Here is a 72,089-nt window from a genome sequence, read left to right as displayed (position 1 = left end):
CATACGAAGATGATGGACACTGGTATTTTTACCGCTTTTCCTTTAGTTTCAACATTGCTTTAAAGACAGTATTACTTGACTTGAACTCTGTATCACTTATTATATTGAAATTTGATATATGGCGATTGATACCACCTCTAATTTCTTCTATCATCTATCATTTTAAGCTCTTCAGGTAACAGTTCCTCGTGCCGTTTTTCACTTGGTTTCTTTCTTTTCTTCTCCATTTCTCTTTCCTCTGCTGCGTCCCATTCTTCAAAATTGTTGTACTCTCCAAATAGATTGAAAGAGATGTTAACATCAGCCACTGATGTGTTTTCCTTCCCAGTCATTAGTTTATCAAGCTGATAACTCAGTTGTGCTTTGATAAGCTGTACTCTTTAAAGTTGATATGGTTACAAGTTGGGTAGCAGATGAATTCAGAACAGTGATTAAACTTGAGCTAAATGAAATCGCCCTGTTTTCAATTTTCATAAGCAAAATAAAGGTTTCACAAATCTGAAAGTGGGTTTAAACAGCGGTAAGGCTTTTGCTACGATGCCTAACACTGTTTCATAAATGTACGTGGTAAAATAAAGGAAAAATATGCTGCTTAGTATCATTATTTATGTTTCCCTTAACCCCGAATCGGAAGCTAACTTCAGCGTCGTCTCCTGTCACCCGGGGGAAACAAAAGACCACCTCTGTCTGTCACGGATGCTGTTAGCTAGCTCCATCAGTACCTGTATTAGTAGCTTCACATATAACAGCGGGTGTGTGATGGCTGTCACTCCCGCTCCCAGCAGTAGGACCGTGGTGTCCACATCCACGGGTGTCGGTGCAGTGTCCCGCTCCACATCGACCACCTGACCGGGCAGGTTTTCTGACGATTCCATCATTAATTACCTTGAAGGAGGGAGACGGATCATCCCGTTCATCCCTCCACGGTCAGTCGAAGTGACTGCGATAACTTCCGCTACCAACCTTCAAAATAATACTGCTCCAGGACGGATTCAGTTAAGCAAATGTTACAGTGAACATGCTGTTGTAATAAGTAGGTCTGAGACAGGGGTGTTTTATTATCTAAAACTAACAGTCTAACATCACGTGACAGAGGAGCCCCAAAGAAGGGGGCGGAGTCAAGCTCGTGCCGTTTTTGGTTGTTGTTTTTTTGCTCACGTGAGGATTCAGACTTCCGTCGTCACAGTCAGTGTGATGATCAAGCTGTCCAGATGTTAGAACATCCTGTAAAATATAAAGTATCTCACAGTGTCCTCATTGAGACCACGGTACCATGGGATGCATTCATGTTTAATAAGTTGTTACTGTAGTTTTTATTTTACTTATTTGTTCGATTATTTTTCTACTTTATGCTGCAAAGACCCATATTCTATTCTATATCTTTCTCATTTACTTTTAATGCGTTTTTTTTTTTTTTTTTTTTTTTTTACTTTTTTCCCCATATCATTGTTTGTTAAAATAGATTTAAAAAAAAAAAAAAAGATTTTGCTTTGCATTATTTAGCCAGTTTATATAAAAAATGCCACATATTTTAAATATTTTGGTAGGCAATAAACAAAGAAAAAAAAAACAATCCCACAGAAGTCACAAATCTCTCAAATGCTTAATTGGGTATCATTGCTATGCAGTTGTAATGGAAACCTACCTGTATTACATACAATATTTCTTGATATTTAATGCCCGTTCATGTGCACTTCAGGAGCACTTTATTTCCAGCAGGTGGTGCTACTGGCCTTACAATGGTCCTGGGTGTCTTCTCTGCAATTCAGGACCCAAAAAGCAATAGTACATTTGAACCATTATAATAAATGGTTTAGTGTGAACTGTGTTCTGATTCAACAAAGATTTCATTTTGTATTTAAATTTTATTTCTTTTCTTTTAATTAGCTGGGATCATAGTTACAGAAATGAGTATGTGGAAACGTTTTGAATTAATGTGATAATATGATGATAAGCCGGTGCCTGTCTCCTGTTGGCAGTGGTTCACACTGCCTGTTATGGTTAATGGAGTTGGTAGGTGGAGGGAGAGCTTATTCCCCATGATAATTAGTGTGTTTTTTTGTATTAGGGGGTCATAAGCAAAAGAAAGTTGGGAACCACTGCCCTATGCCATCCTAACTGTTTATTACCTCATCCCTTTAAACAAACATTTGCCTTATATCTGTATGCCTTAATTTATGCTCTTCTTTTGTTATGCTCTCTTTGTTTATATTATATATATATTTGTTGTTTTGTTGCCCACCTATATATGAATTTCAGCACTGTATCAACCCTAACACACCAATAAATCAAAACCAGTGGAACTGGAACAGTCCATTTGCTATATTATAAACTGCAATTTGTCAACTACTGAAACAATGTATTCAAGTGGTTTTATGAAATATATACAGGTTACAAAATTGATTTAAATACAGTCACTCCACTGTTACAACTGTCCCAGTGTACAGGGGCAGTTGATACTGCTTATTGTACTGTAATGTCTGGTATGACGCTACATCAAAGAGATGTAAAGATCATGCTAAATGGTCATAATAACTTTATAATTAATATTTCCAAATTAGCGGTCAATCAAGTAACTATGCATAATGTGAAAGGGATTGCATCTAGTGACAAACCCACAGAGAATTACCACCAACTCTGCAGTTACCATCAGCTCTTCAGAACTTTTTAGCCTCTTTCAGCACAGTGTTTTGATTTTCAAGGCCCACAAATTTACTGTTTTGGTTCACTCTCACAGCTTGATTCAACCTTGTTTTCAACAGCAGCAGGCAAAGATAAAGCTCTGATAAACCAACTGTACACTACCTGCTGCTCACCAAGCAGCAGGCAGACACAGTTAGAGACTAGTGGGGCATTTAGCAGATAACCAGCCAGATACTTTTCTCAGGAGTTGGTAAAAAAGCAAAAACAGAGCTTGCCTGGCTCACTGTATGTTGATGCCCAGCTTACACAGTACACTGGAAAGAGAGACACAAATAGAGATCTACCACTTTACACTGGTCAGTGTGCTTGTCTCATTAAAATATGGCTCCAAGTTTAGGGGGTGGGCCTACAAGTAGGATTTGTGACATCACAACTAGTTTGGAATCCTGGTCCAATATTCAACTTACACAAGAGTGCTGTGGAAACTTGAAGCCTCCAGTGCACATACACCGAGAATAGACTTTACAGTGAAGTACACTTGGGTGCAGATGTTAAACTTCTGAAATGAAATATATTTGCATATGTATAGATTCTGTATTTTTTAATGAAGGGGAATGAGTAGATGCCAAACCGAGTATTTTTATGTCTTCATACATGTCTGAAGGGGATAATTAAGCTAAACGCTAACGTCAGCATGCTAACATGCTCACAGTGACAATAACACGCTGATGGGAATGTCATTATTTTTTCAGGTCATGGTGGCGCTAGAGGAAAAGTCAGGGAAATCACTAAGCACATTAGGAAACGTCCTCTGGGGACCATGAACGTCTGTATAAAATTTCACAACAACTCTTCCAAGATATTTCAGTCTGGACCAAAGTGGTGGACCAACCAACACTGCCATCTCTACAGCCCTGCCGCTAATGTGGCCAAAAAAATCCAAGAGAAAAAAGCATTTATCTCTTGTCAAAGTATTATCTGTGTGGGAAATGTTGACTCCCAGTTCTGATTGTTATTAATTATTGTCAGCTGTTGATGAGGTTGGCGCCTTTGGATCGAGCAGATAGACTGTAAGTCACCTTTTAGTAGTCTATGAAAACATTCCTGATTAAGAATGTCTTAATCCAAGTATGAGAGCAGGTGAACATCTGTCCTACCATTAGATATGAGTCTAAACTGAATCTCTGTGTCTGTCAGCTCATCATAAATTTGAATGATTGAGTCTCTTGGAGTCATTTATATCTGCAGAGCTGGGTCAAGTAACATTTTCTGAGGTTTAATTAAAAGCTTCTCTTTCCATCCTTTACTGATCTCAGGGACATAATTCTTCTGCTCTTATATACTCGCACAGCTTGTGTGTTTTATTAGCTGCTGGTCATATAGGGTTTAGATGGATGAAAGCTGTGTGGATTTTATCTTTACAATATGTATATTTTGTTATTAAATCATGCCAACTTTCTTTTCTTGTTAAATTGTTGATTTGATGAATTGTTCTTTGGGCAGAGGCTGTGTGGTTGGTACCCTGTCTCTGTTCAAAGATGGTCCTTGATCTTTCTCTCGCCATGTAAATAAGAAAGCGTTTGCTAACACGTTGTCAACAACCACGTCAACAATATAAAGTGATAATATGTGAAGTGTGTATGATTTTCAGCTTGTTCTTGAGTTCTGCCACCTAGTAGCCAAAAACAACAACGACAAAAACGATTATGAAACTTTAAAGTTACAGTGACATCTGTGCTGCATGCCGTGAAATGAAAAAGTCTACTTCCCTACTTCCTGTTTCTTGTGATGAACGGATATTTTTCAAGAGATGACACTTCATGAAACATTTGGAAAGAACTATATGTGATAAAACAGCATGTTTTTTCTCATGCTACATCATACATATCTGGTCTGTAAATGTTATTCCCAATTTATAGTGTAAACGGTGTACCACTACATACTAATGCCTACATGTAGGTACAAAGGAACAAGTTAGGGGTAGGGGGAGTTAAGTGGTAACAATCTGGGCTTTGTATGACCTACTGATCTACAAAGTTAGAAGTTCATGGCAGTCACACTGTGACAGGACATAAAATTGATCTGCTACATCTGCCTTGACCATTAGATGGACACTCCTGCTTTCCAGTTCAGCCTCAGTATAAAAAGGCTTCTCTACTTCCTGTACTCCATCACAACAATGAACAGCACCCTGTGTAACAGTGTCAATCCACATAAACCTGAACCACCTCAGGCTTCTGAAGTCCCCTGTAAGTACAATGTTGTATGCCCCTCAAGCAGGGGGGTTCAACATACACAGTAACATATAGGCTTTAGGCCCATATAATACTGTAAGCCTTTATATAGGCAGTACTGACAATAATCCTTTCCCTAGACCTCTGTTTGTTCCAAAGTAAAAACACAAATGTACACAGTTAGTTACGTACCCCCAACCTTAATAAAGTAACCATGTAGTTTGCCTGTCCTCTTTTTGTTGTCGTCTGTACCCTTCCTGTATTGGTAAGTAGCATGTTCATTTTTAAATAAATCACAGCAGATTTATAAAGTGCTATAGAGGTCCTTACCCCCATCCAAACCTCCAGCTTTATTGCTCAATAATGGTCATACTATAATCTGCAATAACTGAATACTTACTGTATAAATTTTCTTCAAGTTCCTCCCAAAAGCTGGACTCTTGATCCACAGGTCATATGTACCTTGTAATATTAGAATAGGTACCCATTATATACCTTTACAGTATAATATATATATTTAAGTTCCCAGATTGTTACTCCTTTATTCCCTTGTACCTACATGTACAGTATGTATCAGTATGTACTGTATTGGTACACCGTACACTGTAAATTGGGAATAATTACACTGTACGTTCTGTGTTCTCCATTGAGAAAAAAAAATCAGAACCCAAAAGGGAGAAATGTATGTATTTTGGTTTCACGATGGAGCTCCCTATCTTTGCATTAATTTGTTGGAATACCATTAGTAATCCATCTGCAGTACATAGTAGATGCCACAGCCAGTCAAATCACTTCATTTTAAACCATATTTGCATAAAGCAGTAAAATGTTGGAAACACATCTCAGTACAATACAAACCAATAGTACAATCAACTACAGTCTCCAAAAACACATTCATTAATATAATTTACACCTCTGTAAAACAGTTTAAACAAAAACAATATAAAAGCCTTCAGAAGGTAAAATGAGAGTGAATTAGTTTAAACTAAGTCTAGAGAGAGAAAGAGAAGAGAAAAAACCAGCACACCATGAGATTTTATGAGTTTGTGACTACACTGAAAAATTAAGCAGTTAAAAAAAATCACATTCATATTTCTTTACTTTTCTGTGCTTACATGAATCATCTTTTCCTATTATTGCAATTTCTCATTCAATTCTCAATTCATCAGTCTTTCATAGTGATACTATAAATGAAATCTAATGTTCAGCTAATTTATTAAAATCCCTGCAAAGGAAAAACTACCAACTTGACCTCCCTTTATACAGATGATTGTATTAGATAGATGAAAGCATTGTATAGTAGGTGGGAATAAAGTTCCCAAACTGGGGATTGTTCACAGAAAATTGAGGATGTCTGGTTATTCTATTTTACAGATGCAACACAGATCACAAAAGTCAAAAGGACAGAGGTCATATTTTAGTAGTTTTGAACATCATTACTATTGGTGACGATAACATCCAAATATTTTGTGAGATCTAAGGACTACGTGACATTGCTACAAATGTCAGACAATTAAACAGGCCAACTGTTGGTCAGATTATCCAAACCACTTTATTTGGAGGTAAAATCTAAAGTAGCACACCCAAAATGTCATGCATGTTATATTATGCAGCCTGGTTCCAGATGTCTGCCCACATCTCATATTTGTTCAGAGATTCAAATGTGTCAAATAAGATGCTGTGCCTAATGACAGCTGATTGGACAAATAATCAAAAAATCAGAGCTTTGTAGGTAAGGTTTTTGTTTTCCTTTACTAAGTGTAAATTAGTAAAGGTATAGTACCTTTCTAGTCTTCTGACCACTCAAAGCGCTTTTACACTACGAGTCACATTCACCCATTCACACACTGAATGGGTACAGGGGCTACCACAGAAGGTCCCAACCTGCCTATCAGAGGGAGTCTAATCATTCACACACATTCATTTGAGGTTCAGTATCTTGCTCAAGGACACGTCTACATACAGATTGGAGGAGCCGGGAATCGAACCACAGCCGCCCCGTAACGGTGTGTAACATTTACAATTCATGTACAGACCAAGAGGAATGTTAAATGTCAAAGGTCAACATTTACAGACATTACAAACAACAGCCCAATTAACTATTTACATAGCTGGGGGTCTTAAACTTACACATGTAGTATGTAACTAAAATGTCCCAAGTGTTCCTGTCACATCAGTCCAGTGGCCCAAATGACGACTACAGCGTATTTCTCCAGTTAAACAGCAGAAATCTGAACTCATAATGTTGATGATAAAAGCTCTATGTCAAAGTCAATAGTAGAATCTTATCTTAAGTATAGTAGTAGAATAAATTCATACTGTATTTGCTTTCAGTTGTGTAATAGCATTCACAACAGATCAACAGATCAAATGGTTGCTCAGTCATGGAGGATTTCATCTTAGCATTTGGCATTTGTTTTGACTTTCTTCCTTTCTAGATAAAATCAATGTCTGTGCAGTTAGAAATAAGTTGAGCAATGGAACAATTAATTCATTTTTATACAATATTGTGGGAATTTTATAAACTACGAACATAACTTTTTATTGTTCACTAGTGCCCTTAAATGCCGTCTGATCCTGTCAGTATTAAATTCTGTTTTATTGGTAAGACAGGACATCTTACACTGAAGTTGTTTATTATATATCTGGCAAATCTGGTGTTACTGGACCTTTTTCCTCTTGTGTTTTGGGAGAGCTATTGTTTTGATTCATTCTCAGGAATTAAAAAAAAATGTCTAAGGGGAAAGTTAAAGCAACATTTTTAAAGACTGTAATTTCTATTTTGCAGATGAATCATAATTCCCCCTTTCCTCTTAGTAAAGAGCAGTGGTAGAGTTAGAATAAAAAGTGAACCCCCCTATGCACAGTATCTCATTAATCAAAATCACATTTGTCCACTTTAATAAACACATCAGTGAATGGATAACAGTCACAATTTGTGGCTTCATTTACATAACTATATTCAGTTTGCTCTCAATCACAAGATGATCCTTCAGCCTTGAACATCTCTTTTTGTTCTCTGGGCTGCAATCATCTTTCTGCCAACATACCTTTGTTCTGGTGGTTTGTTCTTATCAGGCTTTTTAAATGTCCCTCTCATGTCCAGAACAGAGTGCTGATGAGACCCTGGTCCTGCTAACAGTGACGACAGTGACTCAAAAGCTCAACACTCTCATGCTCTGACAAGGACAGGGAACGTTCGCTTCAGTTAATTAGTAGCTTTTAGCAGTTAAGACTTGTGTTGTTGTTGTCAGACTGAACGCTGCAGACACATGTAGAACGTGGTATGAAGCCTTTGGTGTTGATTGTAATCTCTGTCAAGTCGACTGTCTGAGACTATGATAAACCAGCATAATACTGGCTACTCCTTTGTCTGTTAGAGTTGGTAGCAAAAGGATTTGTTTGAGTTTGTGCTGCTGTAGGCCACATTCAGACCAGCTGTAACCCCACATGACAAAGATGCTGTCATGTACTCTAATGTCCCAATTGTAAATGAGCGTACTATATTTGGGAGTTTGGTCTCCCAAGTTCAACTTGTTAAATTCAAACTTGGCATACTCTATATTAAAGGGTATGTTCACAATACTTCATCTCTGTCTTAAAACAACAGTCAGCTTATATGAGGCTTCAGCAGTCTGATTTAGTCATATCAAGTGGATATCTGCCACATTTACAGATGTTTTACCATCAAATTCCCTCTTTGTGTTTCCTCAGACAGTGATTGCCTCTTTAGCTGTGGTGGAAGTATAGTAACAAAAAGAGAGACTTTGGCAGTAAAAAGACTGTTGAAAGATATCTACTTAATTTGACAAGATGAACGTTTTAATATTTTTTTTCACAGAGGGAGTCTGGCTTTTGTCCCTCATTACTTACATTGTAAGTGCATTATGAAGGGATCTTCTAATGGTCAGTGTTGTATATTGTTGTTTTAAGACAGACATTTGTGAACCCGTCTTTTAAGAAAGGTTTACTGTTTACGTTAGATTTACATTGCAACTGGTACTCAATATCTATCTAACCAGAATCCAGAACAAATCAGTCCAACTCAAAAGAGTTAGGATCAAGGCTGGGGTATGCTTGGAAAAAAATGTGTTGACTGACCATGTCTGAAGGCAAAAGTGTTTATAGCTAGCCCAAACATTCCAACATTCAAAAGTGGGGTGAAAAGCCTGCTATCAAAGAGAAGGGCAAGAAGCCATAATTGTTCAGATAGGGATAATGATAAGCACTTTAGGACAATCTTTCCTCTAAGACAGTCATGGTGTTATATTGTCTTGTACATACAAAAGTTTCAGACGCTGTTTAACAAGAAGAACTTGACCTTCAGTCAGTGTTGTGTTGTGAACTGTTATCTTTTTGCAACCTACGTCTGACTTATACCAAACAGCTACTGTAGCTGCAGCTGTGAGGTGTGTGGTTTGGTCCTCTGGTTTGTGTTGTGTGTGTCTGCATTGATCTGTTTGGCCTTAATCCTGCTCAACACCTCAGTGCTGGAGTGTAAACGCAGCTCCCTCCCAGGATATCGCATGCTTATCCAACAGTGTCAAAGTGGTGCGGAGTGCTGCAGTTGGAGCCTGACAATATAATATCGTGGAACATCCCATGAGAGAGGTTAAGAATGGTTGCTAGTGTCACTAACCGTGAGTTTATGATTCACAGTATGAACACCACACTGTACAAAGAGATGACTTAACAAATGATTACATCTCTACAGGATGACCAACAGTGGTTTGAAGGAAATATCTAGAATGAATGTCCTAACTTCTTTGATTAGAAATCCAATTTACAGTTAATCCAATCAAAACAGCCTGATGTGACAAACATATGTAAGATTAATTTCCTTTTCTCCCTTGGCTAAAGGAAAAGGCAGATCCAGCAACCACATCCTAAATCAAAATGACTCACAGTCTCTCCAGATGAATCTAAAGAATTAGTTTATTTGCTCTGGAGATAAAGGCTTATACGTGCAGGATTAGAGCAGGAAGACACAGCTCTCTCAAATTTATACACGCCTATAAAATGTGCTGCCCAATCCAACTTCTTGATCTGCACTCTATAAATAATGTCCATAAAGGTCTGAACAGGGTTCCATACTTGTTTGTCTGACAGTGAGATGTTAAAGCACCAGCTCGAAAATGAAAACTTCAATAATAAACAACTTCAGGACTGTGTCATTACCATGTATGACCTATCATATGCATGGAATAAAAATATGACTATATATTATATAGTATATGGCTGTGAAAATGACTGTAGATATGGAAGACTTATCACGTGTTAAAGAACTCAGTACACCATACAGAGCTTCTACAGCTCTTTGTCTGTTGTGTGTTGTGGTATTTTTGCATTATGACCACTGGATGCAATAGATGATAGGTGTATTTATCAATACACAGCACATGTTACTGTAGGGGACCAAACCAGAGCTATAAGGAAAGTGAATATTGGACTTACTACATCAGGTGGTACACAAACATGACTCCAAAAGAATGAAAATGTCAATGCTCTGTGTTTTCTGGATGTATAAACACGCAACTGTAGTCAAGTACTGTGGTCATGTGACTTGCTGCCCACACTCTCTTGTGGGATCAATATAGTTTTCTTAATTCCTCCATGCAGTAAAAATGTCACTAATCCTGAGAAAGTGTTGATATTTTATGCAGGTTTAGAGTGTTTTATTTTTAAATATTGCTTTTAAAGACTAATGCATTATGTTCATTTTCTGAATTATTGAATTATTTTCTGAATTACATTTACATACTTTTGTCAATTTGACCTGAACTGTCTGTATCCCCAGGGATACATTGCCCAAATGGGACTAAAAAATGTATTCTCAGTATTGTTTTGAGGCCTTTATAGACAGATAATCAATAGAAACCTAAGTTAAAATTATTATTTCACTATTAAATGATACGTTTAATTATTATTATTGTTAAGAATATAACAAAAAGTGGCGACAAGGACGTCTGAACCGACGCATCTTGTCCACGAAGGAGGAGTGACTTTGCGTCTGTTTTCGTTGCTGATACTTTGTGCTGACCCAGGTAATAGACTGCACTGGTGTGTGGAGCAGATGCAATATATGCTCCAGGTGGATGTCGCGGCACAGCCAGTTAAGAGGGGAGGAGCGAAGCAGTGGACTCCTGATGATAAAGCGTTGTGAGTAGTGCTTCATAAAGAGTACAGAAGGGAGCCGTCTGTGAGGGAAAAGCAGTGCCATAAAACCAGGAGCTTCTAAATGGCGGAGTTATTGGCCCAATCGGCCCCTTCGACAAGAGCATAGAGCAATGGAGCTCTTATACTGAGCGCTTTAACTATTTTGTCACGGTTAATGGAATAGACGCTGAGAAGATAGTGCCCATTTTTTTTGAGTGTTATTGGGCCAAAGGCTTTTAACTTGCTACGCAATCTACTGCAGCCAAAAAAGCCAGGCAGTAAAACATACAAAGAAATTGTGGACGCATTGACAAACCATTTTTCAACCAAGGCCCTGGTGATCGCAGAAAGATTCAGATTTCACAGATGCAATCAGGAAGAGGGTGAGTCTGTCACCATGTTTGTTGCAGCATTATGCAAGTTAGCTGAACACTGTGAATTTTAGGATGCTTTAATAACAATTTGAGATATAGGCTTGTGTGAGGATTAAGAAATGAAGCAGCACAGAAGAAATTACTCAAGGAAAGTGACTTGACTCTTGAAAAAGCCATTAATATTAGTGTAACAATGGAAATGGCATCAATAGAAGCACAGCAACTAAATGCCACAGGGAGAGTGAACAAACTCACCTGTGGGAAACCAAATGCACAAGGCCTATGTTTTTGCTGTGGTAAATCTGGACACCTAGCATTTGCATGCTGGTGTAAAGACAATGACTATCATAACAGCAGAAAAAAGGCCATGTGGAGTGGGCATGCATGAATAAAAAGAGCACAGACACAAGCTAAAAGACTGAAAATAAAGGACACTTTACAAAACACAAAAAGAAAAGAAGTACGCACAGTTAGGCATTGTAATGTGAGAAATAGTGATTCTTCAGAGGAAGAAATGCCTGCTGCAGTAAATATTGTGTGGATAATGAGTGTAGATGAGCACTCAGAAACTTGGCTACTGGGCCAAACCCAAGTTGGAGGGACATTCAGTCAAAATGCAGACACTGGTTTGAAGGCATCACTAGTGTCACACAAAATCTACAGGAAATTAATGAGGCACCTGCCACTACGCCCTTCAGACACAGTTTTTAGGGGGTATACCGGACATCGAATGCATATGAAAGGGATGACAGATGTGACTGTTCAGTGCAACAGCCAGATTGCAAGACTTCTAGTCTATGTTACCAAGGGAAATTATCCTGCTGTAATGGGGCATGTATGGCTAAAGCAAATACAGCTTGACTGGCAAGTGGTAAGGAAACTGTCACATGGTTCCACTCAGCTGCAGGAGATATTGGAGAAACACAAAAAAATTTTCGGCGATGAATTAGACAGCATGAAAGACATCACAGTGAAGCTGCATGTCAAATCTGGTAGCAAGCCTGTGTTCATGAAAGCTAGACCAGTGCCATATGCTATCAGACCTAAGGTGGAAACTGACCTGGACCTCCTGGTCAAGAATGGAGTTCTGTGACAATTAGTGAGTTGGCCACGCCCATCGTTCTGGTACCCAAAAAGGATGGGGGAATCTGGACCTGTGGAGACTTTAAGGTAACACTTAACCCAGTGCTAGCAGCAGAGCAATATCCACTCCCTCTAATTGATGACTTGTTTGCTGGATTGAGTGGGGGACAAAAATTCAGCAAAATAGATCTCAGTCAGGCTTACCTACAAATGCATTTAGAAGAACAGTCAAGTGAAATATTGACCATTAACAAACATAAGGGACTTTTCAGATACTGCAGACTGCCTTTTGGCATCACGTCAGCTCCGGCACTGTTCCAATGAGCTATGGACCAAATCCTCAGTGGGTTGCCAGGAGTGCAGTGCTACCTGTATGAAGGAAATGACGAAGAGCATCTGTGCAACTTGGATGTGACCCTTCAAAGACTGAGAGAAAACTTGAGAGTCCATAAGGTTTTTCCAACCATCGTTGGAATATCTGGGGCATTGATCAATGCCAAGGGGCTGCATACTGCACCCTCAAAGATTGCAGTTATTGTTGATGCATCTCCACCCCAGAACATCAGCCAGTTGCAAAATCCTTCTTAGGACTATTAAACTATTATGGACGTTTTATTTCCAACTTGGCATCACTGCTACAACCGCTCCATGAACTGTTACACCACGATAAAACATGGAAGTGGACAGCCAGCTGTCAGGAGGCCTCCCAAAAGGCAAAAGATTTGCTGACTACATCAGAGGTCCTGACTCACTTCAACCCATCACCACCACTTCAGCTCACCTGTGATGCCTCTCCTTACAGACTGGGAGCAGTTATCTCTCATGTACTGCCGGAGGGTGAGGAAAGGCCAATCGCTTTCGCATAAAGGACACTGAACAAGGTAGAGACTAATTATGCTCAATTAGAGTGAGAGGCACTGAGCATTGTTTTTGGAGTCAGAAAATTCCATCAGTACTTGTATGGAAGGAAGTTAACACTCCTAACCGACCACTGACCTCTCACAACCATCTTCGGTCCACACACTGGAATACTATCTCTTGCTGCATCCTGACTGCAGAGGTAGGCTTTGCTGTTGTCAGCACAGTATCACAAGTCAGACTCCCACTGCAATGCGGATGGTTAATCCAGATTGCCACTCCCTGTCACAAGGCCAGAGTCAAACACTGGACATTTTGTACTTCAGTGAGGTAGAAACTAAAACCTGTTTTAGCTGTACAGGTGAAAAAGGAGATACAGTATGACTCTGAGTTATCTGCAGCCCTGGATATCATCATCAAGGGTCGACCTGCTGATGATAACTCAAACCTGAAGCCCTTCCCCTGGAGGAGGATGGAGCTGTCTGTCCAGCCGGGTGTTTGCTGTTGGGGAGGAGGGTGATTATTCCACTGTCACTTCACACAAAAGCAACTTCATTCAGGACACAGTGGATTAGTACGAATGAAGGAAATAGCAAGAAGGTATTTTTGGTGGCCAGGCATAGACAAACAGATTGAAGATAGTTAAAAGCTGTTCAACTTGTCACAAAGTCCGAAACAACCCACCACTAGCTCCTCTTCACCCCTGGGAATTCCCACAGGAGCCATGGCATCATGTGCACATTGATTTCATGGGACCAGTTGAGGACCAAATGTTCCTTGTTGCTGTTGATGCAAACAGTAAATGGCCTGAAGTGGCTATCATGGGATCAACCTCCACAGAGAAGACATTTGAGAAGCTAGGAGAAATGTTTAGTTGTTTTGTATCTCTGGCACAGCTAGTTTCTGACAATGGACCTAAACTTGCCTCACAGAAAATAACTGGATTACTACAAGCTAATGGTGTGCAACACATCAAGTCAGCTCCTTACCACCCTGCAATGAACAGTCTGGCTGAAAGGTTTGTTCAGACCCTGAAACAGGGTCTGAAAACATTGCAAGGGCAAGGAACACTACATCAGAGAATGCATAACTTTCTGCTAACCTACTGCAACAGTCCACATGCAACCACCAAGACATCTCCTGCTAGCTTGATGCTAAAGAGAGACCTGCACATCACCACCACCTTTTGAAGCCCCCCCCCCCCCAGTGAAGGACATTGTTCAAAAGGAGAATCAGATTTTGTGCAGAGAACAACAGGCTAAGGACAGAGTTTTCTCTTCAGGTGAATCTGCGTTGGCGAGGAACTACCGTGGCAAACCTAAGTGGGTTCCTGCCACTATTATTGCTCAAACTGGACGAATATCCTACACAAGCCAAACTGCTGATAGTGTCTGGAGAAGACACTTTGATGAACTCCTGCAGACTCTACAAGTGCCTTCGGAGCTGTCTCTTGGAGATTCTTCAGATACACTTGTCAACACTCTTGTTCATCTATCCACACTGGTGCAGAGCTCAACCCCCATCAGAGGCAAAAGTTCCAGAGAAGATTTGGCATATTTTTCATGGGTGCAACCCACATACTCAGCTCTGCTGCTCATCCCATAAATGCATGTTGCTTACAAATGTGGCACCATTTAAAAGGGAAATAAACAGGCCTTCCTACGGTATAAGACTTATTGCCAAGAAGCATTGTTACAACAAAGAAATAATCTACCAAACACAAATTTCCTTACTTTTTGTGCTATGTTTATAATTAGTGGGTGTTCTCTAGCACCACATAGTGGACACAGGAAGTGATAATTATCTCCTATATGTCCAATACTCATGAAAATGTATGTCCATTCCAGTTGCCCTCTAGTAACTGTATTGCTGTATTAATATTTCACTTTTGTAGTATTGCCTATGGCCACAGGAAGTTAAGCCTAAATGACACATAGTTCGTCAAATGTGTACACAATTTCCAGTAATTCATCTCCAGTGTGAGTGTACTGCACACAGGAGATAATATTTTACCCATTCACACAGTGTCCGATAATCCTGACAATTCAGAGCTGTGTCAACAGACCTCCAGTAGTGATACCATAGCTGTCTCTCCCTCCAACATGTGCGAGGGCCCGTTCATCGCTGCTTACAGCTTTAATTGTTTTTACTTTTTTTTTTTTATACTAAATTAAATCAAATTAAATGATATACTTTGATCACATCTGACATAAATTTTAAATTTATCTACCTGATGTAGTCTAAATTTTTTCCTGTTTTCAACCCATGCACCTCTGACAAAATGAATTTCCTCTTTGGGATAGTTTTAGAAGTTCAATTTAAATGACATTTGCTTTTATTCTCTCTCTTTTTCTTGGAAATTACTTAAAGAATACAAATGAAGTTTTTAAAAAAAAAAAATTTAGTATTATAGTCCAATCCCAGCACCTACAGTATGTTACACGTGTTATCTTTGCCCCCTCTTGACTTTTCATGCATCAACAGAAGAAGCATTAGCAAGGAAGGCCTGTGGTCCTTCCCTTGCTGACGCCTAGAGGGCAGCACTACTCTCACCATGATGCCGCTGCTGTGGTTCATGCATGAACTGAGTTTTCATTTAGCTCCTAGCCATCAGTTCCCAGACTGAGGACACGGAGCTGTAAATGTGCTGGGACACTGAGTACTGAACGCTGTGTGCTGCTGCGCAAAACACACACACACACACACACACATACACATACACACATACACACACACACACACCATGTAAAATAAAGGACTTGACTACTGTCCTATGAAACCCTCATATGTCCACAGTATCAGCACTTCAGGAATCAAGTCAAATATTGCAGTCAGTGGTCATATATTGAGCATGTACAGAGCAGTGTCATTCCAGAGAGTATATATATGTTATATTCTTGCCAGGTAACGTTTTTAATGTTTTGTATTATCTGGTAAATTTGATGTTTTATCTGGTAAATTTGATGTTTTGTGTACTCAGAACCCAATTTTAAAGCTAGACTAGTCACTTTGTTGTTATATACTGTATAATTTCAGACAGGATACAGTAATTCAAAATTGTATCTCAACCTAACCTTTGACAAAACAGAGTCATAATCTAATATTAAAAAAATAGGTGTGTTGACATTTTTTAATGAGTTTTTAATATATAGTCATGTCAGCAGAGACTGAAACAAAGGGACACATTCTGTACAGAGGTAACATTGAAACAATAAAATCCATTACATCATGCCATCACTGTTTTGGTTGACTGTGAGGTGGAGCCGGACCAGTGGCTTCTTGCTTAAGGTTGTATGTTCACATTCACGATTTCGATAATACTGAGCTTGATGCTATGATTTTGGGCCCAAAATGATGAGAAATGGCATTTTGAGTTGTAATTTGCACACTGAAACTCTTTTGTCCAAACCAAGTGAAAGCAATCAGAAGTTTGCACAAATAAAAGTGAATGAAAAGCATAACTTGCAAAATTATGATGGTGTGAAAATATTAGATCGTGATCGAAAGAAAAGTAAAAAAGAGAATAACATGCTCCCTAAAAATCAGTAAATAGGAAGAGCAGAATGAGAAACTGGGAGCCTGCATGGGAACATGTGGATGTAATCTGCTGTTCTGTCTGTGTGCTGACTCAGTTTTCCTGCTGTGTCATCCTCAGCGGAAAGATTGGATTGAGGACCTATCATCCAGGCCAGGCTATGTTGAGGCACAGTGTGTCCACAGCTTGTTCTCACAGCAGATTAAAGGGCCTGTGGATTAGGATTAGTCAGATCTATGTTTACCTGTGAACACTTCCCAGCCTTGGTATTGGTAAGAGGCGAGGTCAGGAAGTGAGGGGTGTGTTGTTCTGAGGACATGCAGGTCAGACACTGCCGAATGTAAATGATTTCCACTGATTTATAGTCAGTTATAATGGAGGAAGCTTCAACATATGACCAAACTCAGATGAGAAGATTGACGTCAGACACACTGAATAAAAATATCATCTCCCACTGTTGCCAAACCCCGGCTAAACAATACAATTTGAACCCACTAAAGGTAATGATTAGCCTGGTTCCAGACTACAGCGGCAATGATTTAACTGATTAAGTGATTAGTCAGTCAACAGAAAATTAACCTGCAACACTTTCAAATCAATCATTAAATCAAAATGTTTGAGCAAAAATAGTAAAAATTCACTGGTTTCAGCTTACCTAATGTGAATATTTTCTGGTTTTCATATTCTTCGAATATAATAAACTAGGGATGCACGATATTGGATTTTTTGCCAATATCCAATATGCTGATATTTTCCAACTCATTGCGGGCGACTGCCAATGCCAGCTGGCTGAGGAGGCTATTATGCATGCAAGCATAGATTGTACTAAGTATGATCAAGAAAGACAATATATGAAGGAAGAATTTAGGAAGACTGGAGTTCAGTAGCTCAGCATTAAAACTTTAATGAACCTGCCAAGTGGGTCAAACAGCAGAGTTTTCATTGAGTTTATTAGACAGACAGGATTAATGTGTAGGATTTCATCTCTGGTCCAAACTCTGGAGCAGAGGGTGGTGGTAATGTACCTAAAACACTGGTTGCCAACCGCTGTTATAAACCAAGAAGAAGAAGTTTTTTTTCAAAGAGAGTGATACATCCTGTCAGCCGAGGTGTTTCCTATCTGTGCAGCTGAACAGACGGTCCGGTGCTTCGTCCGCAGGCTCCACTTCACTCAAGCTGCCTGTCAGACCAGCAGACCAGAGTCTTCAGGTTAAAGTGGAGCCTGCAGAGGAAGCACTGGGACCATCAGGGTCAAATAGTACATGGAGGGAAACACAGTCAGGCGGCAGAGGAGAAAGCAACAAATCGGCCTCTCATAATTGGCAGAAATGTTCATTTCACGCTGGTGCTGATATTTAATTTTAGAGCTTTTATCGGCTGATACCGATGACGTGCCGATATTATCGTGCAGCCCTGAACCCCAAATTGTTCCTGATGGCTGTGCCAGTGGTGTGTGTGTGTGTGTGTGTGTAAATCTGCATTAGATTAGATTCTGATGAACGAGTTGGCGCCTTTCATGGCAGCCTCTGCCATCAATGTATGAATGTGTGTGTGAATGTTGACATGTATTGTAAAGCGCTTTGAGTAGTTGGAAGACTAGAAAGGCGCTATATAAATGCAGTCCATTTACTTATTTATTTTACACATGATCAGTGATTTTATTAAAACAAACAAGACTCTTAAATAACAAGATTCCATCATGTCTGAACAATATCAGATATCCAGTGATGGTGTCAGTATGTGTATGAACAGCAGACATGTCATGATGTCGATCTGAAAATAGCACATCAGACTGTCTCCAGTCAGAGAGAGAGGAGTGACGGACAAAGGTTTGGATGTAAACAGATTTGGATGAACAGAGGACAGTTCTTAGCCTTGATCTGTGTGTGTGTGTGTGTGTGTGTGTGCGTGTGTGTGTGTGTGTGTGTGTGTGTGTGTGTGTGTGTGTGTGTGTGTGTGTGTGTGTGTGTGCTTGGCGGCTGCAGGGTCCACGTGCTGCCCTGGAACAAGGCAGCACCACAGAAGAAGTGGGTCACCCTGTTCTGAGAGAGAGAGAGACAGAGACAGCAGCCCTCTGGAGCCTGTTTTTGGGATTTGACCCATGTGTGCTGCTAAGTTACTGTACCACTGCTCATATTTTTGTATTGATACAATATTTGCCATGTTTCTACTGCCTTTAAATTCGACTATTTACCTGTAAAAACAGAACAAAAATCAAAATGTGAATCTAAATGATTCCTACTAAATGTCAGGGTGGATAAATAATATTATATTTTAGACTCTCAGTCCTCCTTAAATCAAGTTTCCATTCCATTACTTATAATGGCTGAGGTGTCAGTGTTTAATTAAAGATTAAAGATTTAGTTTATCCACAGCCTTATACTAAGTCCTTAGCTGCTCTAGACCAACAGTATGGGCAGCCCCACCATTTAGCATTGACAGAGATAACCACTATAATAAACCTCCTAAAAGTTCAACCTGGTGATTCTAAAGCTTTTCACAACTTTGCAGTTAGAGTCCAATCCCTAGTAGGAACGCTGCAGGCTATGGGGAAGAGTGAGGGGGCAGCTGAGCTTGCCTGTTCCTCTCATGTGCAACATCTCCTTAGTAAACTGCCGGCTGATTCAGTAGCTAACTTCATATGTTATACCCGTTCAGCCCGGCCAGGAACCCACTACACACTGATTTTGCTCTATGGCTCCAGGGTGAAGCAGAGTGTCAGTCTGCGGCTGATCAAGTCAGACATCTGACTCCTGAAACCTCCATGCAAACCACGAGGTAAGCACTGAGGTCTGCCCCCACAACAGCTACCATACTGCACAGTACCAACACCAACACCAACCGCACTCCCATCCGCTTCAGGAAAACCAGGGACTGAACACAAAACCTGCAATTCACCTGACCATTCAATAATCAAATGCAAAGAGCTGAAAGATCTGAGGATGGAGAATATAATAGCCTGGATTAAACAGGAAAAGAGATGTTGGAGATGTGCAGGACCACATATGGCTATGAACTGCAATCTGAAAAAGCCATGTCCCCTTTGCAATAGGAAACACCTGGGCATTCTCCACCATGTGAACCAAAGAGAGACAGACTCCAAGGTTTTGTATTTGAATCCTAAGTTCAGCTCTCCCAACATCTTTCTAAAGGTGGTCAAAGTCACCCTATGGAATAAACACCACACCTTGGATACCTATGCCATTTTGGACGATGGCTCTCAGCATACAATGCTCCTGCCAGCAGCTTGTAAACAGCTAGGATTTGAAGGATCCATGTAACGTCTCGTATTACGCACAATCAGGCAAAAAACTGAAGCCTTAGATGGAGCTTCAGTCAATTGAGATTTCACCCTCCCTAAATCCACAAAAAACATTCTTCATTAAAGATGCATTTACCTCTGGTAAGCTATCACTTGTAGATCAGAGTTATCCAGTGAATAAGCTCCAAAAACGCTGTCGCCACCTCCAGGGCCTTCCCCTTCATTCCTTCTCCAAGGTGCAGCCTCTTCTTTTGATAGGAGCGGATAACCCTCACCTTATAACTCCGACAAAGAGAGTCTGCTTCGGTCCACCGGGGGCACCAGTGGCTCTCCACACTCAGTTAGGTTAGACACTTCAAGGGCCAACCTTTCTCCAGGAGCATCCAAATGCTACCCAAGCTCTCTTCACCTCAACTGGTGCTCCAATATGTTACCATATTTGAGGGGTGGCTGCAGAAAATCCTCCTTCCTGCCCAGACCTAGGTGGCCGGGTCTTAGTCTAGGCCTAACAAGCCACACCTGAACTGATAAAAGCCTGGCTCAGGCCTTGCTCAGTCTCTCCCTTTGTGTGTGACCTGTGTGTGATATTAGCTACCTTCTCCAGTTGACTGTGCACAAGATGCATTATTTGAGTAAGTTGAAGACATTTGTTGTAGTTATTGCTGTTTCTTTGTCAAATGATCAAATGAGTGTTTTGAGTTGGACAGGACAATAAACTTTTGAACAGCTCTCATCGCTGGTTCTCATGCTTTAAGTGGTGTGCCAATGCAGAGGCTCTTTAAATAATCCAGCTACCACAAGTCAGGGTTTTACAAATAGGCTACATGAACACACATAACTGTTGATGGTCAGTCTCCTATTTTGCAGAATCTTTATAGTCAAGTAGGTTATTCATTAACAATGACAAATAAATAGAACCTTTTTCTGAGCTCATTTACAAAGTTAAGGCTATTGAGTAGTCAAATGCTGTAAGCACACTACCAAATAAAAATGCATTATGCAAACCCTGGGTTCTGTCTTCCTCTGAATTCACTCAAAATGACTAATCTGAATTATATAGTATACCTTACTTTATAGCATATACTAATATAATGAGACAATTAGCCTAGATGGTTCTGACCTTATTTAATGCTGTTAAAGTCATGGACTTTGTTGTGCAGAACAAATCACAAGGTGTTAGACAATCTCTGCCATGGTACACCAACATAACACTAATTTACAGGCTTGTTTTAATCTGAGGAGACTAGCATGACGTGACTGGATAAGTAACATGCATCCTTACAGAGTTAGTGTGAATGTGATTTTTGGACAAAGCGACAATTACCATTACCATCTTATGTATTATCATTTTCAGGTTCCTGAGCTTTATTATAATAAATAATGCCCTGACCTGTAACTAAACTTGTGCAAGTATTTGTGGTCATGGATCTATAAGAAGCCATTCAAGGAGCTGATGAGACCTTTTACCAAAAGGTAGGCTACTCTGAAATAATAATAATAATAAGCTGACTTCATGAAAGCTATACCTCTTCTATAATGAAATAAGCTTGCAAGACAAGTGTGCTACATATTATTGTTCAGATTAAATAAGAACAGCAAAAATAATTATGATTATTATGATAAGCCAATGTATGTTATGATTTGGGGATGATATCAAGGCCTATAACTGATGCAGTAAGAAACCAATGCAATGTCAACAATAGCACAAGCAGCACCTCTCTGTGGAAGTAATAGGCATGTGATTTACAAGTGCAGATACTGTACAGTATTTGTGCAACTGGCATGTTCATATCTCCAGCATCTGTAATAATCATAATCCAGAATTTACAGACTGTGAGAGGAGGGGTGTGGACTTGGGCCACAGACATCAACAGACATCCAGAGGCAATTCTAGAGTCTGATAAGGCCCCAAGCAGGAAATCCCACAAGGCTTTTCTGACCAACTTTCGTTGCCATTATGTTCCCCAGAAAACCAATTAAATCAGATATTAATCAAAAAACATTTATAGAATCTAAACATTTTTATTTTGACACATTTATGTTAACAGCAAAAGACAAATGTGATAAACTCCTTAGTTAAATACAATTTAGAATAAAAACACATAGTTTAAGATAAATAAAATAGATGAGAATAGAATAGAATAGAATAGAATAGAAATAAATGTAATCAACTTTAAAGTATAAAGTAAAATAGCAAACAAGACAAGCATCTCTTTAAAAAGTTCTTTCTCCTGCATTATGAGATCAGTGCTCATCAACATCTAAACCTAAACATTTTTCACACTAATGTTAGCAGAAAAAACAAATGTAATAATTTTCTTATCTGACTACTTGACAGTAATAAATAAACTCTTTATCGATGGTGGTGTTGCTGTTGCTAAAGTGCCAGAGATGGTGGAAGTTGATGGACCTGATAAGAAAAAATAAAAGAAAACATATTGTCATGATGATTTTTAGAAGGCATGGCATATCTCATCAGTACCATAAGGATGCAATTAACTCATATTCATCAAGATCAGGATCTGGAGGGGGGAGTGGTTCTTTTTGTGTTGTGGTGGAGCTGCTGGTGGTTAAGTTAGGGAGTGTTGTGTCTTCTTCATGGGCAGGTGGTGGTGTTGCTGTTGCTAAAGTGCCGGAAATGGTGGAAGTTGATGGACCTGCTAAGAAAAAATAATGGGGAACATATTGTTTTTATGATTTTAAGAGGACATGGCATATGTCATCAATACCATTGGGATGCAATGAACTTTTATTCACATTTTTTAAAATTTATTCCATTTTATTCACTTAACTTTAATCAGTTTCACAGGCTGGTTTCACAAACCTTACCAAAGCTAAAACCATTTATTTAGTTTACATTAGATTTTAATCAGTCTCATATAATCTCAAGGTAAATCAAGTCAAGTTCTTGCGTTTTCAAAGATCTTTATCGAATTTCACAATAAAGAAAATATGATGATATGTCAATGCTGCCTCCAAGTGACAAAAAAATCTGTTAATGCAGGTTTAAGTAAAAGATCTGAATACTTCTTCATTTTTTGTTCATCAAGAAACTGCAGTTTCTTTCTTGTTTCATGAACAGCACTTTTTAAGATCCCTTTTTAAGACATGTAAAGACTCTGCTTTGAATAATCATTTGTGTCTGAAATGGTTTTCCACAAGAAAAATTCTATTACCTTGTTAAGATCCTTCTTTTATTTCTCCTCCTTCTCCCTCAGTGAAAAATCAAAAATCTATGAACCTACAAATATTTTTCATTTCTAAAGTTTTCCTGCTGGACACAAGATATCTCCTACTTCACTGTAAAGTCCACTCTCTGTTTATGTGCACTGGAGGCTTTGAGTTTCCACATCACACTTGTATAAGCACTGGGCTATGATTGGCAACAAACTAGCTGCGATGTCACAAATCATGCTCAGTTATTCTTGTGTTAAACTGAGATTGGAGGTGAGCACAGTGAAACTTTCCTCCTGCAGCAGGTGAAGGTGAGAACAATCTCTGCACATACATCATTCTGTACAGAGAACATAACAGTGAAGGAACAAGAAGAAAAACATAATATTTTTGAGTGGAGGGCGACTTAAATGATTCTCGGGGGTTAAAGTGATGAAACATCAAGCTGAAACAAACTCCATGCAAATTTTTCGAAGAATAGTTTGAATTTGGAATAAAAGTGACAGTGCTAATGCCAGTACCTCCAACTTTGACATTGTCTCTAGTTGAAGAACTCATGGTAGCACTTTTTAGAAAATATTGACACTCTTGAGCTGATGAAGTACCTTCTTTTAAAAAAGTGTATGTGAACAAAGCTGTTTTTCATGGTTTTTCAAGGTATAAAAAGCTGACAGAAACAACCTAGAAACAGAGCAAATGAACTGAGATTCAAACCAAATTAACAAAGAAACCAGTCACTTCCTGGACCATCTCCTGTCACACAATGACTCATGAAAACTTACAGTATGCTTCAGACAACCCGATGCTGTCATTAGAGTACATGAGTACAAAGACATGTTAAAGGGCATTAACCCAAACCAATACTTCTTTTATGAGGAGATGAAGCCTAAACAGAAAGGGAGAAGCCATTAGGCCCATTAATTATCACGTTAACTATATCAAACAGTGCATTAAGCACATTATTTGGCTTCTTAAGAGGTCCAGACTGAGTAGAAAATTAGTTACAAAGTCTCTCTTTCTCACTCATTAGAGAACATGCAGTTGAAAGGACATATCCTAATGGAAAACTTGTAGATCACAAATCATTCAATGCTGTGACTATTTTCAGCTACACTTTTTATGAGCTACTTTACAACACTGACTAAAAGCTGAGGAAGATGTTTTTAAACTTGCAGTCCTATAATGACATCAAACGTTCTTTTCATAATCAAATCGGAATGAATCGCATACAACCTGCTATAGATCTTCTAATTACACTGAAATTATTATAGTAAATGTCTTATAATTGCATCATAAAATACTGAAAAAATATGAAAAAAACATAATGAACACACAATTCATTATGAAAAGGTCTTTCAAAAGGTTTAATTTTAAGGCCCTACTGTGCTATCCTGACTGAATTGGCCTTTCATTTTCATTTCCTCATTCAGTCCAACATCGTGCTCAGCTTTTTGTTATTTTGCCCTCACCAATTGTTAGTGACTGATGTATGTGTCCAGTCAACGTAATAGTCTGATTGAGCAGTTTAGAGCTTTTTCAAATCTGTAGTTTGTTTGCTTTGGTCCAAATCAGTGGATGAGTTGGTAAACTTGGTACGTTTTCCACTTGGTTTGGTTTCGCTGGACACAGAAAAAAATTCAAGTGAACCAAAATGCAAGAAGAAGCAAGGTGAGAACGTTCACTGCGCTCATTGAAAGAAGACACCATGTCGCTTTCTGGCCGGTATTTGGGAAAGAGTGTGCTGAATTTCCATCATATAAATGCTATAAATGGGAGTTCCACCAGGCCCAGACCTTGCCTGATATCAGAATTGTCAACTCGTTACACTTGTCAGGTCGACTTGGTGGAGTGGGTGGATTCAAAGGTCTGGTCCCAGGCAAGGCCCAGGCCCATTGTGGTGAAATTTCTTAGGTATAAAGACAAGGAAGCATTGCTGGAGAGTGCAAAATACCTCAAATGTACAAATATCTATCTAAATAATCAATGTGTCAAAGTTGGTGACACACTGTCCAGTAACATGACGTGCACAATGGGTGTTCCACAAGAGTCAGTGTTAGGTCTCCTATTATTTAGCATATATATTAATGATCTTCCTCAACAGTGTCATGATGTAGAACTACAAATGTATGCATTTCCATCACTGTAGGGTACTGGAGAAACACAATTTACTGAGCTTTGAGAATTTTAGATTTTCTCAAATTTGTGCCTAGTTTATAAAATTTTAAATGGTTTGGCCCCTCCCCCACTATGTGACTTTGTGTACACTCGCTCAGTAACTTCTATTAGATCCTCCAGAATATCCTGTATACAAGATTGTACCATACCATTTCATCGCCCTGCATTTGGGCAGTCAGCTCTCTCTGTGAAAGCCACAACTCAGTGGAATGCCCTACTTGATTATATGAAGAACTGTAGTTCAATCAATACATTCAAGGCCAAATTAAAAAATCTACTAAAGACCAATCAGCTATGTGACCACTGAGTCTAAACTTTATCTATGGTCTTCTCATTAGTGCAGGCAGTCTTGCTTTTAATTTGACAAGTTTAGATTATTCATTTCTAATTGATATTGTGGATGTATGTGATGTGCTGTTGTGTGTAGCTTTGTATTTTTTATTTTGTACAGTGTGTTCTATGTGTTTTTTGTTTTGTACCGTTTGTTTTTGTGCTGTTGTATGTATTGATGTGCGGGACTGCAGATGTAAATTAGCTTTGAGCTAACTCCGGTGCAGTGCATCATTTATGTTTAAAACTGCACACTGTCCCAATCACTAAATAAATAAATACAACAAGGACTTTCCAGAGGCTGTGCGTCAAAAAAGGAAACTTTTGCCTGCAATGAGAGCTGCCTGAGAAAGGGGAGAGATAGCCTATCTTCGTTATGACAAATTAATCACATATCCACCATCCCAAGTCAAAAATGACACGAAAATGAAATCAAAGTTAATGAAAATGGAATGTAAGGCATTATGTTTCCTTCAATGTCTTTGAGAAACCTAAATAAATAAAAATCTATATAAAAATCTAAATTAAGATAAATCATGTTGGTTTTAGGCAAATTACCCAGGAAACTAGCTCACATTAATATTTGCAGTCTCAGGAACAAACTTGCTGAAATAGATGTATTGATTACAAATAATATCCATATTGATTATGTGCTCTCAGATGATGCAGTGAATATACAGGGTTATAATAATTATACAAAAGACAGGAACTTGCATGGGGAGGGGTTGCCTTATATTCAGAGTCATATTCTGGCAAAGATCTCATGCCTGCCAGTGTGGAGGCCTTGTGGTTGCAAATCCAATTACCATATGTCAAACCGCTGTTGGTTGGATGCTGTTACTTACCACCATGTGCAAACAGCTTGTATCGGAGTGAACTGTGTGACATGAATGACAGTATTTGTGACAGTGGAAATTAAATTTATCTAATGGGTGGCCTTAACATTAATTGGATGTTGCAGGACTGTCCACTAGAGAGTAAAGTTCTGAATGTAACTAATGCATGTTATTTAACACAAATCATTAATCAACCAACAAGAATAAACAGTTTTGGCAAGAGAACATCTACTTGCATAGAGCACATCTTTACAAATGTTGAGGACATGTGCTCCAAGGGCATCTCTGTTCCAATTGGGTGTTTAATCACAATAACCCAACCGGTCAAAGAAGATGGCCGCCCACTTAGAGCCGGGTTCTGCTTAAGGTTTCTTCCCGTTAAAGGGAAGTTTTTCCTTACCGCTGTCACCAAGTGCTTGCTCATGGGGGAATTGTTGGGTCTCTGTAAATTAAAGAGTATGGTCTTGATCTCCTTTATGTGAAAAGTGCCCTGAGATGACTTTTGTTGTGATTTGGCGCAATATGAATAAAACTGAATTGAATTGAATAATAGCTATAACTATGAAAGCAAAGGTAGCTATAGGGAAACCAAAAGTTATTTATAAAAGATGACATAAGAGATTCTGTCAGGAATCATTTTGTACTGATGTAGATAATTTATGCTGGTCTGATGTACACAAGGAAGATCATTATGATGATGCTATTAAGGCTTTTGAAAACATATTTTGCCCTGTAGTGGAAAAACATGCACCTGTCAAAGAACGTACAGTGAAAAATGTCAGGGCACCATGGGTTGATAATGAGCTGCAAAGCATTATGGTTGATAGAGATGTGGCAAAGGGTATTGCAAACAGGACTGGGAGTAAGGATGACTGGAAAACCTATTAACTGAGAAATCAAGTAACTAAAATCAAAATCTGTAGGGAAAAAACAGAACAAAAATACAGGCAAGAAATTATCTATCTACATTGATTTAGCCTTTTTTTCTTCCAAGAGCTGTTGACATGCTGTTAGTTAAAATGAAAAAGGTCTGTTATTAGCTAACTGACATTAGGAAGGCTAGCTACCATTTCAACGCTGCTACAGTACTACCTAATGTTAATGTTAGCTTTAAATGCAGTATTGGACCAAAACATTATGATGCATAATGAATGTGTAATGACAACTGTTTTTTTGTACTCCTACGGTTGGGTTAGACTGTAAAGCTGTTATCCAAGAAGCCTTTCAGTGTTGACAACTAGGGGAAATTTGAGCAGTCTTCTTGCTTTGGAATAATGTTATAGGCTAGCAAGCCCAAAGTTAGCTAATTACTTTTGGCTTTTGGGTAATGATTTGTTGCTGTACTGTATGTTAATAATGTCAGCTAACAAGCCAGAACCGTAAATTAGCGTCATTTTAACAAAGGCAACAGTATTTACTGTTAGAAATCCCCACAACATATGCAGGAGCACTTAGTTGTAATTCATGTTGAGCTTTTGACACTTTTTTAACAAAAGTGTGTCTCAATTTGCATACTTCTATACTTACGCTTGCTATTTTGAGTGCATCAGTGCATTCAAACAGACAAGTATGGCAAAATGCACTGCACTACGAATATCTGGATGGTGCGCTCATCAAGGTCAAAAAGTTAAGTGCGGAACGCTGGACAGAGGACTCTCAATGGCTGCCATCTTGGCTACATAGCGGAAGGGGAGGGCCCACCAACCTAGCAGATATGTTAAAGCAGGCTAAAAGCAGTTGTAAGTTTGCTGTTAATATGTCACTTTATTAGGTTTTAATATATTTTCAGGCGAGAAAGTAACCATTTACATTCTCAATATTTGGTCAGTTTATCGAAATAACTGGCCAGCCAGACATCTTGCTGCCCAAGTCCTGCATCGTCATCCGAGGGAGAACATGATCTGTACTACATGGAAGTGTACTAATGGAAGTATTCAAATTGAGACACTGTTAATCTACCTTGTGTGAGTTGTGTTCCTCACTTGATCTCAAAACATATTCTGTCCCACTCTACATATTTTGAATTTTCTCAACTAGAATTTTGTGGGCCATAAAAGTAGGGTAACATCCAGAGAGGCACACACGATTCACAGTTCATTTCTGATGATGTTAGCTTGACCTCTGCTCTGCATAATAGTGACAGACCTGAATTTAGACTCACTTGTATCAAAGCATGATGAGCGCCTGTTGACACCCACGTGCTTTTATGAGCTACTGTATGTGTGTGTTGCCGTGTCTGGGGCTGCAGACCTCAGTGTATACAGCACGTTAAAGCGTGTCAGATGGACTGAGGAGGGGGAATGTTTGCTGTCTTGTATATTGATACCAGTGAGGCATATGACCCCCACCCTTCTCCCTCTCCCTCTCCCTTGCTCTCTCTCTCTGTACATGTGCTGTTGAGCCCCACCCTGCTGTTCTATATGTTCAGGAACATGTTGTTCTCAGCAGCAGCAGGGCTGGAAACAGCTCCAAAATATCTTCATACTGCAGAACATCTCCAGTCTGCTGTACTGCACACATCATATAAAAACATGTCCTCCAAATTAAGCCACAGAATACATAGTTGATCCCTGAACTCCATGACACATGCTCATATCAGCAAGACAACATCATTTATCTGTATGGTCAGGTTTAGGTAAAGATCATGATTATTGCGGTCATGATTTTTAGAGTTAAGGTCTGATATTTTGCTGATCATCCATCTACCCCACCTTCCTCCCTGCCTGGACTTTATCGCTCTATAGTAACATCAATGTGATTTCTTGTCAGAATTACTACAGCTGCTAGAGGTTGCTGTCACTTGAACATAAATATATGTCATTGCTGAAATGTTTTTAGGAGTCTTTAGGACCAAAGTCTCATAATTTAACTGCTGCTACGACCCTTGTCTACAAACCAACCAGTCAGAATACAACATGAAATGACACACTGGCTGACAATTTGTAAATGAAATTTTTGAAAAAAGTTTAGAGGAAAACAAACATGTTCTCATTAAAGGTCCAGTGTGTAGAATTCAGTGGCATCTAGCAGAACGGACTTGGTAGAAATGGAATATAATATTCACAAATAATTAGTGTATAATCTCATGAAAATAAGAATGATTGTGTTTTCCTTACCTTAGAATAGGCCCTTTATATCTACATACGGAGCAGGTCCCCTTCCACGTAGCCCGCCAAGTTGCACCACCATGTTTCTACAGTAGCCCAGAATGGATAAGAGGGCTCTAGAGAGGGCCGGTCATGTTTTTTTTCGTGCCACTGTAGGTTCTCCTACATGCTTGGATGGGGAGGGTGAGGGGAGGGGTATTCAGTTGGTTGCAATTTGCAACCTCACCACTAAATGCCACTAAATCCTACACAGTGGTCCTTTAAATGTATACTATGCAGGATTTTCCTGAAAACAATGTATAGACTCATACAAAAGTAATCCCTCTCAATCATCACTTATGACCCTATAGAAGTGTGTGGCTGTATATGTGCTGTATTTGGGATGCTTCTGGGCAGTAGGTGTAGCCCCCAGCCAATAACAGCACACAGGTGTGAGTTTGGGACTCGTAGCGTAGCGACCAGGTTACATTGCTGTCTCTGTGTCTCTCCTCTGCTCTGCTCTCTGTCTCTGTGTCATGGATGTATAAGGAGCTGAGCTACACTCACGCAGAGCAGTGAGGCCAAAGCAGACAGGATTAAACTCTGCATTCACACAAAATCCGGTAATGTAGCACCTTCCCGCGGGGTTGTGCAGAGGTGTGTGGAGGTGTGGATATGTTTCTATGTGCTTTAGAACTAACCACCATGAAACAATCAGAAAATTATGTTTTATTTATCTGCTTCACGTTCTTCCTTCTCTTTTGTTCTTAAACCAGCACCGCTTACTCTCTGCATTCACTCTCTAGCTCGCTCGACCACCTCTCTCACTGGTCGGGCCAGGGAGGAGGGGCCAACTTTGAATGCGGTGTTTAAAATCACCAACTGACAAATCCTGAACAGTGTACCCTTAAAGCAAAATGATGGAGGCAAAACAAAAGAGACATTTATGTGACTTTGCTGCATTTTAAAAACAACAACTGTCCACAAATCTTACACTTATATGTTAAGCCTGTAAAAAATAAAATATTGTTTATTGTATGAATTTATTAACAAAACAAACATACATTGACTGTTTCTGCACAATGAATAATCTTTCTGGCAGTATTTCTCAGCAAAATAATTACATTCATTACACAACAACTAAATGATAGGTATGACCTCCCTCATAAGCGCTCATCAATAAACATTGATAGAATCTTGAAGTCCGTTTCTTGACAGTCTTGTCTGGGATTTGAGGCTTTCTTGTGCTCCTATTGGCTGTTTGATGACCATGTCACAGCTGTTTCCATCTTCCCTGATTCAGTGGCATCTTGTAAAATCCACCCCCACCCCTGCCTCCTGCCTTTCAGCTCCATTTCACTGACTATAGCCGCTCCTCCCATCCCCCCTCACTCCCCAGCGCTCCTCCTCTCATAGTACACTGTGTACCCTGCTGAACATAGAGAGCACAGAACACTGACATATTGTTGTCTGCTGTGCATGTGTTTGTGTGCATGACAGGGTCTATACTGTATGAAGTGTCACCGGGGTTCCCCTGGTCCCCACCCAACATTAATCTTCACATTCCAATTAATCCAGCAGGCTAATCAGCCTGTGCTGCTCAGCGGTCACATGGAGCATTGCTTTGTCTCTAACAATGACTGAGACATGGTAGCGCTGATCTCCTGTAGACTTGTTTACAATTCCATACTTACTTACTACAGCAGGGGGTATCCCACTTTCCCTCAGCCAATGGGATCACTGCCCTCTGTTATTCTTTTAGTATTATCCCTATTAGCTGCTACAACAGCAGCTGCTGCTCTTCCTGAAGTCTACAGAGAGGACATTCCAGACAGCAGGCAGCAGTGGTGGAATAAGTATTGAGATATTTTACTAATTTAAAAGTAGCAATACCACAGTATGACTCCATTACAAGTAAAAGTCATGCATTCAAAATCTTACTTAAGCAAAAGTAGAAGTATTACTTGTAAAATGTACTTAAAGTATCAAAAGTAAAAGTACTCATTATGCACAATGTCCCCCACTCAGTGTTATATTTATTATATATACACACAAATATGTATTGCCTGTAAACACTATTCAACCTCCTTGAAAACTTTCATGTTTTATTGTCTTACAACATTGAATCAAAGAGGATTTAATGTGGTTTGACACTGACAAACAGAAAAATCCCCTTTAATGTCAAAAAGAAAAAAAGATCTCTACAAAGTGTGTTTGTAAAATAATAATAATTATTATCATTATTATAAGTAGTAGTAGCACCATACCTGGCTTAGATTTGTTTGTGTAGTTTGTCTCTGACCCTTAATAACAGAAAAATAAATATGTGCTTCTTTCCTTATCTCAATTTGATTTTTGTTGTTGTTGTTTGTTTTCATGCATACCATCCATTTGCTATTTGGTAATGGTAGTAATTGTGGCATCTTGCTTTGCTTTTGTTTGTTTGTTCAGTTTTTCCCAGTCTGACCCTCCTCAGTCATAAAAGAATACATACTGTACCTAAACCAGCCACATATTGATAAGGATGACATTTGAAGCCCTAAACTTTGGGCACTATGTATTAAAAGTGCTATATCTCCAACACAGTTCTTTCTATACTGATGTAAACCAGCTCAAATTAAAGCTGAGACTTGGCACTTTAATGTGGTAACCATTATTTTATTTCTAATGAAATGTGCTGAAGCACATAGCCTGAAGAACAAAACATGTGTAAAGTTTTTTTTATGGTGCTCATCTCAAATCTTAGTTTAAGATATGCATAATTTGTGACATCACAGGAATATAATGTGGAAAATAGTCTGGATTGTCCAATAAGGGAGAAGGAGTAGGTTTAATCTTAAGAATTTTTAAGATGTAAGATAATTGTAAGACATTTGAACTTTTTTGTGGAAAATCTATATGATCATGCAGAATATGAACACTAAGCTTTTAACCTGTTGAAGTAAAGGTTAAAACTATGTCAGTATTGCTTTTTAGAGTGTGATAACTAGATTACATAAAGTAGCACAACGGTAAATGTATTTGTTATCACATAAAGTACCATGTAAACCATGAGGTATTTTTGTCAGTGCTTGACTGAGATGTTTACAGGTCAACACAAGAAAACACAATTCAGATGAATCCATTTTCCATTTTGTCCTAGCCTGTGCTACAGTCTGATCTGCATAATTTATCTGTCATCTTTATTGCAACATGTGTGTAGGAGAATCTCCAAAGGATCTCCTACATAAAAATTTGACCACCAAATAATGGTGCAGCGTGTTGTTTCTTGACTGATAAAACAAACCCTGTGGGATAATCCAGCGAGGATCTAAGGGATTAGAGACAAGTGTGGGAAAAAAAGCTTCTTCTGTTTTGGTGTCCAGGCCTAAATAAACAGTGACAGGACATAGACTCTGTTAAAAAAACCAATATTCATTTTGCTGTGCTTAAATGAGTGGCACAGAAACCAAACAGCTACATCCATCACTATCAAAGTACATTTTGATTGTTGTCTATTTATGCAAATGTCAGTCAAAAGAGAATTACTGTATGTCCACATAATGTACAGCTAGGTAGCTAGTGCAGCTACAGAAAGACTGACTATTAAACTACAATGAACAGCTTGCACCTCAAAATTCAGTGTTCATTCAACTCTTAGCTATGATGGTGGAGCTGGTGTAGGGACAGGCCTTGATGAACCAGCCAGGGCTGAAGTCACACAGCCTGGCTGGTGTGTTACAGAGGGCTTAGCAGGGAAAACTTACACTGGGGCTTGCTCTGGGCCGAACTCGGCAGTTTAGACCAAGCCAAAGGCCAAAATGCTATGAAAGCTGTCTTGTGGCCGGTTTTTGTGCACTTTGTCCTTTTTTTTCCAACTCTCATTGTCCCAAAATTAATTTACATCCTCCCAGATCTTATTTTTATCAGTCCTGGGATGATGGGAAGTCCTTAAAGGACGACTCCATCTGCATTTTTTTCTGGGTTGTTCAAATGGAAACACTCACTCAGCTGTTAGCAAAAAGCAGTGATGTGGGTTAGAGCACTGATGCCCACCCGCTCTCTCCACAAACACAGTTCACTGACAGTGTCTTCCTAACATGGGCATCAGCAACTGTGAGTGCTTAGTCCATCTCTGTGGCTACTGCAAGTAGGTCTATCTGCAGACTCGCAGTATCTACACAAAACACCTACTTTAATACATGACACACCCACTTGGTTAGGTTTAGGCATGTGTTCCAAATCCCACTTATTACTTTTAGTACATACTGCAGCTGCCCTTAAGAAGTACATACTGTTGCATGCAGTATTCGTACAATTGGGACATATTACTTCATCTGTCATTGTGGCTTCTGTTGTTGCACCTGCTTCTGTCACTGACACCGTCATTGGTCTGTGCTCTCTCTGCAGCTAAGTTGATGTGACGAACCTTCTGCTGCACAGAGGATTATGGGTCAGAATAGCCAGAAAAGCATGCTGGCTTGCATACTGTAAAACCGACCAGATGTAATAGGACATCCTGGTACTTTTGGCATACTATATATTGGGACATACTAAATCTTTTTCTGGCAACACACTCATGGTCAGGGTTAGGGGTGTGCGTTGGGGGTTAGGGGTTAGGGGTCAGGGGTGTGTGTCATGTAGCATGCCCTTATGGTGACAACAACAGGAGGGGGGGCGAAGGGGGGTTGTGTAGTAAATTTATTTTAAAAAGTCCAGACAGAAATCTAGTCCTAGTTTTGATCATTTATTTCAAGAAAAGTTGTCAAACATATACAGCAAAAAACATGATGCTTTTCTCAAACATCTAATGGCTCCTGTTAGCTTCATTAACAAAAACATTTTTTTTATTTTACACAACATCTGAAACATACATTTCTGTACACACTGGAAATATGCACTAAAAGAAAAAGTTCAAGATATTACACATATTGTTTCAAAACGGGGTGGCCCTGTACGATGAATACAGTGAGGCAGTGGAACATTTTGCATAGTGTAAAGTGTTTTCAAGTGGAGTCATTACAAGTCTGAAGAGAACTCAATGAAAAGGTTCATACAAGAACAGTGACAGCAGGGCAAGTGAACAACACGTTTTAGTAGTGATGATTTAGTTGTGAAGATCCTCAGCTAGCTTATGCACCATCAACCACAGCAATGCCAAATACAGGCTTTTAACCATGTTAGGTTTAATGCTTGAAGAAACATGGACATTGAACTCTGCTGAGCAGGTCAGCGATTCAACAACCCAAAGGGTAAAAACAGGTTTCCTATCAGTATGTGCTACAATGTTGAAAAAAGGTGAAAAACAAATGTCTCATATCGAAATTTAACACCTTTATGCTTTAACAAAACCAATGTTAGCATTTAACAACTACATCTCCCATGAGTGTCAAAGTGTATTCACATTAAACACAGACAAGCAGGTTGTTGCGGTTTAATTGCAATTGCTTGTACCATCTCTACACATTCAGGAGTCCTACAACTTAGATAAGTGCCAATTTTTTCTAAAACATTCAAGAGGATGCACTTTCACCTAAATTTGCACTGCCTACAGCAAATCCACGTCTTATTGACTTGCACCTTTCAATTCAGTTCAAATTTGCTTTTTGTTTATTGAGCACACTGTTAAGGCCTCAGTATGATTCAAACAAAGTTGTCGGATTGGCCAACGTCTCCTGAAATCCCCTTTCTGATGGAATTGGAAAGTGAGCAAACTGACAATTTTGTTACTTTCCAACAATCACACAACAATTGGCCTGGAGTACAGAGGTGTGAAAGAGGGCAGGGTTTGAACTTAACACAACTACTCCCGAGCAACACCATTAATGCCTTCAAGGAGAGACTGTCTGATTGTACAATACTGAGACTATAAATGTACAAAAGAATTCTCAGAGAGAGATCAGGGAGGCAGTTGGATGTATCCAGGTGAAAGCTATGACGGCAGTCCTTTAAAACATTTTTAGCTTTAGTTCAAATGGGAGTTGTGGTTGTTGAATGCAAACGACATAATTGTAGTCTTGGTATGGGGCAGGACTAGTTCTGTAATGCAGCCATTAAGAAACAAATGTTTATATGGATCCATTATTAAAAGAAAAAAAAAAAACTAGGTGTTGCTTGTAGCTAAGCAAAACGCCACACAAAGAAGTCTGTCAGAGATTGGATCGAGATAAAAGAGACAAAGTCTGAGGTAAAAATCTATCCCACTCAAAGAAACTTGTATCAGAAACTAAGAAATGGTTGCTAATGAGACAGTCAAGGTAAATAAGATCTTTCCAAGTGCTGAGAATGAGGTAGGACCATACTACAAAACGCTTCAAAATCTACTACTACTGCTGAATCACTGAATTGAAGCTACATGCTACACAGTGCTCTGAAACCAAAAGGAGGCTTTGGTCATTCCTCTGTTGTATGCTGGAGCATGAAGGTCTTTCTTAGCATGGAATATACAAACCCTTTTTAAACTGCTGCTCAGACTCACTACTGGATGCTTTAACTACCCTCCGTTTTCTTTTTCTATGTTTGAATTATTCTGTGTTTGAACCTTTGTATTTAATTCTTACTAGTATCTACCTGGAAATCCTAGTTGTTTAACACCATCAAGTACTGTCTCACATTTTTATGAATAAAGCCATCAATGAGACCTGTGGACCAGTCATGTGTCTTGTGAGTTAATATTTATATGCAAGGGTGCACTTGTAATGATCAATTGTCTTGAATCTAATCACAAGACCACTGCTGTGATTTCCTCATTCCCCAGGTATCGGGGTTGTAGTACACTACAACCAACCACTGCTTTTACTCAGCATTACATACCACTGCAAGGTGTTTGAAGCATTTTGATAAAGAGTGGAAGAAAGATAGGGACAGTTAGGAGGGTATCTTCTGGCTGCTTTCGGGGATTATTCCCAGATGGCAAATCTTCACATTTCCCTTTAAGAATCCCCAAATCAGATACCCAATAATTCACATCACACCCATCAGAAACCTTAAAACGTAAAGAGTACAGAACAGTGCTCAGTAATCCTTGATGGCTGATGACTTGATATCATGAACTGCATTCTAAGTGTTATTTCAATTTGTGAGGAGTCCTAAAATTCCAAGCTTAACCTCAAGGTAAAAAATATTCAGAGCAAAATTAACAACAGCAACCTATTTACGTCATTGTCAAAGCATCAAACTTAAAAAAAAAATATAAGGCTTCCATCAAAAACAGCCAGTTAGTCTGCCAAATTCTGATTGTTTCTTGGTTAATTTGGTTAATTTAGCAAATATGTTAATATAATCCAAACTTCGCAGTGATGGTGAGACAGATATATACTTGTCCTACAGCTGTTCTTTGGATGCAACAGGAAATAATGTCCAATAATACCAGTTTGAATTCCCTGCTGGACATTGTTTGGTTACAAATGCACAGTATTCTATGGAGTTGATACAGGCCTGCTACTTCTATGGTGCGAATTCTGTCACACACTTTCACAACAATATACAAACCATTAGCGGTCAATAATCACATTTGCTCTGTCTCTGCCTTCAAAACATGGCACAGATTGCAAATCAACCGTCTTTATGTGATACACCAGTACAAAATCTGTAATGACGATATCATTTTAGTTAAAATTTTGTATATTTCGGCTTCATGGTTGTACCCAGGGGTAGAGGAGGGGCATCAAAATGATTACATTCTTGACATTATTGCAGCCTGGGATATTGTTCGAATGGTGTGACATAACAAAAAGCAAAAGGTTCAATTGGTCAAGTGCGCATTTCTGAAGACAGAAACTCTACATGAAACAAAATCGCACTTGGTGTGAATGGTCTTTAAGGCACAAGGTTGTATGGGGCAGAGTGGGAATGAGACTGGTAGTGTTGCCTGTTGATGGTCATTCATATATTATCATCAGTAAAGTGGGTAGCCCATGCTTTCACTTTAGAACACTGGTACAGTAGGCTAACCTGTGCCACAGCCGAGTACATTACAAATGTTAAGGAAGAGCAGGTCTATAATGGAGCTGTTGGGAGCAAAAATCAACAACTAGAAAACCATAAATGTCATGAAACCTTGTTGTCACATCCAGTCCGCTCTCAGGTACACTGCCACTATCCACCAGTAAACATCCTCAGCTCCATGGTGACAGTGATTGAAACTGGATGGTGCTGGAAGTGCACGGTTGTGGTCTGATTTGCATACTGTTCCTGTCTCAGGGTTTTGGAATCATCAGCCAGTTGATCACTTCCCGCTCAAATTATGATTGTGGATTCTTCACAGTTCACTCAGTTTGTCACTGAGTCCCTTTTTCAATTGGTGTCCACGTCCATGTAGTAAACAAAGCTGCAGACACAGAGGATATGAACAGGTTAACAACAAGAAAACAATCTTTCTTAACACAAAGAAAGGTACCTTTTTATAAAGCTATTAAGTAAAATGTAGGAAAAGCTCTTATCCTATGCCCCTGTGTTCATTTCTGACCCTTCCACAGTTGACCTTGTTAACTTGTTGGTTGTAGAAGCTTGTGCTTGAGCTTGAGCTTATGTTTTTGAATGTGAAATGAGTCGCATTACAGAAGTAAATGCTTTAACTGCTGTGTCACTGTGACTTTAAATACAAAGCTGCAGTTGAGACGTGGTTAGCCTAGCATAAAAAAGCAGGGGAAACAGCTAGCCTAACTGTAATGTAAAAACGACAATTTGTGTGTTTAAGGAGAGTGACGTGCTGCCTTGCAAGGTAAGATGGCGATAGATGGTGCCAAGTATTTTTTGAAAGTGCCTGCCCTTTTCCAAACAGTTTCCATGGACGACTTCTCAGATGGTTCTGTGTAACAAACCATCTGGTACATCAGGTTAACACTCTCAGACCTGTGCTCACCAATTGTATGCGGCAACCTGTTCTTCTAACCACAGACCACAAACTGTGTTTTTTACATTTTTGTTTGTGTATCGAGTTAACGAACAAGTTACAGCATGTGAGCTTTAAAGGTGTTGCTTAGCCTAGCTTAGTATAAAGACTGTCCAAAGTTAAAAAATACACCTACCATGTCCTGACTCTAGCTCTGTACTGAACACACAGGCATGAGGTCTCATTATAAGAAAGAAGGCAATATATTTTCCAAAAGCATTCCTTTAAAAGACACACATTTCATTCTAGCACCCAGCTCACAGATGACTGTAATACCAAAATCAACAGCTGACAACTAGTTGACAATAATGAAGGTCGCTGGCTGTGTCACAGTGTGAAGCCAACAAATGCACTGCTTCTACATCTACCTGCAGTAAAATGACACCTGACACCTGAGTTTGTTTCCTGTAGATGTGTCCAGGTTCAGTTCAGCACTGTACTCTAATAATAGACCAGCAGCTGACATCCCACTGCTCAGGCTAGCAGTGGTTTGTTCCTCTTTTCATAGGTTGCATAACCACACAGCACATGGTATGAACACAAGTGGGTCAGCTTAGCGGGAGGTTCATACGTTGGAGATGGTGAATGAGGGATGATGTGCTGAATGGAGACGTGGAAAAGTCCTTATGTCACTGCTGAGTATGAGCACTTTTGATTCCACAGATATTTACAGTACAGTGTTGTGCTATTTGAAAAAAATGTGTCATAAAGCAAATGGAGAAAAATAAATCAGATATTGGCTATGAAAACACAGAGTTCATCTTCACAATTATTGCAGCCTACAGGATTCATTGTTTTATAGGTTCCTCTCAGAAAGTTGTATTCCTTAAAAGGAGCAACGCTACAAAGAGTTAAGAGGTTAACTCATGTTTCAGAACAGCACTGCACAGAGGCTCCCAAACGCTATTGATTTCCAAATGAAGGGGTATTTGGTGTTATTTTTGGTATTAAAAAATATTTTTTTGGCCTGGCGGGGGTTCTCATTGGCCTGGCAGCCCGCCAGGCCTGTACTATTATTGGGGAAACACTGACTTCACTGCAGAGCTGTCAGGCCATAAAGTATTCTGACATGCTAATAGCCAAGCACTAATTTTTTTGTGATCAAATGTTTATTGAAACAAACAAAACAAGATTGTAGATCACCAAGCCTGTTGCTGGAGAAAACCAATCGTATCGCTGCTCTCCTCTCCTTCAGGGAGGAAGATCAACCTTAGATTTGATCTGTGTGAGTAATCCTCCTGTGCAGCAACCTGGTCCTCTATGTTTTGGATCTTCTCTTTATTTAGTTGAGTGACCTTGCGCTGTGTGCGCAGGTCAGACTAGATGATATTGGTTCTTTTTGAGAGCGATGTGAGAGATTTAGATAGACCAAGAAAGTCGCTCACCTTCAAAGTGCTCATGTCATTTTATATTGCGGTGACAGAAACTCCCATGGCACTTACATCTTACTGGATTTCAATAAGGGAGTCCTTTATGTCAGCAATAGCTCAGGAAATAATCAGATGAGATGTTACTGATATCTCCTCAGGAGCAGCAAGCAGTTTGCCTATTGGCAGCTTTGTGTGATTGCTGGGTGATTGGTGTGGTCTAATTCCAAAAAAGAGAACTTAGATTTCTTATCGTCTTGAATGGGTGATGGAGAGGGAGATGCAGGCTTCATCAAATCACGTGATTGTTTGGAAGAGTTATTCATTAATCCCAGTATAGATCTAGATAGTCCAGTTATAATGTCAACACCATTTATTCAAGAAGTTTGCAAAGCGAGAGCTCATCAGAGCAGCCATCTCACTCAGTGACCCAGGAGTCATTCTCTGCCAAGCTCTAATCGATCTGTTCTCTGGTAGAGGAGCTGACAGAGGCTGGCTGATTTCATGTCCTTTGTTCATCTCGGAGCTTTGGACAAGTACAAGAATTCCCGTCATTTACCACCATACTCAGACTAAAATCTAGTCTCAGAAAACCCAGTGCTGTTACTGAGAGGAAGAGCGGATCAGTTCACAGTGCCCTGAGGCGTCTGCCTGAACTCACAGGTGTGGTTCATTTGTTCAGTATTCCCTCAGTTTTCTTGTTTTTCAGCTCTTGTTTTTACAGGAACAGCTTTGAGCGTCTTCTCTCACAGAGTGTTGTACCTGTGTGTGAACTTTCTGAACTCTCTGACCTGAGGCATTACACCACACGACGGATGGGTTACGCAACAAAACATACTCTGACTGCGGACTACACAAGGCATGTTTTCTTCCAAACTGAGGTGGATCCAAATGACAATTCTCACAGTGTTTACAGTACGTGATCAATAAATGATGGTTTCAAGTGTCTATTTTTGATGTTCCACAGACTGGAACCAGCAACCCTGCATGAGCAAATGTTTGACAAAGATGGAGCTCTGTTGAGGGCTTCATTAGGAAGAAATTATTGGTTTATTGGTCGTAAACAGGAGAAAGCCAGCCACCATGATCTGGGCCAATAAAGTAGTCAGAATCATTTGCATAAATAAATGCAAGTATGTTGAATGGACTTAATAGGTTTAAAGAAGCAGTTTCAGTTAGAATGCAGTATTTTTCAAAATGAACTAGTTATTTCTACTACTTCAGGTGTTTCCATGAGGTATTTCTCTTCTGATTGTGCTCCTGTGATTCTTAATGTAATACAGTGGAAACCACTTATAGTGATCACGGTTACAGTGATCAACCGCTTATATGGATCAAAGAGCTTGGGACAGAATCATTCCAACACAAATGCTGTTTAAATAATTCGCTAAGTAATCAAGTAGTCCGCTTACAGTGTTCATTTTGGGTCTTTTTATAGATGAAAACATATGGAAAAAAAATTTTAAACTACGGTAATTCTATTTTCTTTTTACCTTACTCCCATAGTACACGTATGATGTGTATTTAGCAGCTACAGCACCATTATCAGGCGTTGCAGCGCACCTCCGCAGGTTTGTGTGGAGGTGCGGTGTGTGGGTGTGATTATTTGTTACCGCCGTGAAACAATCAGAAAATAACCTTTTATTCCTCTCATTCACTGGATTTCTCGCTAACACTGCTCACTCTCCTCATCCACTCTCCAGCTCGCTCGACCACTGTTTCTCTCTTTCTCTTTTTCTCCCGTCTTTTTTTAAAATGATTCAGGAAGCCGTCAGCAAAGCCTAACTTTACTTTTAACGTAATCAAACAAAGAGAAATGTCTTCCTCTCTTCTTAGTAATGTTTTTGTCTTCCCTCATGGCAGGGTGTGCAGCCTTACAGGTTGCATTTCTCCAAAAGTTGATTCTGGTTCAAATTCTCGCTGCGGCGCCCCTGCAGCCCCCCCGAACCCACCCCCCCACAGCCTAAACGCACAACCCGTCTGCTTCAGGCTGGTTACCTGAGGCTGGTGCTGCGTGCACACTGAAATCATGACTGGAAAAAAAAGGAAACTGGAAGTTTTTTCTCTCAATGAAAAACGTAGTCTCCTTGAAGCTTATGACAAACTGCCAAAAATGAGCCGACGAGATGCAGCAGCGAAATAACAAGCGTTTGAAACAGCTGTTCTGTATTTTGAAACAGTCAATAAAATTCAGTAAATAGTGAAGCTGCCCGTTTCATTACTTTATATTCATGTAATAAATATACAAATGTCAATTACATGGTAATCTGTGTGAGAAATAAAGAAAAAGAAAAAAAAAATTGGCTATAATAATCATCTGCTTATAGTGATCAATTTGACCCGGATGGACGTGATCACTATAAGCGGTTTCCACTATAGAAGGCTCCACATAGACAGCTATTTTGGAACATCCAAGTACACAAGTTCACATTTTATACTGTGAAGTCTGGAACATGTTTTATGGATGAATGCAATTCTTCCATCCTCTGTCAGCGTCTGCACCAGATGCATTCAGTTACAGTACTGCAGTGAGCTCAGACACTCACATCCCAGTAGACAATCAGTGTAGTTACAAGCATAAGTGAGAAGAACTTGTGTACAAATATGCTTCAGGTCAGTTAGGTGTGTAAAGCAAAGTGAAACGTGAACCATTATGTGGTCGGTGTAGACAGTGCTACTGATTCTAACTGAAGTGTATCTGTTCTGTCAGACACGTGAAAAAATGAGACTAACGCGTCCGGTGTAGACAGTCTGCAACTGTCTCCTTTGAATGATGTTTCTGTTCGGTGCATCAATTTCATGGCAGCTGTTTTACTCCCTTGAGGATTCACATTTTTCCTCCACAGGCATAGACACACAAAGAGTATGTGCAGCTGTTCATGGGCCCAGTATGCTTCAAACGAACTAGTTCATACAACGTGTCGTCTACAGATGCCTAAATGTAAAAGTGTTTACACCCATTCTAAATGGCCACTCATGAGGGCGGGGTGAAAAGCCTGCAGTCACAGAGAGGGACGAGACACGAGGAATCATACAAATAGGGATAGTGGCGCGCATTTTCAGACAGTCTCTCCTTCATAGATGTGCATGTGCCTCTTGTTGATTAAGATTGATACATACGAGATATCTGGTTACTGTAACTGGGGTAGGGGATTAGAAAAACCTGGTTTCCCCAGCTCTCCTGGAGAATGCTGATTATTCTGTGATGTATACATGTAACTGTGTGTCTAATCAGCTTTTTAAAAGTTCACATGTGCTGTACAAAAGACCTGTGGGCAGAAAAAGTGCAGCAGAGCGACTAGATGAAAGGAGAGATCATTACACGGAGCGATGCATCCGCCGAAATTCCGCCCATTAAATTCAGACACTTTGGCTGCTCTGTCTGTCTACCTGTCTGCCTCTCACTACTCTGTCAGTCTGCTCCAACCGACACAAACATATCCCCCCCCCCCCCCCCCCCCCCAATCACTGTACAGTTAAAGTCAGTAAGCCCCGCTTCCAGAATAAGGGGGTAGAGTTGAAATCTGGTTACTGATCAACTGCTTGTATACACAGATTTACAGGAACCAGGCTACTACTGAGCCTTCAGACACATCTGCTGGTCAAACCTTTGCTGAAGTCAGCATATCATTTGTCAGCTTTGTTATTACAGCTAAATAAATAAGTAAAACTAAGGAAACACGGTGACGGTCTAACTCTAGTAGATCCTGGACAAACTGAGGCCTGTTGCCTCCTCAGCAACCCTGCCAGTCATTTGTTGTTGCATAACCCAAAAACAGACTACCTCGTTAAAAAACCGGCGGAGACTGGTATGTTTGGGGAAGTGGTGGGGGCTGGTTTCTTGTGAGCCTCGGAGGCCGTGGCAGCTCTCTATGATTAGCAGTCAGAGAGGGAGCGTTAGCTTTTTATGAGCCTGTGGGGGTTTTGCGGGTATATGGCATGCAGAGCAAAACATTCCACTTGGCTGACATTCATAAAAACTGTCCATTATTTAAGTTTAGGTGTGTACCTCCAGGTTCCTCTTGATGCAAACAGGACAAAGCATTTCCAGCAAGTAAAGAGGTTGGGTCAATATGATGATGACTTTTGATAACCAGTGGACAATACAGACAATGGGAAAATTGGGATGACATTCAGCCAAAGGGGTATTTTCTACTTTCTGATAAAACAGAGAAACTATTAAAAGAAATGTCATTCTGTCAGGATCAGTCATCTGGAATAACATCTGTCTGACAGTTCACCCATCGGCATAGATTGTCAAGGTATTGCAGAATTGTCCAGTGACAACTAATTCCATATAGACTTACTGGTAAGATCTTGGTAGAGTGTGTGGTGTGTTTTCTGTGCAAAGTGGGCAGAGCAAGATATGGGGGATACATGACCTGATGAACTGGCAACCCTCAGGCTGAACTACACACTGTTGGCTAGCTGCAGCGGTTGGTAGTTATAGTTTAAATGATTCACATATCACAGAACTAAAAATAATCAGTCAGTTATTACTGAATATTTTCATTTCAGTTTCAGTATCAGTAACAATACAAATGGGAGGTTTGGTATTAGTTAATGTGAAGATTATCAATCAAGGAAACTGCTTAAAATTTGCATCTCTATTTGGTATGGTTTAAAGATACAGTAGGTTGACAACTACTGTATCAGCAGCAGGGTTGTGCTTGAGTTGTACAGCTCAAATCAACAGATTGAAAGAGAGGACAGAGTTACTGAACCTCAACTGAGGTTTGAAAATGCTTTACAGCAGACAGATAGCACATATCTAAATTTCAAATATCAATTTTAGTGTCAGGTTTATAATATAATAATCTGACAAAAACTGTCCCTAACAAAGTTAAAACCAACCCTTTGCTCTTGGCTTCACTAGTGTGAAAATTCTGTAATTAAATGTCAACATAATTCTATTGAGAATAGAGCTGAATTAACAAATGAGGACAGATCATAACAAAAATGAGAAATAAGCATTAGGATTTTCCAGGATGTAACAAAACATAAAGAAAACATGTAGTTTTTATCTGGATGCCACTAAGATGAGATGGACCAAAACTAAACTAAAACACTGGGTTCTAATTCTGGACACTTTACAGGGAAATCTGATCCTCCCCAAAAACTGAAAAACTGTCACATGTATATCTCCAGAACCTTTGTAGCATTTTTCAAAAATTTTAAATGTGAAGAAAAACATTTTCCAAGGTCAACCCCTTACTTTCAGTAAAAACTGTTTATTTTTCCCACTCTAAAATGTTCCATTCTGCACATATCTTGGGTCAAAATTAAAAAAAAAAAAAAAAAAAAGAATTAACGGGATCCTTTTTTTTGTTAAAAAATTATCAGATTTTTCAAATATTGATTTAGATCAATGAGCTGCATCCTTTAGGGAGGAGATACAGACTCGTCAGGCACAAGTGCTAATAGAAACCAACATTTCTACAGGGCTTTCTTATGTGCTATAACTGTTCAATATATAATAATTGTTCAATATTGCAATGACGATATGACCTGCGATAAATAAACAAATACTGAAATGTGCATATTAGCTATTCAGATCCTATGTGACATAGACCCCAAACAATGAATAACCTCCTACTCCTGCTGAATAAAGAAATGAAGTAAATCATTTCAAACATGCTTTTATTGCTTTTATTTATTTACTAATTGCACATGAATACCCAACCAATTAAAGAGAACATTGATTTAAATAAGGTATTATGACTAGAAATTAAAGTTTAACCATGTCTCTTCTCACCTATAATTTATTGGTCAAAATGAACTCTGTCAGCTCAGTCAGAACCGTTCAACGGTCTGAACTGTCAACGCGACACACAGACGTTCTGGTGAGAGCTCGCCGAGAGGCCGGAATATTAGCACATAGAGCACCTGCAGTGGTGGAAAGTCAGCTGGAGTTGTGAAGCTGTGATAGATGGTACGCAGACTGTGAGGAGATTAACACGGTGTAAAGAGCTTACATCACATTAGATCCAACACAACCACCATGAATGGGGACAGTGAAGTGGAAAAGATGTGGATCCATGTTATTCCAGAGCGCTGTGGGACAACAGTGTCTGTATGGGATTCTGGAAGGTTCATGACAGATTTACATGGATGAATGATAGAAAACATAAAAGGCCTTGTGCTTTTCACTAAAACCTTTCCTAACCTTTCCACTTTCCCCCTCCAGTGTTCATATTTTAAGTAAACACAGAGACTAAGAGGTGCTTCACCGTAGTCATTTGCACAGGAACTTGTTTTTGCGGTTCTTGCTCTGAACCCTGAGGGCCCTGAGGAAATATTTACAACCTTTTCAGCCACTGAATGCTCACTTTTACAAACACGCATAAGTGCGCCAATGTGCTCATCACACCCATACCCAAAATCTCATAAAGGCTGGCGTTTCTCAGCCCTTCTGTAATACCCCCCACTGACTGAGCCTATAGAGAACATACCGTACCCTGCCTGCAAACCGCCATCCAAACAATTGCATTTCCTTTAGACAAGCAAGATCAGCATTCTGTCAGCCCCTCCTGTCTGTTTAAAACTGCTCTGGAATATGAAGATGAGAGCGAGAGAGAAAAGACATCAAAACTGCTTGAAGGCATTGATATGTTTAACACAGTATGTAGAGACATTGGCGTGCGCCATACGAGGACAACACCCTGAAAATGCCTCAACTTGCCATTTGTCAAAACCCTCTTCATGCTGTCGATGAAGTCCCAGTGTAAAGACTGTACACGTGAGGAGGGCCGGGGCTTACGCTGCTCTGGCCTGGTTTAGACAGAGGCAGCACACGGCTGGCAGCCAGCGAGAGGACAAAATGTTCCCGACGCAAGTCTCCCTAAGCCCTGAACCAGGAGAAGCACTCTCATTGTCCAGCAGTGGAGGAGGGGGGGGGGTGGGGGGGGAGAGAGGATGGACAGGGAGGATGGGTGAGACAGATTGTCAGGGACAAGTCGAACAAAAGAGATACACATGATTATGATATGATGCTGACGAACATCTGATAGGGATTTCCAAATCCTGATCCATGTCATTAAACATTGAGTATTTGCTCATACACAGTCATAAATGATATTGCTCTTTTCTTTCATACAACAGCAGCAAAGACAGTCAAACCAGTTCATTTAAGATAGGATGCGCTGGAAACAATTAGTGCTGATCACAAACACTGGAAAAAGTTCAAAAAGTTCCATCTTAACTGCATGAGAACTTTTTAAAGGCACTGCCTTACTAGCAGTGGTTGTGGATAATCTCTTTTCTACTCTTTTCTAGGGATGGGAATTGTTAAGATTTTATTGATACCAATGCCATTATTGATTCTGCTTATCGGCCTGATTCTTTATCAATTCCCTTATCGATTCCTGATCAATTTTTTTTGTGCGAAAAAAAAAGCCTACACAGGTTTTCAGTTTCAACACAACTATATATATGAAACATGACTGGAAGATAAGATAAATGGTCTGCGGCCAATAGTTAACTGCATTAATTAATGTGCTGAGCTGTGCTGTTATTAACGTCGTGTCTCCAGCAGTGGAGAGCAGCCTCTCTGCTCCCGTTAGCTCCGGGGAAGGCCGTCCTTGTACAACATGCTAAGTGGGTGCAGGGTTTTTGAGGTGAAACAGACTGAGAACTGAGTTAGCTATGCTAGTCTCTGGGTGACGGCGGAGAAAGTTCACAATATAATTCACATTTGTCTCGTAAAGGTAACTGTTTGGTAATTAAATCAAAACATATTTGCAACCGCTGCCTTTTTGAAAATGAGGTTGCACTTCCCTTGCAGTTGAGTTTGCCTCATGCTTGGGCATCGTTAAGAGGAATTGATAAGCTCGGAGGCATATGATTCCGATGGATCGGAAGATTTGGAACCTGTTCTCAATTGGAACTGGTTTTGGATCCCCATCCCTACTCTTTTCATGACACAAAGTGACAGCTGGTGAAGGTGGAGCGCAGAAGATTGAGGTAAACATGGGACTGACAAACGATCAGGCAGCATGTTTAAATTTGAACATTTGAACAAATCTCATAGAAATTCATTCTAGGGCTCCAGTACCAGCACTAATAATTCTATTCATTTAAACCCATTAGAAATATTTGTTTTTATACTAAAAGTATCCAAGAAACCAAATAGCTTTTTAAAATATTCTCCAGTCAAGACAGAGCTCCGCCTGGTTCATATATCGGCTGATAAACAACAACTAACTGCAGTACAGAAATGCCAATGACGCGTTTAAGGTCGTGTAGAAACAGTGATGCCATTCAGAGCTAAAGGTTTTATCTATTACTGATCAATAGTTTAAGTCATTCTTCAAGAAAAATTGCCAACCGTTGCCTGGTTTCAGCCTCTCTAATGTGAGGATTTGCTAATATGAAAACATCATAATGGACGTCAAATTATTACCTGTTTTCGATTATTTTATAGAAATTTATTCAGAGAGGACTGAAAAGTTTATATTTAGACTTAATGTTCCTCTCACTACATATCTTTGTCCCAATTTTTTTATAAAGCAAATCTAAGGAATCCATTTCAAAAACATTTATGTATTTTGTGGGTTTATATAAAAAAAATTAACATCAGTCAATATATAATTATTGTTTTGTTCTTTTATGCCCAAATATTGATCAGCATCAGTCTCAAAAATCCAGAATCAGCCAGGCTATACAGACAAAAAAGTCCAATAAATATATTAACAACAACACAACAGCATTTGTCATTCTTTTGTGGCATTTCATAGATTGTGATCAATCAATTAGGAAGAAAAATAGCCGAAGCATTAATCAATAATATTAAATAATCTGACTGCAACATATCCATCCCCACACTGACTGGACCAGATCCCATTCTTAATAAAGAAACAGTAACAGCACCCACAGATTTTTTCTATTTCTGCATGCGTCAAATCTCATCACTGATGCGAGTATCGTCACTGTGCTGTCATCAGCTGAACCCTCGGTTAACCAGCTCCCAGCACATAACGACACACATGCAGCAGAGACAACCGCCCTCCCCTCCTCTCCACTCTCTGTGTTTACAGCCACTAATCCCTATCTCCAACAGATGACAGGTTTTCCCATTGAACCAGTGTGGAGCTGTTGGCCTGTTGCATAACATGCTATCCCATCATGCCACGAGAGAAAGAGGTCAATCTGCAGCAGACGAGTGCACAAACGCGCCTTCAGAGTCCATCGGTGACCCCGCCGACAGCTAGGAGCTGAGACATGTTCCGTCACAGGGTGAGGAGGCTCTACAATCAGGGGTTAAAGAAGAATGGGTGCAGGATACGAGAGCTAATTGTCAAACAAATGACTAAGCTTAGTCCCAGTCAATGGAGGGTTCAAGTTCAAACAAACAGACATCTGGTTCAGGTCACAGAACATAGAGTCAGAGGCTGATTGATATGCTACAGGGAGTTTCTGCTCTACTTAGCAAACTGAGATAAATTATTAAGATCTTACAGGGACTCTGACACTGTCACTGTAGAAGTAGTTATTTCCTAAGTAGTGGGCATGTTAGTTTGCTGTTTTTTATTTTTGGGGGTGGAGGGAGTTCTTTCAAATTTGCATTTCCCTTTATGCAGTGAATTGGGTCTTAACATCAACATTCATGAAGTTAAGACTTGTTGTTGGTTGTTGGAGTATTTTTAACACCACATTTCTAGTAACATTAATAATTAAAAACCCATCCTTGTGTTGTTCACTCCAAATGTTTAGACAAGGAGGGCATTTTTTATTATCGTCTTTAGTCAATATTTCAGGTTTTTTAACAAACGTAATTTCCCATAAACCCACAGTCCACTGCAGGACCATCACTCGCCAAAACCATGAACACGTTGAGGCTTTGCAGTTAGCTCAGACACGTCTGTAAAAACAGCAGCTGCAATTTTTCAGACAGCAGAGATAACAGCTAGAGAGTCAGAAAAATGACATCAAAAGAGTGAATTTTACTGGTGGAACCAAGTTATGATGACGCCATGCTGGTTCATGACAGCTGGAGTTTTTTGTGTGCTTACAAAATAATCATAGTTTCAACTTGTAAAAGCCGGCGCTATAGTTGATATATTTGTCCTAAAATATGGGAAGTAAACCCCTGGAACATGTTTTATTTTTTCAAAAATACTGATGGAAGAAATGCTGAAGGACCAGAGGCTAGACAGGAAGTGATGTCATGACATCGATATTTTTATTCTGCTTCAATGACAAATCAAAAGGTGAAAGCTTACAAAACTGTGTAGGCAATAAATGAATATGGCCTATGTACAGTATGTACAATATTAATACACCGTTGCGATACCGTTAAATTTCTGTATAATCAACTACGAAACCATTTAGAGACGGTTTTGGATAAATTCAGCAGCTACAGTGCAGTGGCCTGTTCCTTGTTGCAGGGACAAAGCATTCAGAATAAGCTACAACTGATTTCACTGCTCTAGCTCGAGGCTCATGGGTACAATAGTGTTAAGACACATTCCACATGCTAATATGACTAAGAGAACTTCAAGTTGAAAGCTGTGTTCACGTGATATGGGATAGAGCAGAGATGGGAAAGATTCCCATGTTTCACAAGGCAAAAAGTTTCAGACAACTCAATACAGTTGAATGAATGCAGAGCTGCTCATATGAGGGTTAAACATACTGTGCATTGACAATATAACATTATATGGATTAAATCTGGGTTTAATTACCTTTAATTACCAGAACTTGACTGATATGAAGCGTCCATGTTTGATATGTTTTCAGGTATTTCTGTATTATTAAGTGCCAAGTTGGATATTTCTCAGCTTTTAAAAGACAACTCAGGTGTTAGAGTGAACAGTATTTACAAGTCAAAAATCGCTACATACAGTAACTCCTATAAGACAAGAACGTGGAATAAGCATTAGCTTAAATGTAAACGTTCCCTTCAAAAGTATTTTTCATCGTAAAAGTACTTCCTGGTTACTGGCGGTGGTAAGAGAGGCCTGCAGCAGGCTACAGTATGTTTAAGTGCGCACCTATAATCCAATCATAATGTTGATGTAAACACCGGACTCTGATTATTTAATGTGATTATGCTCATAGTCAGAGTAAGTATTAGTAGTAAGTGATTTAAGAGTAGCCAAGCAGGAATGTTGAATACTCCAAATTAAGAGTTTTAGAATTGATATCACATTTTTACACAATTTGCTTTATTATTTGGTAGACAGTTTTGAGAATTTATGGCCGCACTTTAAATTTCATCAGATTCGTTTCATATCTTATTTTCTGCTTCACTCTCTCACAATGTCACCAACACACACACACACACACACACACACACACACACACACACACATGCACCCTGACTGTGTGTATTTAATCAAAGCCAGGCTGTTTGCCCTCAGGCCCAGGCTGTACCCTGCTTGTGCTTGTCTAAAAGCCCTCCTCCCTACATAGCTTTTAAACCACCCTCTCCATCCCCAGAGGCCATCAGCACTCCTCCTATTACCTGCCTTCGTCTTTTACTGCACTTTTTTTTTGTTGTTAATTTACTTTAAGCAAGATTTATCTGCGGTGACATTAGCTGACATTAAATAACTCGTACACTATTTTCTTCAGTCATCTCGTTAATCTTATCGATATCCAGGTTTTGTTTCTTGACGTCAGCGGGGCAGTGGTTAATTTCACTCTTGTTAATCCTGTTTCCTTGACAGTGACGTGGGAAGCTTTGGCAGAAATCAGAGACAGCAATCAGGCTTAGGAACTATTTGGAGTGAAGGGACTAGGCCATGGCTCAACAGATCACCACTTTCACCAATGGAGATGCAATAAATACGATATTTTTCTACGTAGTTCTCTTGTAGGATGGTTTGAGTTTGTTATAACGTGGATCTTATTTTTGTAGTTTTGGCCATCACGTTAGTGCCGAACTGAAACGCGCCTAACCTTCATCAAAGTCAGCCTAATTTGCTTCTCTCTTCATTATAAAGTGGTGAACAGAAAGAACATGTCACTAAAAAGTACTAAACCACACAAACCAGTGGCTTTATATTAAGAGGACATCCCAACCAGTGACCAGGCCAAAGAAAGGTTAATGGTGTCAGCTGAAAGGAAGATTACCTGTTTTCAGCCCTGGGTTACCAATGGCCAATGTTCTCTTTAAGCCAGGGTGGTTAGTCCTATGTCAAAGAGGAGTCTGCAGGTTTTAATTCACACTAATCACTAGAGCAGCTCATTTCAACGATTGCTCCTCCTCTCTGGTAAACTAATTAAAATGATTAAATCTGTGAAATTAGCTGTTGTATGGTTTGATTTGGAGGAAAACCTGCAGTCCACTCTGTTGCATAGGACAAACCTAACAAGAACATTCCTAAAAGTAATAAGGTAGCAAGTAGTCAAAGGAGTTGAGTTTACCTGGGAAGGAAAGAGGTCCCTTCTTTGACTGGTTAGGGTAGAAAAAGGAGAAGGATTTGAAAGGTGGGGGCTGTCACGAGGCACACGTGACTTGGTCCATCCGCACCTCCAGCTGGAAGGCGTCTGGTCGGTCCTGAGGGTTGACTGCAAGCATGTCCTGGAGGAGTTTCTTCACCCCCTCAGACATGGAGCTCCTGGCCTTCTGAGGGATGTGCAGAACCATCTTAGGGTTCTCCAAAAGCGCTTCCCCAACAGGTACAATATCTGAGCCCTGCCGGATGTAGGTGCCCAGCAGTTCACGTTTGGACTCTGCATCAATGAAAGTGATCCGCTCAATCATTGCCCAGATGATGATGCCCAGGGCGAAGATATCAGCCTTAGCTGTGTAGTGGCCTTCCCATACCTCGGGGGCCATGTAGAAGTCCGAACCGCAAGCTGACGACAACCAGAACTTGTTTATGTTGCCGATGTTGTTCTGGTTGCTGCCTCTGCTGCCCGCTCCCGCCGCTGGGTATTCTTCACTGTTCTTGGAGTTCAGGCCAGCACAAACTTTACTGAGGCCAAAGTCAGCAACTTTCAGAACAGGTGAACCAGATTTCTGTGAGATGAGGATGTTGTCTGGCTTCAGATCACGATGGACAATGTTGTTCTTATGCAGGAAAGCCACCGCACTTGTCATCTGGCGCATAAAGCTCCTATTGGTCTGGCGGTCAGGCCGGCGAGACAATATGTACTGATTGAGATCCCCACCCTCGCAAAACTCCATGACAAACCAGAGGTAGCAGGGCTCCGCTGGGTAACCCAGGATGCGCTCCCCTGTAGTGGGCAGATTACAGACAGATATATGACAATTAATGAGATGACAGCAGAACCAAGACAAACTGTGACAGTCAGTCACTTCATTAGAGCTCAAAACTAACACTAACGATAACTCTAAAACACAAGAGCTACTACACAAGTCAAGCACTTACACTGTTTATACAGTGCTACTTTCACTGCCATTTCAGTGAAGTATTTGACATGCTAATTATGTGCTGACTGTGCTCCAAGGCTCTGAGGTTTGAGGACTAACTACTGTCAATAAGTAGGATAATAAGAGTAAAAGATAAAATAATAATAGTTTTTCAAATTCATTTCAAATTCTAATGGATGCAAGAAAAGAATAAGTCATCCACAGGTCTGATGAATTAAAGATACTTGGTGTGTTGTTGGAAACCTTAAAGACAGTGATTTTTTTCTTCAGAGGAAGCGACACCATTGTCGGTGGTTTGTCATCGCACGCAACCGAGAGCTTGATGATCTGCACATACTTCATTCAGCTGTGTTGCTTCCACTTCAAAGAGTGTTGAGTTTTACACCTTTGCAGACTTCTCTGTTTATTAGACCAGCAGCAGATGGGTGTTGTTGCTCAGATTAACCGTCCTGTTCTGTCTGAGACATAATAATCGAGGTATCTCAGGACATTAAGCTGAGGTGGTAAGCCACCTGGATCCTGACGCATCTCGTCTCATGATCAATTTAGTTTGCAGATGACCTTCAAAACAGTATGCATGCTTTTTAAACATATGACCTTTTATATGTGAGACTGTAAATAGTGGACACTAGAGGCTGACTTTTTTGAAGTTAAACTTTTGAAGTCAATATTGATATTTGAGAGTTTAAAGATCCAGTAATGAAATATCAGCCAATATCAGTTTTTTTTACATAAACATATTACTTTAACATTTTTAGTTTGGGTCCTTAAATTTTGATTATGCAAGAATTATGACCAAGATATGTTGTGAGCAAGACATTCTACAGAGGAAAAATACACACAGACATTTCCTAAATTACTTCAAACATATCTTTTACGTTTCTCTACTGACATTTGATGTTACTTATTAGCCAACATATGCACAAATACTAATATAATATTATATAATAATAATAATAATGATAATAATATCTGTAATAAGCTAATATCTACCGATATAACAGCCTGGCCGATTTATCAGTAGAACACAAATAGACATTGGTATTTTTTTCACAAATGACTCCAAATATGGAGTATAACTTTGAGGTACCTATGAAAAAGACTTTCAAAATGTCTGCGTTGCTCCCATAAACTGACCTGTAATAATATTAATAATACATTTTATTCATACAGCACGTTTAAAAGCACGTTTAAAGATGCTTTACATAGATAAACAACCTTCCCTGATGTTCACTGTGGGCTGCTGACTGCTGAGCTTTACATTTTTAGAAACTAGGTTAAGTGGTCCAAGACAAAAGCTAAAAGGGCATATAGATTAAAAACAAGTCAGTTTTTATTCAAATCCTAAGAACAGTCTCTGTCATCACTGGATGGCTGCAGAAGATTTTAGTGTCAGACTAGTATTTAGTTTAAGAGCCAGAATAGTGACACTTACATAACAGCCAGGCTGTTAGAAAAGAAGCAGAGAAATACCAATGCTGACTTGCGCCGATAAAAATCCAGTTAAACAGCACAGGTCAATGTTGGTATTTCAGTGACAAAATTTCAATCTTATGACGACATATGTAACAGCTACTGCTGATGTATTTCTATGAGGCCTGCTGAGCAATAACAAAGGAAGTGATGGAAGTGGGTCAAATTTGGATTGATGACAATAATGACAATAAAAATGTAACCTTTCAGAAGTTAGCCACAGTATTTCATTAGAACATCCCAAATTACACTGTAATATTACTTTTTATTGTCTGAAATCTCAGTCAACAATCAACTGGTTTACATGCTGCCAAGTAGTACACTGTGTTCTCTTGTGAGCTGAGAGAAACACAGTGTACTCTCTGTGACTACTATAGGCAACGTACTGTATAGTTACGTCACTGACAGAAAGACTGTTTTGATCCACAAAATTCCTTTAGAATTTATAAGTGTCTTACACTGTACATTGCAGTTTATAGCTTATAAAATATTGCACCCTCACGTTTAAGTTCAAATATATGCAACTATACATGCAATACATACAATAACACATGCAATGCAAACACTGCCATTACTGTAAATAATCTTTGTATTAAGTGACATAAATAATGGAGGAGGCAAAGATCTTTAATAATTAATCTGTGACTGTGATTTAGGGCCAAAATGTGGGTAACACTGCTATTTACTAAGAACTCTAAGTGCATGTTTACCTACACTGACAAGATATTTCAGGGTTACATTTAAAGTGCTTTTATTACAACATGAGCAAGCTGAGACTTTAGCATTAGGAGTTTAAGATGGCAAAATCACCTCTTAAACTTATTAACATTAAATTTATTGACTTGCCTTAAGAGTAAGAACTTCCAAGATCAGTGGGTTTGTTGTTATTGTACTGCTCGCAAGTGAGTAATAAACATGACAGTAGCTTGTGTACCTTTGAGTGACATCTCCACCAGACCCAGGTATTGTTTGGACCTCTTGTTCCCATGGCTCATCTTCTGGGCCAGACCGTTCCTCTGCAGGACACACTCCTCCAGTTGGACCACATTCTGGTGTCGATTCTCCAGACTCGTCAGGGCCCAGAACTCGGCCAGAGCTAGCTCTACATTTTCCGGGGCGTCGCATTGGAGCCTTTTCACCGCCAACCTAGCCCCTGTTTTCCGGGCTATAGCCTCATACACCACCCCGTAGCTTCCCCGGCCCACCTCCCGCAGCAGGCTGTACCGGGGGGACACCACCACGGCGGGCTCTAGCCGGTCGCTCCGGAGAAAGCTGATGGAGAAGCAGTCGTCGTCGTCCTCCTCCTCCATGGGCTCTGTGTGGTTGTTGTCCTCCACCGTGAGGGAGCGGAGGATTTTGCCCGCCTCCCGCTTCATCTTCCCGGCCACGCTCCGCCTGCAGCCCCGCACACCGCCGCTTACCTTTCTCCTTTTCTTCCCGTCGCAAATATCCATAATTTCTTTTTTGTTGAAAGTAAGCATGAAGGGAGAATGTGTTTATCTGTCATTACTTTAACTCTAAACTAATAAAGTGTGACGTCCTTACGTCTACCTGGTTGTTCGGAGAGGTTAAACGCCAGTCTGTCAACAAGAAGTAGCTTTTCGTTGTTAATAATGACAACGCTAACGCAGTGCCACAGGCTGTCCAGCTGTGGGAACTAATTTGGCCTTATAACAAAATGTTCCAGCTCCAAGTACACGCAGAGAACAGAGGGCGGGGTCCAGTCCGCCTCACGGTGATTGGCGGAGAGAGAAAACAGCTTGCTGACATCCCGCAATGAGAATACAGCGAGCACGCTACATTTGTTTTTATTTTGAAATAGGACACCAGTGGTGTTAGGGGTCCACTTTTAGTTTGTATTCTGATTTGAAATGTTATACTGAGATATCACAGAGCCAATTTCTGCAGTTTCCTCCATTCATGCTGTGCAGTTCCGTGGCAGCATGGACAACACGAGACAGGATGGGGCACGTGTGTGGAGGCATGGGCAGATCCCCCGCTGATTTGTTCATCCTGGATGAAGTTATCTTGAATAACAAAGGGAAAATGAGTAGAGAGTTGAAGCCATGATCAGCATTCATATGACTGAACTGAGTGCTGATCATGTGACTTCTGTTGTGAGGTATGGTGTGTTGGGTACCCTCCCAGCATACATAAATCTCATTTAATGTGTGTTCCTGCGTTGTTACTGCTGTTATTTTGTTCTACACAGTGCTCCACAGTGTTTCTACTGTTCCCACACTTTCACTGTTAAACAATCAGATATTACCAGTCAATGTAGTCACACTGCGAGTGATGTTGGGTGCATGATTGGTACGGTTCTCCTCACTGAACATACAAATGTTTTTAGGTGATAATCACGTTATCACTGTTATGAAAATGTAACCTCATTAAAACATACTAAAGAGTAGCTATAATTGCTATATAATTAATTAATTGCTTTAGTTCTACAATTAATCACTTAGGCTAATATGTTTTAGTTTTTCAAATGTCAAATTAAATGTCATATGTTCTGGCTCCACTGGTCTTTCAACAGTCAGAATCTTTTAGGGACTTTTAACACCTGAAAGTCCAAATCAAGGTTCATGTTTTTGTTGCACATTTTGTCCGGTTAGTTTTGGTTTCACATCGCAATTATGCAAGCGCACTAAAGAACTTTAATTGACATACCTATATCCTGTTGTCATCACCTTGGCGGGCTGCCTCCTCTCTACTTGACGTTGATTGGTTTGTAGGCAGGTGTGCATCTGACGGCATCTGACGACGTGACAGCAGGTAGCCTTCTATCACTGTTTGAATTAATGGAGAAAAATGAATGAACAGATTAATTTTGTTGCCGTTATATTATACCTACTATATAGCTTACTATAGGTTCTTTATCTTCAGGTGGCATTGCTCTCCCGTCTTCTCATATCATCTCTCTCTCATCCTCTCCTAAAATACCTGGAAAGTGTTGGCATTTATATGATTTTTTTTCAGTTGACTTTTTATAACGTCGTCAGGCCATATTTCAATTAAAAACTTGGTCTCCTCCTCTCCCCATGTGCTGCCGCGGCTCATTTTTTTCTTTCCATCCTAAAAATGTTTTCACAATACAAACGAACCAAACTATGGTTCACTTTTCGTCGGACCAAGGTTTGGTTGTTCTGTCTGGACCGTGGTCTGGGGGATTTTGGTTAATTTTGGTTCGGATCAAACTGAAAAGTCCGAATATCCGGACCAAATGAGGTAGGTGTGAAAGAGCCCTCAGTTGAGTTTGTCTTTTGCTCAGAGTATTCCAAAACTAAATTTGGATTGATTCCTTTTTAGTGCACAAACTCTATTTTGTTGTATATTTTATCATGTATAACTATAGGTAACTCTTTATTATAAAAATTAAATAGCAATAATTACACCAATAGATCATAATAAGTTTCAATAACCTGCATGTTCTTACCAACAATCATAATTATATCAACATTCTTTCGTTTTAATAATGCATTTCAGTGATCCGAACACAAGTGGACAGCCAAGACACATGGCTATTCACACCTGTGTCTATCATGCATCTTCAAGGTGTCCAGCTGACCACTCGTGTTCAGATCTCATTACTGCCTACGTCACTTCTGCTAGAAGGTCAAAGGGCCCCGTGCACAGTTATTACGTCAGTCTGTTGCCAGACAGAGGTGTCGTGTCGGGGGGTTAACAACAGTCCCAGGTTCATTTTAAGCAGCTTTGAAGATCCAAAAAATGCAGATTCATGTCAAATCATCAACATTTTAATCTTGATAACTTGGTTATCCACGTGTAAAGAATGGGGCCCAGGTAGCTGAAACCCACATATTAGGTTCAAATTCAGAAAACAGAGGACATGAACAAACACTGTGAAGAAGGGAGACATTAATTAATTAATTCAAGCAATGTATGTATTAATTAGATATGTAAGGAGATATTTACAATGTCTGTAATTTAAATATGATAGTTACACAGTAGGTACAGTATTACATGTGTCTGAAACGGACTCATGTAACACATGGGAATAATATGTTCATTGTATATGACAAAGTATGTGAATAGATATGAGAAAAACGGTATATGATCAACTCACCACATGTTATTCTCATGTTAACATGTATGTTTAAATGTAAATGTATGTTAACCAGTGGTGGCTGGTGTCTCCAAAAATTGGGGAGGACAGGAGGAAAACCAACATGCAATCTTACAACAAAAAACATCATACTCTATCATTGTCCCCCACCCGATGAAATCGGAGGAGAGGGGGGCAATTTTATTTGCCAAGAAAACAATTTGCTTTCAAAAACAAAAACCCCTGAGTAGTGAAAAGGCTGCTTCTTTAAAGACATTTAGCATATTGTTTCTAAATGAAGAAGTGCTCATTTTAGCCGTGGAGTGGTTCAGGATGCACGATATTATCGGCATGTCATTGGTATCAGCTGATAAAAGCTCTAAAATGAAATATCAGCATCAGCCAATTCTGCCAATTATGAGAGGCTGATTTGTTGCCTTCTCCTCCGCTGCATGACTGTGCTGATGGTCCCAGCTCTCCCTCCGCAGGCTCCACTTCACTCAGCTGCCCGTCAGACCCGCTGCTTTCTGTTTGGAAAAAAAACGTCTTCTTTTCGGTTTATAATGGCGGTTTGTTATAAGATTCCATGTTGGTTTTCCTCCTGTCCTCCCCAATCTTTTGAGTCACCAGCTGCCACTGATATATAGATATAGATAATACACATAGAGATGTTGCACAAAACCCACCATTTGTTAATGTGCAAACACTCCAGATTCAGTTTTCATCTGTTGCACACACCAGCCCATGAGTCTGTTGTGCATCACACACTGGCCGCCTCATACTGCACAGACACAAGTAAATCAAGGTGCAGAAGCTGAAATGTGCTGATCTGGGGAGTGAATGTGATAAATTGCTTTTCAAGAGAGTTGGTGCTGGAAAACGACAATAGTGTATCACAACAAGTAAATGCACATCAACCAGCAACAATTTATCAGATGTGTATGTGTATGTTTTTCTTATTCCCTCCCAGTGGTGATACTATTCCTTACAACCAAACGCCCCAAAGCCACTAGAACAGAGTCATTTGCTGTCCTGAGATTCCTTTGCTTTCACTAGCAGGGCTAAAACCCAACACTGTCAGATAAAAACAAGTCCTGCTTTTGTATGCCATGTGGCATTCATCGCCCTGCATACCAGGCTGGCTGGACTTTTAGAGAGCAGACTGTCTATTGTCACAGCTCAGTGGCCAGTAAAGCTTTATTTGTGGCTCTAATCAAAAGGGGAATTTACTGAGGCTTAGGCCACTGCGCTGCAATCAGCAGGAATCTAACTGTGAAAACAGCACCATGGACCCCTCTCTTCATGGAGCACTAGATACGTACATTTCAATCAGGAGAGACAAGTGAATGAAGCAAAAAGAAATGTTTATTATACAGATGATATTGATGATTAACTCTTGTCAAAAGTCTTCAGCTCTTAGACTTTACAGGGAGATTCTCAATCGAGGGACATCAATCCTGAGCAACAGCAAGATAAATCCCCCGATGGAGTCCAGACACTGGTGGTGGTGGCTGAAGACTTCCGCTGAGACTAATAAGGCTGATGACGCTGATGAAGTGATGCATTGATGAATCTGCAAAGACTAGGCGGGGACGGGGAGGTGCGCATAACGGCAGTGTGAAAACACTAAGCCAGAGAGGGAGAAATCATATTTAAAAAGACAGCCACAAGCTGATAGGCTGACAATGAAGGTGTGTCGCCGTACTATTGGTTAGATGAGACAAGCGGATGCGAACAGCTAACGTCTCAATTGAGGCCAGGACAATGACAGTGTAGGAGTATTTTTTGTTAGGATTTGTTGGTGCCAGGAGGGAGCACTAACCCTTGTTCAGTTTAATCAATTAATTAATCTCATAATTGTAAGTTCTTGTCCCAAATAGTGACCTCTGTTCACTGCACCTCAAAGAAAAAAACAGTTTTAGGATAAATGAAGACATTTATTATTAGCTAAATGTCTTGGGGATATATGATAAAGCATAAGATAATATACAGAAAATAATAAATACAAGGAAATAAAATAAATAAATAAATAAGGTCTATAAATGGTAATAAAAATAATAAAGAAAATTATTCAGCAAGAGTGGCTCAAAGTGTGTGACTCGAGGCTTAACATATTACAATGGGGAATGCTAAAGGAAAGCTAATTCAACGTCTATAAAGAAATGATCTTTTAATTTTAACGTTATTTGACATCAACCCTTGATCACAAAGCCATGTCATGCCTTACTGTGGAGGTGTTTTGCCGTGGTCGATGCGCTATCTCAGCAGGTCCAGCGTTGTTTGGTGCAGGGTCACCGGCGGTGTTTGGCAGTTAAAGAGCCTGGATCAGGCTTCAGACTGTGGGTGCATCTTCGTAGGTGCTTTGGTGTTGAACACCGGTAAAATGGAGTCAAGCCGTTCCAGGCTGTTCTGAAAGAGTCTTTAGACCGACTTAACTTTTAGTTTGCAGTATTGCTCTCAGAAAGCAGGTAGAGGTCAAGTTTCAAGAGGTGTTTTCTTCTTCAGGAGTTTAAATTGAGGATTCAGGCTTTGGTTGGCTTGTAGTGAGTTGAGTGTCAAATAAAGTTTAATCTGACTACGTTCAAATCTTCTGCAGCATTTACTTCGAAATAAAATACTGTACATGTTTGATTCAAAATTAAAATACTGTATGTTGAAATACAAGACTTAATGTTACAAACAAAACAAAACAAATTAACTTGCTGCAATAAAAGATTAAATACGGATATATTTGGTTGAAAAATAAATAAAAGAGTCGTCTCAAGAATTTCTCATGTTCTTGGAGGCCAGCTCAGAGAGGAATCTCTTTGAGGCTGCTTTTATAAGTTAGGAGGAGTCAGGAGGAGTTTTAGGGTGTTCTAAAGGTTTTTGCACTGAATTGTTGATGAATATTCAGTTTCTTTGTTCTCAGGGACTCTAGGTGTGGCTGGTGTTTTCAGCCTGTGTCTACAAATGTATGCAGATGACACCATTGTGTACACACATGCAAAAACAGCTGAGTTAGCTGCTGCTAAGCTAACAATCGCATTGGAAAGGATCACACATTGGCTTGATCAACAAGCGGTTGTTTTTTCTTTAAAATGACTTGCACCCCCGCAATTGTCCAGCCATGTTTGATCACCCTGGATATCACACACCATCCTAATCCATGGTTAAATCCCTGAATTTATAATAACAAATACAAAACCTACAAAACACAAGCACAACCATTAGAATGCACGCATATTACATTGTTCCTAGCTTGATTGAAAATGATATACATTTCATGATATTGTATACGTGAAGGTTTTTAAAATGCTTTCTTATTTGTTTTCTGGCTAGATGACTTATGCTCTTTCCCTGAGGTCAGTCTGTTTATGTCTGGCTTTAGGTCTTTTGCATTAGCAGTCCATAAAACAGCATGAAGGTTGTCATCGCTGATGCATAATCTGTTCTTGGTGTCGTTCAGGTTCATGATTGAAAATGTTTGTTCACACAGGTAGATCCCTCCAAACATGGACAGGATACAGGCAGCTTTAAGTCGGAGCTGTGGTGTCAAAGCGGGGGGGGGGGGGGGGGACAGCAGCATCTTGGAACTTTGCTCTCTTGCTACTTCTGCATTGCAGCTCTATTTACTCCATCTGAAGGTGATGTGGTGCACTGTCAACGTTGGTGGTGAAAGGATTGGCAAAGACGGCAAAGGTTGAGCGCTGTGCTTCAAAGTCAGAGAAGTGTTGATCATTAAGCAACAGGTCACTGTTGTACCCAGTAAAGTCCCTCCTAAGCTACCATAGGTCTAGACAGGTTTTAGCACCCTCTATTTCTGTGTTTCCAATGTGTTTGGTTTAATATATAAGCTGTACCAATGAGCCCTGGTATGCTGCATTTCCTCTCTGTCTGAGTAAGGCCATATTCAGACCAAATCAAGCGGTGCGGCAAAAATCGCCAGTCATCCCATTCATTTGAATGGGGGTAGTGTGTAGTGTGTTAGCTGAGGGCGTTTTGGCTGCAGTGGTGCTGCACCGGACTGCAGATGGAAAGTTGAACCAGAGTCAACTTTTGGAGAAATGCAACCCAACATCACCACGGCTGAAGGCTGCGGTGGCCAATCTCAGCCGGAGATCAGACTGATCAGAGCTGTAAACATCTGCCATGTGGGAAGACAAAGATGTTACTAGGACGAGGGGAGAACATTTCTCTTTGTTTGATAATGTTAAAAGTAAATCTTCCTGACTCATTTTAAAAAAGACGAGAGAAAGAGAGAGAGAGAGAGAGAGAGAGAGCTGAGAGCACCAGCGAGAGAGAGAGAGAGTATCTGTGGTTGAGCGAGCTGGAGAGTGAATGAAGAGAGAGAGTGCTGGTAGTGAGAAAGCCGGTGAATCAGATCAGTGTTATTTTCTAATTGTTTCACAGCAGTTACATTCTAGAGCACAAATAAACACGCCCACACCTCCACTCAACCCTGCAGAGGTGGGCTGCACTTCCTGATTTGGTCTGAATACGGCCTAAGAGGTTGCGGGAGACTCAGCAGCCACATACTTCTCCGCTCTCTATTTCTCTGTTTAGCATCGTCAGGTTAGGCTAACCTATTGTTGCTAACTTTGGAGCTAACCCCCTTCACTTTTCCAGCAGTTGGGGAAACAACAGACGTGACTTTTCTTGGTCTTGAGAAGCTGCAGCATTTATTAACTGACACTGTACTCTGTACTGTACATTTACTGCCTGATTGACACCTAACTGCTAACCTTTTCCTCTGCTCCGCTCATATTCACCGTCACTTTTCTGCCGCTCGCTCTCTCACTCAACCACTCACTCACCTGCTACGCCACATTTAACACACTGCCCTATTCCTTAAAAGGAGCTACGCAACCAAGAGTTTCCTAGGCAACGACACAGAGGTTAACTCATGTTTTGGGACAGCGCTGCACAGAGGCTCCCAAACACTATTGATTTCTGAATTAATGGATATTTGGCGGGTTTTTTTGGCATTAAAAAATATTTTTTTGGTCTGGTGGGGGTTCTTGTTGGCCTGGCAGCCCGCCAGGCGTGTACTATTACAGGGGAAACACTGCTGCTGTTTTGTTTTATTTTTTCTTTGATTTGTTATTAATACAGTTGTTTTGTGTTAGCTTTATTTCCATTTATTTTTATCTGTATTATTCATCCTTTAGTTTCATTAGGTGGTTTCTGTTAGTGTTAGTTTCTTTTGTTACATTCTGCCAGCCCTTCGTGACATTTATTGCTTTACCCCAAGAAGTGAATAATGTAGTGTGCTGCCACACAGTGCTAATATTGTGCATTTAACATGTGTTTTTCTGTCTTTGTGTGAGTGCAATAGACCGGTGGTAAATGTGGCCACCCAAATGGTGGAGGGTCTGGTTATAGAGTTCCTCACCTGTGCTTCACACCCACATAATTGTGTGTTTGGTGGTAATTTTTGCACTTCCTTTACAATTTTATTCCCTTTTGTTTTGCTTTGCCGTGTGTGTATGTGTAGAGCACGGCAGCATGGTGAGTCCCAGTATAATTTTTCTCCTCTGACTGTCTGCAGCTATGGCCAGTCATCCTTTAGCACTCATGTTTTCTTATTGTAACTTGCATCTTAAAATATTTTTACATTTTTGTACAGTTTTAAAGTGATTTAATAAAGTTTTTAATATCTTGTATAATTGTTAGTAATTTGTTGAATCAACTAATACGTTTTGCAATCTTGGGGGAATTCCTTGTCTCTGTCCATCATTTACTGTCACATGCTGGGATAGATGCTAGTATTTTTAAGCACTGGCCACCAAGCCCCTAAATTTGGTGCCAAAAAGTACATTTTTGATGGCCCAAATGTAAACCTATGTAAAAACAACACAGTAGCAGTTTATTTATCAAATAATTGAATAAGCCATATAAATAAAAGTTTGCAAGAAACCATATTCATTTATATTTATATTTTAAAGCCATAGTTATAACAGGTGAACACTGGCTGCAAGTTGAGTTACTTGAACGAGCCTCTGGTGAGTAGATCAAATCCACCTGAGTCATCTGAATGCTTTAATGGAAGGGATACAACTCAAGGAAATCTGACCTTTTGTACAAATGAGATAAGTTGGTCAATGCCACAAATTTGCTGACCTACAAATAGTGCAGAATCTTGAATATTTATCCTCATTTTACATGTCATTACTTCTTGTTTTTAAATGTTTCTGAACCCTCAAACGTTCTGATTATTTCCAGGTTTATGTGAAAATATTTTTCAAATTGGTCTCAGACTTTTGGACCCCACTATATATTATTGGTTTTCTAAGGAATTAATGTTAAAGGATAATTGATCATAAATGCACATGAACTGCTGCTGATAATATTTCACTTTTTAGACTGAGACTTGCAGCTTTTGTATGATGAAATCTCTGATGCAGTGCTCTAATGTAGTGCCACAGAGCCACCAGTAGGGGGAGTGAGGTGTCACTTTTTTCTTCTCTATCTGCCTGCAAGCCCTTACGGAGGGCACCCCGTACCTGGGTGCCACTCCTCTCGTGTATTAAAGCAAGATGGCAGCTTTTGAGAAGGTTGTTAAATGTGAAGCGTAATCTGCACAGACAGCTGTTTAAATCACACAAATATCCCACTGTATAAGTGTTTTGAACATATTAATGGTATCTACATTGATTGATCAAGGCTCCCAGTCTGTCTGTGAGCTCACCTGTTTCACATGGAACATTTGGTGGCCAAAGAGTAACTTTTTGTGACCATGGGCCATCTGGCCATGATTAATACTGAACCCTGCCTCGAGTTTGCATTTTGACCGTCACCATCTTGGATTTTTGGAGCCAGAAATGACCATATTTGGATGAGAGGGACGGAGCTGACCCTAATGCTAGCTGCTAGCTTGGTTAGCATGATGCATTTACAGTCTATGGTCAACTGTGATAATGCAAATGCTAATGCTAATTTTCGCTAGCAAAAAACAAGCTTACAACCATCAAAACAAAATGTACTTACTGGAAAAACCTGAACATCCTACTCTTTAAAGGGCCTTTTAGTACAACCAAAGGCTGAACAAGACTTTTTTTAGGCAACCGAAATGTTACAATTGACTTCATGAACTGAAAACACATTGCAATAATGACAGCTAAGCCTATACTCTGGAAATCTGGGATTACGCCATAGTTATGTTACCTAAGCCAATGTTGTCGCCGTGGTAACAACTTGCCTGTGATGGCACCCACCTGTCATTCAAAGCAGCCATGCCCCTAATTATGCATAAATTTAAGCCTTTATAGAATTTAAACGAGTGAGTTATATAAAAATTCACTCCCCCGTATAGTTGTCATGAATGGGGAAATTAGCTGTGGAGACCAAAACCGTTTTTTTGTACCAGGCTGTAAAAAATGTTTATTTCTGCTGTAAAGTTGGTCATTTTAACATGGGGGTCTTTGTGGATTGACTCAGGTTTGGTGCCTGCCTCAAGTGGCCATTTGTGGAGCTGCCATTTTGGCACTTCAGTGTTGGCTTAATTTTTCAGCCCTGGAAGCTGGTGCTTGATACTAGCTCGTCTCCATAAAGTACATTAAGTTTCCCATCTTTCATTAAATTGCCTTCCCTCTGTGTCAACTCTTCTTTTATTTGACATTTTGCTAAGCTGCTAATATTAACGTCACAAGCTACAACCACTCCGTTAGAGTGCCAGGTGCCACTACTGGAAATGGCTATATGATACTGAGACGCTATCTAGCGTATCTAGCAGATAGATGCCTTTAGTGTGTGCATAACAAAATCGGCATGCATTCTGGGACATGTAGTTTATGGACATCTTACTTCCATAATGCAGCACAGAATTGTATTGTGCAAATTATATTCTTTGCAAGCTTTCACAGGCTACATGAAATGAGGTGCCCGGCCGGATTTGGCCTGCGGGCTTTGACACGTGCTCTAAAACCACCATGAGGTTCATATTTCTGGCTTTCAGTGAAATGTCTCCACAGCTATTAGATGGATTGCCATGAAGCCTTTCCTCCAGCAAATTTTTTATGTGTCCAATACTTTGATTTATGTCCCATTGGACTCAGCTTTAGACCATATTTACCACTAAACATAAAATGATTGCATGCTTACACGTTCTTTCCATGGATGAAGCAGAGACCCTGATCCCACTTTTGTTTCATCCAGACTAGAATCAATTGATTTTTTTGGCTTGCCACATGCTAGTATCATGGTCCGAATGCTGTTGCTAGAATTTAGCATATTACATCAAACCTACCTTTCCTTCACTGGCAACTTGCTACTAATTACATATAAAATACAAAGTATCAGCCTTTTTAGTGTCAAAGTCCCTCTTTTCGTTACTATACTTCCACTGCAACTCAACAGAGCAACACTGTCCGAGGAATCAAAGAGGGAAATTGATGCTAGAAAGAGTGTAAATGTGGCTGATACCCACTTGATATGACTAATTCAGACTGCTGAAGCCTCATATAAGCTTCAGATAAACTTTTAAATTTATTTTTGCACAAAATGTCTGTGGATTTTTTCCCCCCATCACTTACATTAAAAGCACATTTGGGGATCTTTTAATTGCCAGTATGAACAGGAGGAATGATTACAGCGAGGAAAACCTATTTCAGTGTTCATATGGACACCTGACACCTGTGTTCTGAGACACTTAAAAATTGTGAACATATTCTTTAAAACTAAATGATCACCTAAGGCCCCTTTCATTTCTGTTTATATTGTGCTTTTATTGATACCTGTAATATGACCAATAAATTTAGTTAGTCAAATTACCATAAACACCTCACTGTAAGCCTGACCATGGACTCTCTTAGTTTTATGCTCCAGGGCAGTTTCTCTGTTTGCCCAGTTGGTAATCCAGCCTTGTCACTATACCACCATCAAGTCCACTTATTAAATTTCCTAAATATGAAAATCTGATGGGCAGACTGCTGTGATATGTGCTTCACAATCATGTTCTCAAGAGGATGATTTTATAGACCCCTACAGTCATCCCTCTAGAACTACTAATGTTTGTTTTTAGTCCCATAAGGTTTTATTATAAACCACTATGTTATTCATTTCATGGAGCAGTGACTGTGGGGTGCAATGAACATTGGAGCTGACAGTGCGGCTTTGGACTTTTAGGCTTGTTTACTGTTAGACTGTGGGTTAATCATGGGAAACATACACACTGCTGCTTGGCCTGGCTTTGCTCTCATGGATGAGGTGATAACACGCCTACACTCTCATCTCCTCTAAGAGGACAGTAGTGAGACAACAAGAAAAGGAGTAAGAAATATAGACAAGGACATCTACAAGGCTGCCTCTGAAAAGATGAAGGAGGGCAGATGATGAGCTTCTCCAGCTAATAAGCCAGAATGTTAAACAACAGAGGGAGGCAGAGGAAGGAGACACTGAGGAGAGAGTGTTTTCCTATTTGAAAAATGTATCACATCATGCTGTAGACTAAATATTAGCCTACTTGAAATTATATATTTCTTTAATTTACACCTCACATTTAACAAAAATAAGTTCTATAAATTGAAATATCAGGTACTGTTGAGTAAACACAAGGCGTTTAAAAGGGGTATTGTAATGAGATAATTATAATTGGGGGGAACAATGAACAATGCACCATGGGAATTTGTGGTACTGATGATGAGGACCTATGTCATGATTAACCTGTAGAAAAGGTGTCTCATCTGCATAACAATGATAAGTGTTTTCTACAAACAGACTCCAGTGGAAGCATATACAATGCAAATACAATTGGGCCCTCAGTGGATACTTAAGGTACACCACACAAGATAGGAGCAGAGGAGGATAAAAGTAATCAGTTACTAACTAAAACTGATCTATCTTGCAGGAAAGATAAAGACCACTAAATGTGACAGTATGCAGAAATGAGAGACAACAAACAAACTGATATACAAAAAAAAAGAAAACAGAGAAGAAGAGATGCAAAAAATCAGAAGTAAAAAAATAAGAAAGGAAGTTAATAAAAACAAAGAATAAATAAAAACTGAGTAAATAATCAATTTAAGTTGTGACGTATGGACTGTTTCTGGGTCCAAGCCGGTCCAAGCTGGTCAAAGGCTCACGTCTTTTCAACAGTGTCCCTTGTTTAAATAGATCTGAGTAAAAAAAAAACCTAAAAAAACAAATTCATGGTAAGTTCTCCAATACGTTAACGTTAGTTCAATAACGTAACATCACAACTTTGTTAACTTTACTCTCGCTGCTAACGTTACCCTTGTCAAAGTCTGTGTTTATTTTATGAGCAACTTTTTGCTGAGCAATGCTAACTTGCTTAATTTTAGGTTAGTATGCTAACATTTGTGTCTGTATCATTAGTTTACACGTTACTTACACTAAAACGCTAGCTAAGTGATTGTTAACTATACTAGAGATACCACGGTAAACTACAGCCTGCATGTAACTATATTTTAGTAATCTGCACCTTACAGTCAATGAACACATTAGCTGTAATGTTATGACACTGGGAAGAAGATAGTTGCATGAATTTTGCTTTTTAGGCTGATAATAAAACCTTCACCTCTTTATAGCTAATGTGGTAGGATACCTTAAATTTGCCTCAAAGTATTTAGGACCTGAAACCTTCAGTGAACTGACCACTAAAGCTTTTTCTGTGTTGTATGCAGACTCAGGGTGCTGACATGTGTTTGTTGTCATCCGATCAGCTGGCAGAAGACATCCAGCTGAGCAGATTCCCTGATTTACAGCATTGAGAGATACCAGTATCTTTAATAGCAGGTAATAATGTTATTCTAACACAGCAGACATCAGAAAAGCTACAGTCGTCAGTTAGATTGATGGATCACGCTCCAAAACTTCTGGTGACAAGAAATCATCAAAATTTCCGTCTACAAATTAGTATTAGTTAATACTAAAATGGTTATTTAAGAGCTTAAGAACTTGTTACATCATATGATTTTATGCTCAGCAAAATGCCCAGCAAATTTACTTGATTTTAACCAAAATGTTGAGTTACAATCAGTGGTTAATTGTTGTGAAAATAGAGGTGACACAAGTTCACAGAAATACTATTATTCAAATGAACTTACTCAGAGAGTCTAAGTTGTTACTTGAAATAATGAACAGTAGGTGGCGATAACACCCCCCATGGAGGTAAATTGCCATTTAAGAAGACACTGAAGAAATATCCTTGCCTTCATGTGCATACAGCGTCTTTTTCCACTCTCCCACACAGCCTGTCTTTTAGTTATTGTTCAATTCATCGTATATTACTGCATTCATGTTAGCTAGCTAACATTAGCATCAAGCCTAAGTCAGCAAATGTTGATTGAAGCCATGAGTTAAGTTGTCAACGTTACTCAGGGCTCGACCACTGCCATTTTCATTTAGCGGGCTAAGCGTGTTTCTGTAGAGCTCCAAGACAGTAATTATGCATAGAGAATTTCGAGGTGACTGCCTTGAATTTTGTTATGTATTAAAACAATGAGGATAAATATTGTAACGCCACAGTAAAATTGTAAAAGAGTTGTAAACCACAACTAACATTAACAGTTAAATACAAGTTCATTGAAGCACACTTTGAACTTTGAAGCTTCCCTGTTCGACAAAACTTTTTTATTTCAGCTGTCATGCTTTTAGATATTTCTGCTTACCTGTAAGATCAACTTGACTGGAAAGTCCTCTTATTCTGAACAAAATGAGGTATAACACTCCATGGTTTTATAGAAATATGATTGATTAAACAGATGTTCTAATCATAAATGTTTGTGATCTATAGCGCTACACACGAGAAAATCGCACCGAACTATTTAGGGCTCGAAACCAGTGTCTCATCATCCCGGGACGGTAGAAAATTGTCAGGTGGCAAAGCAGGAGTGGACCCAAATGCAGAGGCTGGAATGCAGATATGATGAAAATCTCCTTTAATGATGGATGGTCAAGTACAGGCAAACAGAGCTGAACAGAACTGGCAGACACGACAACACAAATGATCCAACAAAACTCAACTAAAAACCAGACCTTAAATACAGACCAAACTAATCAGGGAATGGGTTACAGGTGACAAGACACAAGGGCAGGCTGGGAGTGATTGGCTGAGGGAAACACAGGAAGCAAGACAGGGCTGACGAGACTGATACAGGACAGGTGTGGGGAAGACAGAGCAGAGCAGGGCTAACGAGGGTGAAGCAGGGCAGGTGAGGAGGAGAACATGAACACAATACTCTAAATACAACCCTCACCAACCTGTACAAGAACCATCACGAACCCAAACTAACGTACACAACACACCAGGCTAAACAACAAAAGGCAGTTCAAACCCACCACCCAAGAAAACCCATATGACCCGAAGGACTAAACAGAAGTGCAAACCAGGAGCCCCCAAAGAACACAAGAACATAAAAAGACCAAAAAACACCCAAAATGTTTGAAAATGTTTTCAAGATGAACAGAGATCTTCCCCGGGATGCCGCAGGGATTTTATATATATAATTTTCATTTATCTATTTTAAACTATCACTGAGCAAATGACAAACTGAACCAAGTGCTGACTACAGCGGAGCGCGTCTTCTCATGCTGTTGCTATAGTTACTATCACATATCAGCGTGAGACCTGGAACGTTCCAGCGGTACCTGTACATCCGTCCCCTCAGTCACAAAGACCTCGCAAATATGTTGCGCTGGTTTAACAAAACACAGCGCTGCCCTGCTGTGTGTGAGTATATCAGCTAAAACATACATTTGGACAATTTCAGTATATTATTGTGGTCTTTTAAACACTTACCGAGTCGGGCGGGTCAGGTCATAAGAAATTACATTCTGATTAATAGCGGATGAGTGGTGAAATAATATATCATTAATGAGATAGATATTAATTACATTCTCTAAAACGTGAACATAGCAGAGCAGAGCTGACAAACTGATTCAAAGGTATGGCACTTCATAATTAGTGTGCTAGCTTCAGCAGGTCACAGTTACACAATCTTCATTTACTTCTCCATTATTCTTCCACGAAATGTTTGCTATGTCATAATTTTTAAACAGTTTAAGATATAGAAAGAGGAAGTTAAAGTTGAATGTTTTTCTCGAAGGCTTGAGTCATGAATTTCCTTTTCTATTAAAGGTGGAAGGTGTAATGTTGCTAGTATGATGTCATATAACTGTCAACAGATCATTTTCCCTGTCTATTTCTGCGCACACGTCACACGGAGAAAATAGGCGAGACCCCGAATCTCTAGATGATGCGACGCAGCAGCCATGCATGAGCC

At 39.7% G+C, this 72,089-nt stretch overlaps 2 protein-coding genes across 6 annotated transcripts in view; both read right to left on the bottom strand.

Annotated features, from left to right (window-relative positions):
• The window catches only part of LOC121896134 (mitochondrial carrier homolog 1-like), a 12,995-nt gene extending 11,921 nt beyond the window's left edge, over window positions 1-1,074 (bottom strand). Inside the window, exon 1 of one of the 5 annotated variants that reach the window (XM_042409824.1) lies at window positions 723-1,074. In XM_042409824.1, the coding sequence (XP_042265758.1) occupies window positions 723-878 (156 nt within the window). In that variant the 5' untranslated portion in view covers window positions 879-1,074. The remainder of the gene's footprint in view (window positions 1-722) is intronic. The other 4 variants (XM_042409823.1, XM_042409826.1, XM_042409825.1 and 1 more) reach the window with 4 other exon arrangements.
• A 33,385-nt stretch (window positions 1,075-34,459) lies between these two features.
• Window positions 34,460-56,541, bottom strand: stk35 (serine/threonine kinase 35). The gene is made up of 3 exons (XM_042409458.1): window positions 55,735-56,541; window positions 52,355-53,170; window positions 34,460-38,054 (listed from the first exon to the last, which is right to left on the bottom strand). Exons 1-2 carry the CDS (start codon window positions 56,279-56,281, stop codon window positions 52,428-52,430), a joined length of 1,290 nt encoding a protein of 429 aa, XP_042265392.1. The 5' UTR covers window positions 56,282-56,541; the 3' UTR covers window positions 34,460-38,054; window positions 52,355-52,427.
• Window positions 56,542-72,089: the final 15,548 nt, after the last annotated feature.

This window comes from Thunnus maccoyii, chromosome 4 (genome assembly GCF_910596095.1).
Source record: "Thunnus maccoyii chromosome 4, fThuMac1.1, whole genome shotgun sequence".
NCBI lineage: Eukaryota > Metazoa > Chordata > Actinopteri > Scombriformes > Scombridae > Thunnus > Thunnus maccoyii.
Note: the sequence above shows the minus strand (reverse complement) of the source record. Positions and strands in the feature narration are given on the sequence as shown.

What these genes read in the sequence shown, in the direction of transcription:
- stk35 (XM_042409458.1), bottom strand. Translation starts at nt 56,281, where the DNA reads ATGCTTACTTTCAACAAAAAAGAAATTATGGATATTTGCGACGGGAAG. An exon ending in GGTGGAGATGTCACTCAAAG is followed by an intron (nt 53,171 to 55,734) that starts GTACACAAGCTA and finishes TGCCCACTACAG; the next exon opens with GGGAGCGCATCCTGGGTTAC.